The following is a 72,089-nucleotide window of genomic DNA, read 5'->3' as shown; positions in this document are numbered from 1 at the left end:
CCAATTTCGAATGACCATACCAAATTCTCCCCCGATTTATAATAAAAAAACATGATTATAAAGCCTTCAAATGGTCATGAGAATGATCTTGAATGCAAAAGAATTTACTAAGCTCCCCCGTGACAAAATGATATTAACGACGAAGTATAAAATCCGAAAAAGTCGTGAAAATTTGACGTTATCACGAAAAACGACTTTCCGAACCGCCAAGACTTGATGGAATCCTTATTTTACTGTTCACGAAAAAAAAATATGTGCGTTAAAGAATTCAAAACTGTTCACTAGCCCTTAAAATTGCAAACTTTTCGAAAAATGGGCTGAAATTGTCACTTGCTGAAAGTCAGTGGGCTAAATAGTAATTCTGCATCATTTTCCCCATTAGATTGAAATAAATTCGAAATTGCACCAAAGCTTTCATGTTGCTGAAGATACAGGGACCAAATATGTAACTTGAAGTCATCTTCCCCATTTACCCATTTACGCCCTGATGAACGAACGAATCCTCACAACAGGTGATGAAAACACGAACTCCGAATCCAAACAACAATGATGATCAATCATTCATTCCGAGCACCCTGATGTAACCGAATCTAAGTTCGTTCCAAGATCGTGAATTATTCACCTGAAGCGAACCCAACCGAAGGTTCGGTTCCTTTCGTTTCTTATTTCCATTTAAAGCTTCATCAGGCGAAACTCCTTTCGCTTTCGGTCCTTCCTCCGTTCGCTCCAACCATTAACAAGCGAACCCAAGTTCGTTGTTCCAGTTTCGGTCCTAATTCATCAGCATTACCCCAAGGCGAATTCATTTGCGAAGTCTTAATTTTGACTTTTCGTTGGTCAGCAATTGCTAATAAGCACACAACCACCCCGATTTCGTTCCGATTAAGATACCAAGCATATCCGATTTTGAAAACGAAACAGTGTCAACTGCAAAAGGTATCAAGATACGTCTTTTTTTTTATCATTCAGTTCACATATGCCTTTAAACCAATTTTGACTTTATTAGTTTAACCCCAATAAACACCAAAAAATTTTCTCAAATCGATTTCAAGATCAAACACCACTTCAATCGAGTTCATCACCATCGTTATCTGTACTCAAATCCCTAAATCATCGAATCTCCAAATCATCATTAACTTCTCAGATCAAAACAATCAAGAAACAAACTCGATGTTGGAACATGAATAAACAGAAAGTCTCAATTAGAAAATAAAATCAATTAATAAAATCAAAATCGATTTTGATATTGGTATTGTTCATAAATATTGGCTCAAGAACAAGAACAATAGTTTTGAAGGAACGACAATCATAGATTCGAGATGAGTCAATTGCAGTATGCAATTTCAAAGAAAAGGATATATAAATATATATATATATATATATATATATATATATATATATATATATATATATATATATATATATATATATATATATATATAGGCCAAACCAATGAACAGTAAACGAAAACAATGGGCTCAATGAATGGAACAAATGAACAGTAAGAAAAAAATAGGATTAGCTGAATGCATATGGATCAAAAATTCGGCTAGACGATTTGGTTTAGGGAAAAAGAACCAGATAAGATCCAAAAAAAAAAAAACATATTAAGAGTAAAAAGAGAACTGGATCAAAATAATACCCAGATGAACAGTAGAAAACACCACAAATCTTCATGAACAGTAACTTGAACAAAATTTTGATTCCATACCGCCAAAACACCAACAATCTTCAATAACTTGTGCAGAAAATCATCAAATCAAGAACCGATACTTCAAAAATCAATAGATTTTCAAAGACCTGCTCTGATACCACTTGATGGGATTAAAACCCTAATTGAGATTTAATGAACAAGATGCGGAAAATAAGAACAAACACAATTATGAAGATTATATCGAATGATCACTCGATTTATTGAATTGTGAGGAACAAATTACACTTAAGAAATAAGAACCTAACTCTACAAGAAACCTCACAACGTGGCGGCTACATTTTGCCTAATTCTTAACCCTAATTGTGAATAATACATGGCTATTTATAGGGAAAAGACAAGTCTTGAGCTTTTAACCTAGAATTCATCAAAGGGGACCATTGCCATCATCCATGGAGTGCTTTCAAACCCTACAACTTTGACGATACTGAATTTGGCTTAACCACTTTCGGTCTCGTTAAAGTACCTGTTGAATTTTTGTTTAAAAACCATTTGTTCTTTTCAAGATCACCCCATTTTTTTCTTTATTAATGTTCCGATCACCATCATCAGAATGAAATCTCAAGGATTTTATCTTAAGAGATGTTCCTCATGACTCATTCACTCCCCTTTGTGTATAAAAAGGAACAAATGCATGGTTTGGGCAGTTTCGCGCAATATGACCAGGGGTTCCACAGTTGAAACATGTATGTTTCTTTACATAAAAGGTGTTACCGCTCTTTTCTGGTTTAGTGACTTTATTTTGTTCTTTACTTTTCGCACATGTGCGTGTGTATGATTCAGAATGAGTGACTGGGTTAGGTGGCGTGTATGTGCCAGTGACAGATTCATGAGATTTAGATTTATCAGACTCATCACCACACTTATCAGAAACATCTGAATCATCAGTGTTCACAACATCATCATAAACCAAAACATTAGTTTTCAAATTTGAAATAAAAACATTAGTGTTCATAACAGAAACATCAGATTGCAACACAACATTATTATCAGAAAAACTTTCTCCAGCTGCTTGCTTGCCTTGGTCTAAGGGTAAATCTGCATGTAAATCAGAAACATTAGTATCCTTTACCCTAGAACTACTTTCTGGCACAAACACAGTAGGTTTTCCATATTCTAAATGTGCCTCTCTATCCATTTCTTCCCAAGTCATAGTGATAGACAAATAATTGTGATTAAAAGGAGGAGGAACACTATCATACCCTAGACCCTTTTTCTGATTATCCTTAAACTTTAATTGTTTTTCAATCATAGGCTCGAATTTCTCGCTCGACACATCAAATTTTCTGAAATGAAAATCCACATTTTCAAACTTGTTTTTCAATGTGTCAAGTTCAGTTGTCAAACTAGCAAGTTGTTCCTTAACATGTCTATAATTTGCACATTTATTGTTGTATTCTTCTTGAAGTTTCCTAAAGTCTTTAGTTTTAGCCTCTAATTGTTCTTTCAGTGGTTTCTGACCTTTCCTAAGGGTATACCCTTCGTATTTAAGGTTCTCTTTTTCTCTATGTAATAAATCAATTTGTCACTGACCTTGTCCTGCTCAGGCTCTGAAGTGGTAGACACCATGAAGGCAAACTGTAGCTACATCATTTTAGCTTCAGGATCTTCTTCAGGATTTTCTTCTGTAGATTCACTAATCTGTGATAGGTGAGCATTCTCGGGTCCTGAAATGTTCAGTGCTTGAATTTGATCTTCCCATCCATATGTCTGAGCCACTACTGCTAAATTTGCAGTTTCAATGTTGGATGTTGTTCCTCTATTGTTCATCACTGGTACCATTGTCCTGTCATGGTTTTCTCTTCTATCTAGCTTCATACAATCATGAGCAAATTGTCTTGTCTCGTGACAGTTGAAACATATCAGCTTTCCTTTGTTAAACCCAACCTTCTTATCAACATATGTGCCCAAGTTGTTTTTCCCTGTCTTCTTGGCAAACTCTTTAGCCCTGAATACCGCCATTACAATCTGCCAGGTAATATCCATTTCTTCCACATCCTCATGGTGAATTTGGTCAAGATTAGCAAATGAAATTTGGGGAGGCAAGTCTCCAGCTACGAAGGCATTGTAGCAATTTACTAGACTAGAGGCTAGAGCCATATTCTCTTCAGGTTCATTAGGAGTGGATACAGAAGGAGGAGCTTTTGAAAAAGAGACTGAATGAGAAACAACATTGGTTTATGCATATGGCATGGATGATGGTATGACATGGGTTTGTGGTACAGAAAAAGCTCGAGTTTTTGGAACAATGAAGGATGAAAATGAACTGTTCGATGAAATTCCCAGATTGGTTGTTGAGTAGCAGTTGACATGGTTTATCTCTCTTTGCTTATCATCCAAATCGCAAGCTTTAATGACAGCCATCGTTTCTGCCAAAGTGAGTCGGTTGAGATATTTGGTTTTCTTGATTGCAGAGACGTTCATGTCCCATGACTTGGGAAGAGAATTTAGCAGTTTCTTGTTAATCTCATATTGTGGTACAGAAATTATGGTTGTGTTGATTTCAGTGGTGAGTGTAATGAATCGTTGGAGCTGAGCCTTAAGAGATTCCCCAAGAGCATGGTTAAACAAGTTGAACTTTTGACGAAGCATATCTTGTCTGCTTTGTTTCATATCTTCATTTCCTTCATAGACCTCTATCAGTGCTGCCCAAAGTATTTTCGCAGAAGTATATTCCCTGAATCCTTGAGCAATGTCAGGGGATAAAGCCATTGCTAGAGTTGCCAAAGCCTTTTCCTGTTCTTCAATTTTTTTCAAAATCATCATCCGTGTAATCTTCAAACTCTTTGTCAATTATGGTTCCATTTTCAAGAGTAGTAGTGATTCTAATTGGACCCTTAAGAATGCTGCGCCAAATCTTGAAATCTTTCATTTTGATGTATATTTCGATTCTGTATTTCCATTTAGGAAATCCTTCGGCAGATAGTAGACGTGGAATTCTTGTGATAGTTCCCATGATTGAATCCAAATCTTGATAAATTGCACTATTTTGTGGTTTAATTTTTTTTTTAATTTTAATAAAATAAACTTGTTCAAAAATCAAAGAGAATCACAACCGAGAAAGGTTTATAGCTATGAAAGGTTTACAATCGTAAAGGGTTTACAACTGAGAAATGTTTGTAGCTGCAAATGGTTTACACTTGAGAAGGGTTTACCGCTGAATAAGGTTTACCGCCAACGAGGGTTTACAACCTTAAACAGGTTTACAGCCAGGAATGATTTACAACTGAAAATGATGGTTCATAGTCCGGAAATACAAAGTGTTTGCAGCCGAGAATTAGTTTACAGTTGTAAACTAATGAACAAATTACAACCGTAAACGTCCATATTTTTTACAAAACGCAGATTTTCAATCCTTTTAGCCTTGAATTCACAATCAGTAGCAAAAACCAAGCAACAACGGCAACAACAATCAAAGATTTGCAATAATGAGCTTGAACAACACCAAAAATGGATGTGCTTACAACTATAAAGTAAGCTTGACTAGTTTTGACACTAGATTCGCTCTGATACCCACTGTAAGTCCTAAAAATTATCTTGATGTATCAATAAGATCCACTTGATGGTGCAGAATCCCAATCAAGTGGATGATGCAAGATAGAATGGAGAAGAATAAGAAGAACTTGATGAATCTATGTTGTATTCAATAATATAAATGATGTTCCATACACATAAGATCCACACACACACACACTCTTTTTCTCTCTAGTTTCTCTCTGTAGAACACCTTGATTTACACATATTTAGCACCTACACTTGTGTTCTCCTCTCAAGGCCTACACCCACTCCTCACCCCTACTTCTATATATATGGACCACAAACCAAAGACCTAAACCCAATGTTGGACCGAGAACACATGGGTTTTCGATCCAAGCTACAATTAAACCCAAGGTTGTTTTCGGTCCTAGACCAAAAACTACAATTGCCTAGAAAAGTAAAGTATAAACCATATTTTTGACCCAACATAATAATTAATGGAATATAGATCAATGTAATTGAACAATCAAAGTGAAAAATGTTCATGACTTTTTGTCTTTTGGAAAGGAAGAAAATGAATTAGGTTATCTAAATTTTTTTAGAGAACAATAGATTTAATATGAATCATTTTAGAATTAGAGGTTTAGTGTTAATAAATTTCTTTTTTGGGTTATATCTCGTCGTGTCAGAAAATTATCTGCTCGATTTACGGCGCGTTAGGGTTTAATGTCTGTTAGAAAAATTTGCATCACAATTTTATTGTTGTGCCACAAATTTGCTTCTGTACAACTTAAATTCATGATTTTTATGATTATTTTCTTTAACTAAGCCTTGAAATTTAGTTTCTTACTTGATAATTCACTTTTCTTTCATAAAAGTATTAGGATTTAGTTAATTAAAAAATTTAAAGAGATAAGAAAATGAAAGAAAAAAGAATCAAACCGAATGTCGAGTTACCTCCTACAAGCGCTTCTTTATGGAGTCTTTAGTTTGACTCCTCATCTCTATGTTTTCTTTGTATTGGTCTCTATATAGCCTATGTAACGCCCGGTTCTGAATCCATGTCCTAATTCGGGACTGTGGCCTGAGGATAGGTTATAATAAAGCTTAGGGCCTTTGGAAAAGATAAATCTAGACCCATTTATGTACATATAATGTAATTGAGGTGATCCGGGAGTTGGGTTGTGTATTGGAGCCAAAGGCTATATCGGTAAGGTGGCAGTTCGAGCTCTTTATGAATTTGGTTATATTCGGAAGGCTTTAAGGCTTGGGCATGTTGTTAGGAGCGTAGGTCTTCTCGCCACCTTTTCGTGGGTATAAGGTACGTCGGGAACGGACCTCGGATGAGTAAGATATGACACTTTGAAGTTATTAGCAATATTGGTCCCTAATGGAGAAAAGTGGCAAGAAGAGACCATGCATGTAAGTTGTCCAGTGCGGAAGTACACCCAACGTAAGTTGGGGGTACGGCCAACATAGAGAACTAAATGGACGCAAATGTTGGAGGCGTACGCCCATCGTACAAGAAGTACACCCAACATACGTTCAGAGTCCCTAAAGCCTAATTTTTAGGGTTAAGCACTATATAAAGAACATTATGACTCAAACCCTAGCCTCCTTACCAGCCTCTCAACCTCAGAAACCCTAGATACTTCTCATCCTTCATCCTTGTGTATTTTTTTCTTTGTGAAGTTCTTGGTGGGGCTTAGAAGCTTGAAAGAAGAAAGGAGAAGCTGGAGAAGAAGAACTTGAGTATCTTGAGCTCAAGGATCCGAGATTACATAACAATTTGGCACTCATTGGAGGTATAAAGCTCTCAACTTGCCTCATGAATGCTTAGATCTATGTTAATGGAGTTTTGGACCACTTTAGATCCCAAGAATGGTTTTTTATGGTCTAACTTAGTTACTAGGCTTAGGGTTGCCACCCTCAGTGCTAAATGTGTCCCTATGTCAGTAAAGTTTCGATCTTTAAGGTCCTTTTGTGACCATGCATGATTTTGAGTCATTTCCATGGAAGTTAGTTGCTATATTCCAACTTTGGGTCCATTTGGTGGGTTGCAAGCCACCAAGTAATCAACTTTATGAGTTAAGACATTTTAGTGGGTTTAGATCCGGGTTTTCTTCTTAAAGTCTTAAGGGATTAAGCAGTTTTGAAGTATATGGCTTAACAGAGTAGTACGTTGGGCGTACAAGCCATTACGCGCATCATACAAGCCATACAACTATACACATAGCGAACAACGGAGTATGTCCTGCGTACTCAACATATGTGGGCTTTGCGTGTTGTGGGCCTCAGGTTGGGCCATTCATTGGACTTTGTTTCTTTGGGCCTTAATGGGCCACCAAAAGTCAGATATTTTGGACCAAGAATATGTTTGGGCTTTAGGGTAAGGCCCATTAGAGGGGTTGGGCCCAGTTTAGCAAATTGGGCCATTAGTGGGCCACTGGTGGGCTTGGGAAGTCTACCTAGTATTGGGCCTTTCATATTATGGTTTTAGGCCTTAGGTTGAGGCCTATGTGAAGGGATTGGGCCCAATTGGAATTTGGGCCTTGTGAAAGTGTTTATCTTTCGGGCCAAGGTTTGGGTAGAGTTTAATTTGGGACAAGAGTATGAGAGAGGTAGAATGGTCTTTTACCCCAGTGAGGACTTATGGTTAAGCGATGAGAATCACAGACTTATCTAATTTGTATGATGATCAGTAACTCGGGGAGTCGAGAGATCAGCATTTCGGGGATCTGTCAGCTAGCAGCCAAAGGTTTATTTGTGGGATTTTGTAGTCAGCTTGTGAGGTGAGTTTTCTCCTGTAGGAACGGGTCGAAGGAACCAATTTTGGCCCATATATGTATGTTAGTATGTTCCGGACCAAGGTCCGATGTCGGGCGGGGCCTGAGGAATGTTTATGTTTCCAGACTGCGGTTTGATGTTGGGTGGTACCCGAGGAATGTATGCACGCTTAGTCATACTTGTTGTCCGTGTGATACTTGTATGTGCCTGGTTAGGAAAGTGAGTGTGGGCGGGGGCCCGTATCTCACCACTAGTTGAGTATGGACGGGGGTCCATATCTCATCATTAGTAGAGTAGGGGCGGGGCCTATGATAGGCAAAGCCTTAGGACTAGAATATATAGTACTGTGTATGATTCCTTATGTGCTAGCATGATTATATGTTATTTTTTGTATGTGTATAGCGGGCGGGGCCCAGTGACAGACAGGGCCTTGTAGAAACAGATCTATATACCGAGCGGGTCTCGATGCCAGGCAAGACCTAATGTCAGGTACTGTCCGATGTCGGGCGAGGCCTGATGAAGGGGAAGGGGACCCAATTTATGTGATTATGTGTATGGTATGTGGTATCTTGGGGAGACTCACTAAGGTTCGTGCTTACAATTTTCAGTTTTGGTTTTAGGTACTTCCGGTAGCAAGGGCAAGAGCTCAGGATGATTGCAGTACACACACTATTTGTTTAACCTGGGATGTTTGTACTCTGATATATTTGACAGATGTTTATGATATTTTGAGATACAAGACTTGTGATTTTTGATAACTATGGTTTTCTTAATGATTTAAAATGAAAATTTTGAACTGTATTTTTAGGATGTTTCAAGTTGGTATTAGAGCCTTGGTTTGAGGGATTCGGGCACACTCTCGGGTGTGTCTAAACTCAAACTGAGGACTTGGTATAAATTTTTTAAAATAAAAATCATTTTTTTACAAAGAGGATTTCGAAAAGAGAAAAAGGTTGTGGTGCATGCAATCAGTCGAGCTCAAGTAAGTACTCCTAATTTACCAATACAAATTTATGTTATGAGATGCTTATAAGAACTGCATGCTAGATTAGGGATAAGAATCTAGGAAGGATGCCTTATGTGCATGTTGGATGTGTATACGCTTATTGAATTGCATGCTAGTACTGATTAGTCAGTGATATGATGGCCTGATTAGGGTATGCTTGATTATGGTTACTCAATGCGCGAATGCTACTTGCTTTGTGCTTTTTGGGGTTCTATTTATCTTTAACTAACTAGTAAATGAATATGTTAAGTTATATATTACGAGGACTAAATAATTTCAGAAGTTTAGGTTTAGCCCTATTTCGCAGCTCTCGTCTGAGTCTAACCGTTGTAGGGAGAGACCTCTCGTCTGAGTATGGTCATGCTACGTGGTAAACCAGATGGGAATTATGGTGCCGACAAGGGATCAGGCTCGGACTCTGGAGTCGGGCAGCTCGATGATCGGATGAGGGAGTTCATTCCATCTAAGATTACACAAAATATCACTTACCATACTCCTGTGATCTTCAGTATGGTCAAGCAGGGCATTTTGGAGATTTTTGATGACAGGCTGAGTGCATTCCGCACCGAGATAGTGGACATGATAGGGACGCATACGTTGATGTTTCGGGATGTAACAATCGTCAAATTCTGGTCAATTCAAAGTCAAATAAAGTCAACAAGTCAAACGGGTCAACTCAACTAACCCTTGTGTACTAGGGCTTACGTTATGTATTTACTAAACAACTCACTAGAATGAGAGATCATAAATCGAAAAGTACGTACATCTAGATCTCCTTAACCTAAAACTATGGTAAGTGACGAGCCAAACCGATAAAACAATGTTTCATACTTATCGGGAGTGTGTAAGATCCTTAAACAAGGCTTAACAGGGTTTACGGACCTTGCATTGCGAAGCCGGACACTCAAAAAGGTCACAAATGAAACCTCTTTCAATCATTTTCACTCTATCTATCTCTATTTAGAAATTTCTCCCAAATCTCTCCAAGAATGTGAAATCTCTCCCAAATATCTCTTTGTATGTGAAATCTCTCCAAGAATGCCAAATCTCTCCCAAATCTCTCCAAGAATGTGAAATCTCTCCCAAATATCTCTTTGTATGTGAGGGAGAATAGCAATTGGTCTAAATGCATGGCTTCTACTCCTAATTCTACCTTGAAAGGGCAATCTATGAAATAGAGCTTAGTCTGTCCAAACTAGTAGAAGGCTTAGGTTCTTATTTGATCCAATAAAGTATCTCTCCAAGCTTGTCAAATCTCTCCCAAATCTCTCCAAGAATATGAAATCTCTCCCAAATATATCTTTGTATGAGAAATCTCTCAAAGAATGTCAAATCTCTCCCAAATCTCTCCAAGAATATGAAATCTCTCCCAAATATCTCTTTGTATGAGAAATCTCTCCAAGAATGTCAAATCTCTCCCAAATCTCTCCAAGAATGAGAAATCTCTCCAAGAATGTGAAATCTCTCCAAAATCTCTCTCAAAAGTTTGCGTACCTTTTTGAAGTCATTCGGGTCATTCCGACCCTTAAACGGGTCAAAAACGGACAAAAAGGGCTTAAGGACCCGAAACCCCTCTTAAGGACCCGAAACCCCTCTTAGGGCCGAAAGTCCTCTTTGGGACCGAACCCTTCTGAGCCGAACGCGAAGGCTGTTGAACCGAACCCGAAGGGTCCTCTCGGGCCCGAACCTCGCACAAGACCCGAACCCGAAGCCTCGGTCCATTTCGCTCCACAATGCCTTCGGTCTCCTCACTTCTGACCCTTTGGACCGAGCCTGACCCTCGCTTGCTGATCTGCTATGCTTTGCTTCTCGCCCAGCCTCAGGAGGACCGAACCACGACCAGGACCGAGAGGACTCGCTGGGAAGCTTCTTTTCTCCCGGTTTTCGAGTAGTTTCGCAATTTAGCTTCGTTTTTAATTGTTTTAACGCGGGATTTTCACCCAAAACTTTATTTTAACATATAAGGACCCATAATTAATGATTTATCACGTTTTTAAGAATAAAACCTTATCCAAAAAGAGTGGGTGAAGTACAAGAGGTGGAGTGCTGACTTTCCTTATTCTATGACACAAGCAACCACCATACCTACTCCATGACTAACCCACACTCCTCCCTACCATACCTTGTAACTTCCTTGTCCTTTTTACCTCACTCACAAGCCATCCCCACGTTTTTGAGAGCTGGACACTCAACCTCTCTCCTCATTTCTTTCACTTGCTCTCATTTCACCAAAAATCAAACACAACTTTTCTCTCAAACTTTTTCTCTCTATTTCAAGACTCTAAGGCTTATTTTCAAGCTTTATTCTTCTCTTGGTATGTATAATTCATCCTCCTTGTGATTATTACACCTCATTCTACTCAAATCATTGATTTCTTACACAAACATCATTACATTCTTGTTAGATCTTCGAACCTTCAAGTGATTCTTCAAGTGTTCTTGAGTTGAACACTTCTCTTCTCCATCATCCATCTAGTGAAATCACTCAAGGTGAGTTCATAACCCTACATTTTCATGTTTTCTAAAGTTTTTAGGGGGGAATACAAGTTAAAACACCAAGAACATAACTAAACTTTTCTAACATCCTTCATCAGAAAAGTTCAACTCCATTCACGGACTGTTTTGGACAACTTAAACATTTTAGTTTTCAAAACTGTTTTAGGTGCAAGTAGCTACACTTCTTAGCTTTAAAATGACTACTTTTACATCTCCTCACGATGTTTCTACAATTTATGGTGATTTTTAAAAAACAGCATGTCTTTTCAAACACAAGTCCGTACCAGTCTGCGATTATAAGTATTTTAATACAAGATAAAGGCTCCCAAAAATCATGATAAAAATTATGAGTAAACTAGACACATTTTAGGAACCCTTAGAATTTACGGATCTAGTTTTTGACTTCGCATGATTTTTCTAAAACAGTGCAGAAAGGTTAAATTTAGTTAACAACTTATAACTTTCAAAACACTTTGTAACATGTTGAGCAAAGTGTTAAATCTTTGATGACTTCATATATTACATGTATTTCTTGTAATGATATATTTATATGATAGGAAATTACTTACTGAATTTATAAGAATCCTCCATCATAACCATTAGTACAAAACAAAGCAAGACAAACATAGCTATATTGTACTATACATTTGACTTACATAGAAAGGGTTCTTATACACCACAAATAAACATACTAAACTATAATAAGTATAGTTAGGTTGCATATACATTTCAAACATTTTGATAAACTATAATAGGTATAGTTTATGATCATTTACATTACAAAAGGTTTTCACAAGAATAGGGTACATTCCAAAGTACCAGGTTTTCACATAAATGGGGTACATTCCAAAGTACCGGGTTTTTCTTTATACAAAAAGTGGTACAAATACAAAGTACCGAGTTTTTAATTACAAAAAGGGGTACAGATACAAAGTACCGGGTTTTATACAAAAAGGGGTACAGATACAAAGTACCCGGTTTTCATATAAATGGGGTACATTCCAAAGTACCGGGTTTTATACAAAAAGGGGTACAGATACAAAGTACCGGGTTTTTAACTACAAATGGGGTACATTCCAAAGTACCAGGTTCACATCAAAATAGTTGTTATGATATTAAAACTATATTTCGTCTAGAATTGTTAGACTTCAACTATAATCGCTGAGTGTATATGCTTGAGTCGCATAAGAATTTAGTCTCGATTGGCCTAGAATTGGTGGGCCCGCCTCATCTCCTGTTCGTTGTTTGGTTGTGGACCTAGGGCAGACCCACTATTTTCAACGTTTTATCTAACTTAAATCTTATATAACTTATATACGCTAGACGATTATAGGAGAAAGCTACGGGTCATTCTAGGGTTCATTAACACATCATATAGGAATATTCTGTTCACACTTAACTAAGAAAATATTGGATTTTCTAGAAATCAAACTCTATCGATTTTACAAGGAAAACGGTTTCTACTTCAAACAAAACTCTTATGAACTCACCAACTTAATTGTTGACACTTTTTCAAAACTACTTGTATTCTCAGGAAATCAGTGAAATAGGAAAACTTTAGCGCTTTGAGGATGGGACGTTAAACCGTCAACAATTTATTTTTGTCATCATAATATAATTGATTTTGAAACATGTAAACATATACTTTGGTGTAACTTTTTCAATTATATTTATGATGGTTTTATTTACTTTGAGCACTATTATACACATTGTTGTGATACTGTACATGAAGTCCTCCACCCCCGAACGTTTCCGCCATCCTTGGTTTGGGGGTGTGACAGATTGGTATCAGAGCATTGTTTATAGTGAACTCAGTATATCGAACCACACAAGATATACAAACTATAAATGCATTGGGACTAAAGTCTCTGATTTAATGTTTTCAAAACAACTATACTTTTAGAAATAAATAGTTTCTTATTAAAAGTATACATGCATGCATACATACTAAGGTCAACATCATTCTATAACAAAACAAAAGTAATGATTATTAGATATCACAGGTAAGGTCGGGGATGTATGGTCAGTCTTGGGAGTGGCATAGCCTGATCAACTATGTTGGTCCGAGGAGTGATTAGCATATGCCCAAGAATGGTTGTGATGTGGCAACAAGTCTAAAAACTTACCAACACTACCACAATGAAATACCATAGGGGTATTTTGCGTTATTATAATTACTTATCTGAGAACTAAATAGATTTTTATCAATAGGTCAATAATTTCTTAGTGGATACATCAAAATTATATGTATCCAGGGCGTCATAGACTTAGAATATGAGGATCTTTGCTTTACTTCCTGTTCTTGTTGGATTGGGGATTTAGAGTTAGGGTCGCTTATTCGAAGGTCTATCCTATCCCAAATACATATGACTGGTATGCACTAAACAATGTATTGAAGTACCTGATAAAGATCATCTTATAATTATCTAATTAGTACGTCTACTTAGTTATTTCTTATATTCCCATTTCTCGCGAAGATATCATGGCTGGATTCTATCCCCACGACGACCCGTACTACCCCAACCACGGTAATTCTGAATGGCTCGGAGAGGAGCCAGGGAATGATTATCCAATCCATGTGGATGGTCACCAAGCTGAAGGCTTTGCTGATGGTTTCTGACTCCGACCCTGAAGTGGAGAACCTACCCCGATGGCCCTTGTTCCGAATCCTAACCCTCGTCCGATTTTTTTTTCAAGGCCCGACGCCTCCTTGGGTAGAGTGCTTGGAAACCTGGAGCGAAGAGCAAGACCAACCCATGTTGTTTAGTGGAGACCGAAGCTTCTACGACATAAGCGAAGGAAGCTCAGCAGATGGAATTCTTCCAATCCTGGTTCGTAGAGTTGCCCGAAACGAGATTCAGGGCAGAACAACTCTCCATCATATCGTAGAGGTCGATGCAAATACAAGAATGCATAAAATCCGCATCAATCACCTTGAGCACACTCATGAAAAATATAAGAGAGACCATGAAACCCTGATGCAAGCACTGGCTGGATCACGAACCGAAGTCATAGAACTCCGAGTACGCCAGAGGGTGTACGAAAGGCACATGCTTGATAAGGAGCGGCAACTAGCTGAACTGAGGGTTCACCAGAAGGATGACCGCCGCCAGTAGTAGATACCTTACTTTCTTTCCCTGTTAAAAAAAAGGGAATCGTTTTTCCTATCTATGTCCTATGTGGCATTCTCTATGAAACTATCTTGTACTGTAGGTACTTTTGGTTAGGCCTTTAGGCAGCCAAAACTCTCCTGCTCCGGATGTGATGTAAGACCCTCTACAAGGTCAATTTTCCCAAGCCTGTTACATCTTAAACATCAATGACTTTGTCAGTCGGATAAATTCTGTGACACTCTTTGTCCAAATACTTCCATCATGCTACCATAAGAGTATATCTGAAACCCACTCTAGTCAAGTTGTTGGACGAGAGTAACTTAGCTCCGGGATCATTCCAATTCTCTTTCAAAGGTTGGATCAAATCTCAAGGTTTCACTTGGATACAAAACCTACTAAACTCATGAAATTCATTCATATGGACTTCCTTTATGAATTACATATAAGGCATTCTTAAATCGGAGCATAATGCAGAAAAATCTAATTCAATGACAACTGACTTGTCTTTGCTAGTAGGAACTTACCATCTGATCATTCTCTTGCAAATTTTATGACAGAACCATGCCACCAAGGAAAAGACCAAGACCTTCTGGAAACTCAGCACCGCCCCCTCCGCCACCACCTCCGGAATTTGATCCTGTGATGTTTCAGGCTACAGTAACAGCAGCCGTGGCGGCAGCAATCTCGCAAATGGGTACATATGGTTCCGACGGTTTTGGATCCGGGAATACTAACTCGAATCAGGGGGACAGCACGGGGCGTACTAAAGAGTGTTCTTACAAAGACTTCACGAATGGAAAACCCGATCCTTTCAACGGAAGCGGGGGCGTCATCGCGCTGATGCAATGGTTCGAAAGGACCGAAGCAGTCTTCGAAATATGTGCTTGTCCCGAAGCGAGCAAGGTCAAGTATGCAACATTCACCTTCACAAGAAAAGCTATTACTTGGTGGAACGACAGAGTTAAGTCGCTTACTCCTGCAGTGGCTAACTCTATAAGCTGGGAGGATTTAAAAGCTTTGATGCTGAAAGAATATTGCCCAAGAGGCGAAGCGCAAAAACTGGAAGAGGAACTCTGGAACCTCAAAATGTCGGGGACGGATCTCAAAGCTTATACCGCCCGATTCAATGACCTAGCACTCTTCTATCCCACAATGGTCACCCTAGAGGAGAAAAAGGTAGAACGATACCTTTGGGGGCTAGCATCCCAGAATCATGATAGTGTATTGGCCTCAAGACCAACTACCTTCGACAGCGCCAAGGAGTTGGCACAACAACTCATCAACCATCGTGCCGGCCATGACACTACGACAACTACGCCAATTTTTGCTGTTCATGCTGCCACAACCCTCACCACGCCAACTCCCATGAAACAATATGCTGGAACCCTTCTGATATGCAACAAGTGTAACTTCCATCACACTGGGGCTTGCCGAAAGATGCATTGCAAAAACTGCGACAGAGAGGGACACAGTGTCCATTTCTGTAAGGCACCAGCACGACCCATCAATCAGGTCCCTGGCTTTGGAGCAAGCCCAGCCTGTTACAAGTGTGGAGAAACGGTACACTTTAAAAGGGATTGCCCAAGAACAAGAGATGCCAGTGGTGGTGGAAGGGTGCTTGCGATCACCGAAGGAGAGACCACCCCGGACCCCGCAAATATCAGTATGTGTTTCTAACATCGACGTTTAAATTCTAAACTTCTTTATATGTTAAATCTAGCATCGATTAAAGCACGCATAGTAGTAATGCCAAGGATTAAACTGAGAGCATAAACAATAAGAAATTCCAAGGCCGACATGTGATATCAGGCGGGGTATTCCTCACCATAATCGGTTTCTTGTATTGCGAAAAGTTTCCCCCATCTTTCCTCCGAATTCTAGGATCCCCATTCAAAGTGCAAATTTCGGGACGAAATTCCCTCTAACCGGGGTATGATGTAACAATCGTCAAATTCTTGTCAATTCAAACTCAAATAAAGTCAACAAGTCAAACCGGTCAACTCAACTAACCCTTGTGTACTAGGGCTTACGTTATGTATTTACTAAACAACTCGCTAGAATGAGAGATCATAAATCGAAAAGTACGTACATCTAGATCTCCTTAACCTAAAACTGTGGTAAGTGACGAGCCAAACCGATAAAACAATGTTGCATACTCATCGGGAGTGTGTAAGATCCTTAAACAAGGCTTAACAGGGTTTACAGACCTTGCATTGCGAAGCCAGACACTCAAAAAGGTCACAAATGAGCCCTCTCTCAATCATTTTCACTCTATCTCTCTCTCTTTAGAAATCTCTCCCAAATCTCTCCAAGAATGTGAAATCTCTCCCAAATATCTCTTTGTATGTGGAATCTCTCCAAGAATGCCAAATCTCTCTAAGAATGTGAAATCTCTCCAAGAATATCAAATCTCTCCCAAATCTCTCCAAGAATATGAAATCTCTCCCAAATATCTCTTTGTATGAGAAATCTCTCCAAGAATGTCAAATCTCTCCCAAATCTCTCCAAGAATATGAAATCTCTCCCAAATATCTCTTTGTATGAGAAATCTCTCCAAGAATGTCAAATCTCTCCCAAATCTCTCCAAGAATGAGAAATCTCTCCAAGAATGTGAAATCTCTCCCTAATCTCTCTCAAAAGTTTCCGTAACTTTTTGAAGTCATTCGGGTCATTTCGACCCTTAAACGAACAAAAAGGGCTTAAGGACCCGAAACCCCTCTTAAGGACCCGAAACCCCTCTTTGGGCCGAAAGTCCTCTTTGGGACCGAACCCTTCTGAGCCGAACGCGAAGGCTGCTGAACCGAACCCGAAGGGTCCTCTCGGGCCCGAACCTCGCACAAGACCCGAACCTAAAGCCTCGGTCCATTTCGCTCCATGATGCCTTCGGTCTCCTCGCTTATGACCCTTCGGACTGAGCCTGACCCTCGCTTGTTGATCTGCTCCACTTCGCTTCTCGCCCAGCCTCAGGAGGACCGAACCTCGGCCAGGACCGAGAGGTCTCGTTGGGAAGCTTCTTTTCTCCCGGTTTTCGAGTAGTTTCACATTTTAGCTTCGTTTTTAATTGTTTTAACGCGGGATTTTCACCAAAAACTTTATTTTAACATATAAGGACCCATAATTAATGATTTATCACGTTTTTAAGGATAAAACCTTATCCAAAAAGAGTGGGTGAAGTACAAGAGGTGGAGTGTTGACTTTCCTTATTCTATGACACAAGCAACCACCATACCTACTCCATGACTAACCCACACTTCTCCCCACCATACCTTGTCAATTCGTTGTCTTTTTTACCTCACTCACAAGCCATCCCCACATTTTTGAGAGCTGGACACTCAACCTCTCTCCTCATTTCTTTCACTTGCTCTCATTTCACCAAAAATCAAACACAACTTTTCTCTCAAACTTTTTCTCTCTATTTCAAGACTCTAAGGCTGATTTTCAAGCTTTATTCTTCTCTTGGTATGTATAATTCATCCTCCTTGTGGTTATTACACCTCATTCTACTCAAATCATTGATTTCTTACACAAACATCATCACATTCATGTTAGATCTTCGAACCTTCAAGTGATCCTTCAAGTGTTCTTGAGTTGAACACTTCTCTTCTCCATCATCCATTTACTGAAATCACTCAAGGTGAGTTCATACCCCTACATTTTCATGTTTTCTCAAGTTTTTAGGGGGGGAATACAAGTTAAAACACCAAGAACATAACTAAACTTTTCTAACAGCCTTCATCAGAAAAGTTCAACTCCATTCACGGACTGTTTTGGACAACTTAAACATTTTAGTTTTCAAAACTGTTTTAGGTGCAAGTAGCTACACTTCTTAGCTTTAAAATGACTACTTTTACATCTCCTCACGATGTTTCTACAATTTATGGTGATTTTTAAAAAACAGCATGTCTTTTCAAACACAAGTCCGTACCAGTCTGCGATTATAAGCATTTTAATACAAGATAAAGGCTCCCAAAAATCATGATAAAAATTATGAGTAAACTAGACACATTTTAGGAACTTTCAGAATTTACGGATCTAGTTTTCGACTTCGTATGATTTTTCTAAAACAGTGCAGAAAGGTTAAATTTAGTTAATAGCTTATAACTTTCAAAACACTTTGTAACATGTTAAGCAAAGTGTTCAATCTTTGATGACTTCATATATTACATGTATTTCTTGTAATGATATATTTATATGATAGGAAATTACTTACTGAATTTATAAGAATCCTCCATCATAACCATTAGTACAAAACAAAGCAAGACAAACATAGCTATATTGTACTATACATTTGACTTACATAGAAAGGGTTCTTATACACCACAAATAAACATACTAAACTATAATAAGTATAGTTAGGTTGCATATACATTTCAAACATTTTGATAAACTATAATAGGTATAGTTTATGATTATTTACATTACAAAAGGGTTTCACACGAATAGGGTACATTCCAAAGTACCAGGTTTTCACATAAATGGGGTACATTCCAAAGTACCGGGTTTTTTTTTTAATACAAAAAGGGGTACAAATACAAATTACCGGGTTATTAATTACAAAAAGGGGTACAGATACAAAGTACCAAGTTTTATACAAAAAGGGGTACAGATACAAAGTACCGGGTTTTCATATAAATGGGGTACATTCCAAAGTACCGGGTTTTATACAAAAAGGGGTACATATACAAAGTATCGGGTTTTTAACTACAAATGGGGTACATTCCAAAGTACCAGGTTCACATAAAATAGTTGTTATGATATTAAAACTATATTTCATCTAGAATTGTTAGACTTCAACTATAATCGCTGAGTGTATATGCTTGAGTCGCATAAGAATTTAGACTCGATTGGCCTAGAATTGGTGGGCCCGCCTCATCTCCTGTTCCTTGTTTGGTTGTGGACCTAGGGCAGACCCACTATATTCAACGTTTTATCTAACTTAAATCTTATATAACTTATATACGCTAGACGATTATAGGAGAAAGCTACAGGTCATTCTAGGGTTCATTAACACATCATATAGGAATATTCTGTTCACACTTAGCTAACAAAATATTGGATTTTATGGAAATCAAACTCTATCGATTTTACAAGGAAAATGGTTTCTACTTCAAACAAAACTCTTATGAACTCACCAACTTAATTGTTGACACTTTTTCAAAACTACTTGTATTCTCAGGAAATCAGTGAAACAGGAAAACTTCAGCGCTTTGAGAATGGGACGTTAAACCGTCAACAATTTATTTTTGTCATCATAATGTAATTGATTTTGAAACATGTAAACATATACTTTGGTGTAACTTTTTCAATTATATTTGTGATGGTTGTATTTACTTTGAGCACTATTATACATGTTGTTGTGATACTGTACATGAAGTCCTCCACCCCCGGACGTTTCCGCCATCCTTAGTTTGGGGGTGTGACACGGGAGTTCAGAGCTTGTGAAGCTCCAGATTATCATGGGGCTAGGGACCCGATCGCTAGAAGCATATCGTTGGCAGATGTCACCAACGCTTTTCATACCAGCCGTAGTCCCGAAGGGGACAAGGTCTGACTGGCTTCTTGCCTCCTGAAAGACAGGGCACGTGATTGATGGGAAGAGTTTGGTAGTGAGTATGGCGATAATGCGGTTGATGTTATGTCATGGGATAACTTTTTGACTAGATTTTGGGCAAAGTTTTCCCAGGCGACTGAGGCGCACCCCGAGATACTCACGATCACTGCCAAGTTTTGGGAGAGGGCTTATTTGGTACCGCAGTATGCAACAGATGAGGAAATGAAGAAGGTAAGGTATCATGACATATTGCAGAATGATATTAGGGAGATCGTGAGTATCTCGGGGTGCGAGACCCGAAATGACACGACTTCTAGAGCCTGAGAACGGGATATTGACTTGGAGCAGATTTGGAAGAGGAAACCAGATTAATTGAATATATTGGAGGGTCTCGGGAAGACACCTAAGATTTCAAATCAACTTTTGAGAGGCCAGTAGGGTCAGATTTAGTACAGCACATGTGGGAAACTATACGATGGAGTCTTTCGTTCCAAGGGTTTGAGTAAGTGTATCTTTGGGTTTATTCTTTGTCTGTGTTTGAATTATATTTTCAAGAGATGTCATATGCCAATTTTATACCGAGAATTATATAGTGGGTTCTCAGGTTGTGGTAGCTATAGCAAATGTGATTTGAGCTCGGGAGGTGTTCTGTTAGTCTTCAAGAGTCGTACTGCTTTAGTGTTGGTTAGTTTTGGGAACACTAACAGTAGTAAGCGTTGGTCTCCAGTAGATTGATCATTAGATGGTAAGAAGGATTGGGAATCCTTCCACTCTTGTGTGTTGTAAGATGTTAGTTGAATCAAAGTGAGGGAGAATCGTCCAGGTATCCAAGAACATAAGTAGATGTGAAACTAGGGTGAGTTCGCATTCCCGCTGGGGAGGAAGACAGCCCAAGTGGCTGTATGGGTCGAGGAATGTGTAAGTTGGGAGTTTGGTAAACTTCCTAACATTGGGTTTGCATCTTCTTAGTGTTTGATAGCTGGTGTTGGGAAATTAGGTTGGGAATTTCCGTCAGGATGCGAGTTCATTCAGGATGCTAGACCGCGTGAGTGCTCGACTTTGGACGTGTTCAGATTGGTAATCAGTGGTAAGATCACGGTCAACAGTTCAGTTAGCGTGGGAAGTGTTGTAAGACTATGAGGTAGCCATAGTAATCACTAGCAACCAGATATCAAGGAAGAGTAACAAGCGACTGCACGACAACCATAACATTCTTCATGCGATCAGATAGTGTGGGAAGTGTTGTTAGACTACGGAATGAGTCGTAGCATTCACAGATTCATCCAGATAAGCTAGTCCAGGGTGGACCATTTCGTAGAATCATGGAAAGGCCATAGCAGGATCATAATCAGGAAAGGATAGGTAGTGGGAATTTGAGGTGGAGTTGGACCTCTGTAGCCCTAGATAAGTGGGACATGTGACCAAGGCCGCTCTGTGATATAGTTTGGGTGGGACCCGTGGGCGAGGCCTGTGTGCTTACCGTAGTGCAGGTGGGACCTACCAGTGATCAGTGGTTCAAGGTATGGTATCGAGGATCCCAGGATTTATAGAGCCAAGAGTGGCAATGCGGTTAGAGCAGTTTCGATAGCCAAAGTTTTCTTCGGAAATCACGGGGAGCGACTAAGAAGGTGTTCATTGGTTCATTAACCAGGTGGGACTACAGTATTCCAATTAGTTGACAGATAATTTGGGACCTAGGAAGTCCTGGTTCCTTCAAAAGGTAGATAAGAGGCAACAGGTTGTTCTAGCAGAAGCTGCGATTATGAGGGTTCTTGTGCGTGGGGTAGCTTGCAGATCGGAAGAGCGAAGACACTTACAATTGGATTAAATAGTATGAAAGTAATTGATTTGACCCAGTTGCACAGCTCTCGTTTGAGTCTAACCGTTGCGGGTATGAATCTCCTACTTGAAGGATTATCTGAGCCTTCTGTCAAGTATGATTGTCCTACATATAGTTATGTGTGGGCAGTATGCCAGGGAGACATACCAGTATGGAATCGGACTATGGAAAGGCAAAAGTGCTTTGCTTGTCACACCCCCAAACCAAGGATGGCGGAAACGTCTGGGGGTGGATGACTTCATGTGTACTATCATAACAACAATGACAATAGTGATGAAAGTAAACACAACCAACATATATATATATATATATATATATATATATATATATAATTGAAAGAGTTACATCATTGTATGAATTACATGTTTCAATATCAATTACAATATGTTGACAAAAACATGAAACGTTTGACGCCTTAACGTCCCATCCTCAAAATCCATTTGATTTCCTGTTTAGTGATTTCCTGAGAATACAAGTTGTTTGAAAAAGTGTCAACACAATGGTTGGTGAGTTCATAAGTTTTTGTATACAATTATGAAAAAGCTTGTCTCGTAATTGTATAGTTGTTCCAGAAAAATCCGATATTTTCCTTAAAATGAATACTGTAGTCTTGTATCCAAAGACCGAAACGTATGAGTAATCTTCCTTATTTACAGAAAATAATGTGAGTTTATTTCAACATAAACGCGTATGATATTAATGAAATTCTCGTAAATTCTTATGTTTGTTAATACTTTCTGTGAGTTATTATAACCATACTATGACCTAGGTGGCCTGAAAACGACGTTCTTCGGGCGTCGTAGAACTGGAATGACACTTGTCACCACAGACCTGCCGGTCTAGCTGTTGCAAGCAGCTCTGGTGTGGGTTTTTCAAGCCCAATATAGATCTATATACAACTATCACGCTCTCCCTCCAGGAGACTCTGGTTACAATACATGACTTATGATTTATGCGAAGCGAATGTCTCACAAAGTTATTAACGAATTCACACTTAACGTAATGAAAGTTTCCCTTTTGTATAAATGTACCTTTCTGAAATGTATGTATTTGGAAATGTATCATAAACTATACCTATTATAGTTTATCAAAACAAGGGTAGTAATAGCAAAGTACGTAAACTATACTTAACATAGTTTAATAAAATGTTTGTGTGTAATGGGTATACTTGAATAATAACACTTTGTTTATTCTATGCTTTATCTAGTAAAAATCCATTTGTTAACTGGTGTATATCTAGATACTAACACAAGAATGTCATATATTGTAATAACACATAAACACATAATAATATACACCTTGCTCAACATGTTACAAGGTGAAATGAAATTGCTAGTGCTTTTCTGATTATAACATTTTCTGTAACTGTTATTAGAAAATTTGTAGAAAAATCATAAAATGTCCAAATCAAGTTCTGCAACTTCTGAGAGTTTGGAAAATGAGTCTAGTTTCTTCATAAATTTTTCCATAATTTTTAGTGACCTCTAACTTGTGTGAACAAGTCCATATTCATAGACTGGTCCGGATTGATGTTTGAAATGATAGAAAGTTTTGTAAAAATAACCATAAATTGTAGAAAAATCATATGGAGATGTGCAAGTAGTCATTTTAAATCTAAGAACCTGAACTACGTGCACCAAAAACAGTTTTGAAAACAAAAATGTTTAAGTTATCCAAAACAGTCCATGAATGGAGTCCAACTTTTCTGATGAAAGCTGTTAGATAAGTTTAGTTATGTTCATGGTGTTTTAACTTGTATTCTCCCCCTTAAAACTTAAGAAAACATGGTAATGGAGGGGTATGAACTCACCTTAAGTGATTTCAGTAGATGATTGTTGAAGAATGGAAGTGTTTAACTCAAGAACACTTGGAGATGCCTTGAAGATTTTCGAGAATCTAGCATCATAGTTATGGAGTTTGTGTAAGCTATCAATGATTTGAGTAGAATGAAGTGCAATAATCACAAGGAGGATGAATTATACTTACCAAGAGTGGAAGAACACTTGATGATCAGCCTTGGGATCTCGAATTAGAGAGAAAAGTTTGAGGGAAAAGTTGGAGTTGGATCTTTGGTAAAATGAGAGTAATTGAAAGAAAAATGAGGAGAGAGGTTGAGTGACCAGCCCTAAAAACGTGGGGATGGCTTGTGATAGGGGTAAAAAGTACAAGGAAGTGACAAGGTATGGTGGGGAGGAGTGTGGGTTAGGCATGGAGTGGGTATGGGGTTGCTTGTGTCATAAAATAAAGTAAAGTCAACACTCTACCTTTGTACTTCACCTACTCTCTTTTGGATAAGGTTTTATCCTAAAAACATGATAAATCAATAATTAAGGGGTCTTATATGTTAAAATAAAATTTTGGGTGAAAATCCCGTGTTAAAACAATTAAAAACGGGCCTAAAACGCAAAATTAGTCGAAAACCGGGAGAAAAGGGACTTCCAGCGAGACCTCTCGGTCCTAGGCCGAGGTTCGGTCCATAACGATGCTCGGCGCGAAGCGAAGGCGAAGGCTCGGTAGTCTCAGAAGCGAAGGTGATCAGACCCGAAATGTACCGAAGGTTCGGGTTCGGGTGATGTGCGAGGTTCGGTTCCAGGAGCCTTCGGGTTCGGTTCTTTGAGTGAGATTGGGTTCAGCAGCCTTCGGCTCAGAAGGGTTCGGGTCCTAAGAGGACTTTGATGAGATTTGGAATCGAGTTTGAATGTAATTCGAGTATGAATTGAGTAAATGATTTCAAAAGAAGAACAGAGAAGTAAATAAAATATTTGATCAGCTCGTATTATGCTTTTCAGTTTACAGAATACAATGACTAAACTGTAAATCTCCGTTCTAGAGTCCTTTGAATACTATTACAGACCCTTATTTATAGGAGAATAAAAGCATAACAATACTAAGGACTAAGAGTTAAGACTTGACTTTAAAATGCCTTAGTAAAATAACAATACATCCGAAGACCTATATATACAAAGACAACAGATACTTCGTAACAATCAAACTGACCCTTCAACTATTACAACATTCTAGCCCTTACAATCTCCCCCTTTGGAATCAAGGTCGAAGTCTTCAAGACGTCAGTGATTGAATAGCATACATCAGCACTCTTCGGATTTCCATATACCATGAGATAACTTTCTTTATCTCTTTCTTGTCTCCTTCATTGTTTTTCTTGCAGTGGTTCATATGAACAATTAAATTCGTATATTGTGAATTTGAGTATCTCTCCACTTCACAAGTTTGAAATAAAAATCTTTTAGCTCTTCCAGCTTTATCTTTTCCTGCAAAAACAATCCCCAATGGCTTTAAACAAATTTCACCATCTTCGTACTTGTTCAGCTCAGTCTGTTTCTTCGTTGGTGCCATTGGTGCAGTTATGTCGAAGCCTTTGACAGTAGCAAGTTCGACATCTTTTTGAGCCAAACACTCAAAGTAATTCACCAAAAATATTTTCATGTGCTTGCACCCAAGATTAAAAACATCTGGCTCAGTGTCTTGAAGAAAAGAAAATGATTTGTCTTTGAGCATCAAGGCGATATTGATTAGATCATACGTATTCATCAAAGGAAAGTCTGCCACTGTAAATTCTTGTATCTTTCCACTTGCTCTTGCCACAGTATACTTGAGATTTTCAAACTTCCCTTCGAATATAACATCCTTTTTATGGATATCACCTTTTTAATCTTCTCTAAAAACCACACTTCTTCCTGAGCTTTAGCCAACACTGCATGAAATCTTATTTTCATCTTCTTTCCCTCTTCGGTTTCCAATTGTAACAGCCCGGATTTCCAGGCATCTTTTATGCTTATGTTTTTGGTGTTTTGTGAGGGGACTCGGTGAGTTGGAGCTCAAACTCGCCGAGTAGGATCGCGGTTCTGGACGTGGGTTCGCACCTGGACTCGGCGAGTCCGCGCTGTTTAATGAAACCCTAATTTCTCGGGTTTGGGACCTATTTAAAGGGACTTAAGGCCGTCATTTGTGCTCACCAGACCCCTGAGTGAAACCCTAGCGAGTTTGAGCGTTTGGAGCAAAGCAAGGAGCCATTATTGACCTTGGAGGTGTTATATTGCAAGGGAAAGGAAGCAATAGCTAAGGGGGGAATCAAGAGGAGCCACTTCCTGAAGATTTGAGGACCAGAACATCACATTTGAGGTACTACCTTCGAGCTATTCTCTGTTATGTTGATGTTTGTATTGATTTAGGGCTTATTGAGCCCTTTTGTGGCTAGATCTAGTGCTTCCTTGGTCCCTTAAGTGAGTTAGGTTCTAGATCTGGACCTTTGGAGGTCCAGAGTGTCCCTTTGCCCAAGCTTTTTATGAATCCATGGGGGTTTTGGATTGGGGTCTTTGTGCATAAGGTCAAAACACCATTTATGAGTCATGGGGTGTGTTATGAGCACCAAGATGTGGACTTTACGTGATAAATAAGCTTAGGAAGGCCAGATCTATGAGTTGTTGGAGCGGATCTGACCTCAGAAGCAAGTTTGAGTTGATGCATGGCATGGACTCGCCGAGTCTGAAGAACAGACTCGGCGAGTAGCATGAAGATTGACTTTAACCACTCAGTGAGTGGTCCAGCCGAGTTATGAGTTGACTCGGTGAGTCAGGGACAGTTAGAGAGGGTTGACAGGTGGACTGAGTCGAGCTGGGACTCGCCGAGTTGTTCTTGAGACTCGACGAGTTGAGTCGTGGTGGCCCCGCGATTCATGCCAGGTGGAACCCGTCGAGTCAGGGGAGTACTCGACGTGTCAAAAGAGAATCCTAGAGAGCTGGTGAGTACGTATAGACTCGCCGAGTCGCCCTAGTGTACTTGCCGAGTCCGGTCAAAGTTCACCGTTGACCGTTGACCAGAGTTGACCAGTGTTGACTTGATAGGGGTAGTCAACCTTAGTGGTAAAAGTGTTAATTAAGAGATATATGATGTTATAGGAGGATTATAGCTCGGAGGATCGAGCACGAGTGATTTCCAGGATTCGCGAGTTATCGAGATACCCGAGGTGAGTCTTCTCACTATACTTTACCTTGAGTAGGTAATCAGAGTTATGTGTCAGAGTATGTGTATGTTATGTGTATGCTATGTGTTGTACTGCATGATGTCTATGTGATTTATGTTGTGCATGTTTATAGAGTTGGAACCGTAAGGTTCCCCAAGTTAGAACCTGAGGGTTCACAGAGCTTGGGTGCACGGACCCACAGAGTTATAGCCTCGAGTGGCTAATATATGTTTATGTGGTATTTTGGGGAACTCACTAAGCTTTGTGCTTATAGTGTTAGTGTTGTTTGTTTCAGGTACTAGTGATGACCGTGGGAAGGCGTCGGCTTGATCTGTACACACGCATGGGATTTTGATATATATATGATCTTGGGATTTGTATGATGTGAATTGGGATTTTAACTTCATGTTTTTATGAAAATTAAATGAGAAATTTTTTTATAATTTGTGAAAAATTATTTTGAAATTCACGGCGTTACAAGTTGGTATCAGAGCCTTGGTTTGAGGGATTCGAGTACACCTTCGGGCGTATTTGAACTCAAATTGAGGATTTGAGAAGTATTTTCAAAAAGAATAAAAGATTTTGAAAAAAAAACGCAGAGCAGAGTTGTGTGTACGATCAGTCCACGCCCGAACGGTGATTTCCCAAAATACCCTTATGTTATGTGATATTGATATTGATATGATGTATCCGCATGCTAGAGTAGGCTAGGTATTCCTATTAGGACTAGAGTGGCCTGATTTGTGATGCCTTAGCCTAGGAAGAGGTGAGCTGCTATGAGATGCTTGAGAGTGAGTAGGTAGCAGCGAGGGGCTTGTGAGAGATCTATCAGAGGGAGGTCTATGCATGATAGAGTACTTGGAATTTGGGATCCGAAGAGGAGGACTTGGGGTGTATTCTGATACGGTGTGGACAGTAGTATTGGGCCCGTACTATTGAAAGCACCGGAGCGGTGTACACCCCAAGTAAGAATCTTTGGAATACCAAGGATCAAGGAGGAAAGAGTTGACGAGTGTGAGTATGCTCGTATGGGTTCTAATTTATCGTATGTTGTATTTCAGAGGTAGATCATGGTGAGGACACGCTTGATGCCTGAGAGCAGTGGTACAAGTGATGAGGAGATCCGTCGGATCATCCATGAGGAGGTGGCTGCGGCCATCAGGGCAGAGATACCAGAGATGTTCGGGTCTATTAAGACCACGCTGATTGAGACCTTTGACGAGCGTTATGCCGCTCTTTCTGAGGCTGCTGTTGCAGCGGCCACTGCAGCGATTGCTGCCGCGAGGCCGCAAGGTGGTGATGCATTGCTGTTCCGGGAGTTCAGCAACACAAAACCACCAGAGTTTGATGGGACCCAAGATCCGGTGGCAGCTATGAGGTGGATATCTGATATAGAGGGGTGTTTCTTCACTTGCTCATCTCCTGAGCATTTGAAGGTTCGGTTCGCGCTGAACCAGCTTCGCTTGGGGGCGAAGGACTGGTGGAAGTTTATGACAGTGCATTATACGCATGTTGAGCTTGCGGCAGTGACTTGGGAGAGGTTCACTGTCATGTTCCGAGATGAGTACGTTCCCTAGGTGGAGAGGGAGCGTTTGGCACAGGAGTTTCTAACCCCTCAAGCAGGGTACTGAGTCAGTTACAGCGATCACCAGAATGTTCCATGAGAGGGCGATGTTCTGCCCTGATCACGTGTCCACTGAGCAGGCACGTATGAGCCGATATTTGAGTATTTTGAGGCGAGACATTCGGGAGTTCGCGGCGAACTCCTCGTACCGGACATTTGCTGAGCTTCAAGCAAATGCCCGGAAGAGGGAGATTGAGCTGGAGACTCAGGCCAGGGAGGAGGCGGAGTCTCAGGGGAGGGATCGGCGACCGGCACAGTCTCAGCCGGCAGCCAAGCGGGCCAAGCCCGCTGATCCCAAACCAGGGAGCCAGAAGGGCCGCACTTGTGGGAAGTGTGGCAAGGGTCACGATGGAGTCTGCAGAGCAGGATCTTGCTACAAATGTGGCAAGGAGGGGCATATGGCCAAGGATTGCCCCAAGGGGTTTGCAGTGTGCTTCCACTGCAATCAGACCGGACACCGGAAGGCAGAGTGTCCGCAGTTGCGAGGGTCATCTCAGGGAGCACCTCAGGGATCTGCCCCTACCGCCATCAGAGCTACAGAGAGTCAGCCGGTGAAGGCCGAGGCGCCGAGGGCACGAGGGAGAGCTTTTCAGCTGACCGCGGAGGAGGTCCGCGCAGCGCCCGATGTCATGGCTAGTATGTATTCTTTCATGTATTTACTCTGATGTTGAGATATTATGCTTATGTTATGTTATGCGTAGGTACTTTTCTTGTGAATTCTGTACCTGCCTTTGTGTTATTTGACTCGGGTGCGAGTCGGTCTTTTGTATCTTTGGCTTTTAGTCAGCATATCATTGTTAGTCGTGAGGCGTTGAGTCGGCCTCTGAGAGTTTCCATAGCTGATGAAAGAGTGATATATGCCACGGAGGTTCTCCGAGGTTGCGTAGTCGAGATTTTCGGTGTTGAGTTCCCGATTGATCTGGTTCCTATTGCGATGGGTGATGTCTGTGTCATTGTGGGCATGGACTGGTTGAGCAGATTCGGTGCGGTTATCGACTGCGAGCGTCAGTTGGTGACCATACGAGACCCTAGTGGGGGAGTTCTTTCGGTGTACGGCGAGGTTACACGTTCAGGATCAGCATTTTGTTCGGCCGCTAGGGCGAGGCAGTGTCTACAGCAGGGCTGTAAGGGTTTTGTGGCATATGTGATGGATACGCGGGTGGTTTCCGAGAGGCCGAGTTCAGTTGAGGAGGTTCTGGTGGTGCGTGAGTTCCCGGATGTTTTTCCCGAGGAGTTTCCGGGTGTGCCTCCTGTGAGGAAAGTGGAGTTCAGTATCGATTTGGTTCCGGGGGCTGCGCCTATCATTAAGGTGCCTTATCGCCTTGCACCTACAGAGATGCAAGAGTTATCCTCACAGCTCCAGGAGCTGCTGGGGAAGGGGTTTATTCGGCCAAGCAACTCGCCGTGGGGAGCGCCTATCCTGTTTGTCAAGAAAAAGGATGGTTCACACCGGATGTGCATTGATTACCGGGAGTTGAACAAGCTGACGGTCAAGAACCGTTACCCGTTGACGAGGATCGACGATTTGTTCGATTAGTTACAGGGAGCATCTTGGTTCTCCAAGATCGATTTGAGGTCTGGATATCATCAGGTGAGGGTGCGGGATGAGGACGTCCAGAAGACAGTGTTCAGGACACGTTATGGGCATTATGAGTTTGTGGTGATGCCTTTTGGGCTCACCAATGCCCCGGCGGTGTTCATGAATCTCATGAACCGAGTGTGTAGGCCGATGTTGGATCGGTCAGTGATTGTGTTTATCGACGACATTCTGGAATATTCGAGATCTAGAGAGCAGCATGAGGAGCATCTGAGAGAGGTTCTCGGAGTTTTGAGATCGGAGAGGCTTTATGCTAAATTTTCCAAGTGTGATTTCTGGTTGCGGGAGGTCCAGTTCTTAGGACATCTCGTTAACCAGGAAGGGATATTGGTCGATCCGGCCAAGGTTGAGGCAGTGATGAGTTGGGAGGTGCCGAAGTAACCCTCCGAGATCAGGAGTTTCCTAGGGTTGGCAGGATATTATCGGATGTTTATCAGGGATTTCTCTAAGATCGCAGTGCCACTCACCAGATTGACCCGGAAGGGTGTTGCTTTTTCATGGGGCCCCGAGCAGCAGGCCTCCTTTGAGACACTTCGCCAGAGGTTGTGCGAAGCCCCGGTGTTAGCTCTCCCGGAAGGGATGGAGGACTTTGTGGTATACTGTGATGCATCGATTTTGGGATTGGGAGCGGTGCTGATGCAGAGGGGGCATGTGATAGCATATGCATCAAGGCAGCTGAAGCCTCATGAGGCGAGATATCCCACTCATGATCTAGAGTTGGGGGCAGTGGTGTTCGCCCTCAAGATTTGGCGTCACTACTTGTATGGGGTTCGGTGTACGATATACACGGACCATAAGAGTTTGAAGTATTTGATGGATCAGCCCAACCTAAATATGCGACAGAGAAGGTGGTTGGATGTGGTCAAGGATTATGATTGTGAGATCCTATACCACCCAGGCACGGCTAATGTGTTAGCCGATGCGTTGATCCGCAGGGCAGAGAGCACTCCACTGCGGGATGTATGTTTGAGATTGACCGTGATAGCTCCGGTATTGGACGCCATTCGCGAGGGACAGACCGAGGCTGTGCAACCTGAGATGCAGAAGAGGGAATGGGTTGTTGGTTTGGTTTTAGAGTTCGTTACCGATGGTCGGGGGCTTATGACTTTTCAGGGGCGTATCTGGGTGCCGTTTGTGGGAGGAACGTGTACCATTTTGATGGAGGAGGCTCATCGGTCGAAATTTTCGATCCATCCGGGGGCCACTAAGATGTATTTGGATTTGAGAAAGGAGTATTGGTGGCACTGTATGAAGAGGGATGTTGCGTGGTTTGTTGAGAGGTGCTTGACTTGCCGTAGGGTTAAGGCCGAGCACCAGAGGCCGCATGGCAAGTTGCAGCCATTGGAGGTTCCCGAGTGGAAGTGGGAACAGATCTCTACGGATTTCATCACCAAATTGCCGAGGACTGCCAGAGGAGTTGATGTAATTTGGGTGATTGTGGACAGGTTGACGAAGAGCGCTCACTTCCTTGTCATCAGTGAGAGTTCTTCAGCAGAGAAATTGGCGGAGGTGTATGTGAGGGAAGTGGTATCTCGGCATGGGGTGCCGATCTCAATTGTTTCAGACCGTGATGTGCGCTTCACTTCCAGATTCTGGAAGAAATTTCATGAGGAATTGGGTACTAGACTGCATTTTAGTACCGCATATCATCCCCAAACAGACGGTCAGAGTGAGCGGACGATTCAGACGCTTCAGGACATGCTCCGAGCATTTGTGTTGGATTTCGGGGGTAGCTGGGATGCGTATTTACCCTTGGCAGAGTTTTCCTACAACAACAGCCATCATTCGAGCATTGGTATGCCACCCTTTGAGCTGTTGTATGGGAGGAGGTGTCGGACCCCCATTTGTTGGGGAGAGGTTGGGCAGAGGGTGATGGGCAGTACATAGATCGTACTTCATACGACAGAGCAGATTCAGCAAGTCAGACAGAGGTTGTTGGCCGCTCAGAGCCGACAGAAGAGTTATGCAGACAGGCGCCGGTCTGAGCTTGAGTTTCAGGTCAGCGACTTTGTTCTCCTGAAGGTCTCTCCTTGGAAAGGAGTGATTCGATTCAGGAAGAGGGGCAAGTTGGGGCCTCAGTATATTGGTCCATTCTGTGTGATCGCGAGGGTAGGCCGGGTAGCCTATCGTTTGGATTTGCCAGTAGAGTTGGGGTAGATTTACGACACTTTTCATGTGTCGCAGCTGAGGAAGTGTATAGCCGATGAGTCGGCAGTGGTTCCATTAGAGAATATTCAAGTGGATGCGAGCCTGAATTATGCTGAGAGACCAGTGGCCATCAGAGATCGGAAAATCAAGGTTCTGAGGAACAAGGAGGTACCCTTGGTGTTGGTCTAGTGGCAACACAGGAAGGGATCAGAGATAACCTGGGAGCCGGAGCGTGAGATGCGTGAGCAGCATCCGGAGCTATTTTTAGAGCGAGACTTCGAGGGCGAAGTCTAGTTCTAGCGGGGGAGATTTGTAATAGCCCAGATTTCTAAGTATCTTTTATGCTTATGTTTTTGGTGTTTTGTGAGGGGACTCGGCGAGTTGGAGCTCAAACTCGCCGAGTAGGATCGCGGTTCTGGACGTGGGTTCGCGCCTGGACTCGGCGAGTCCAAGGTATGGACTCGACGAGTCCGCGCTGTTTAATGAAACCCTAATTTCTCGGGTTTGGGACCTATTTAAAGGGCCTTAAGGCCGTCATTTGTGCTCACCAGACCCCTGAGTGAAACCCTAGCGAGTTTGAGCGTTTGGAGCAAAGCAAGGAGCCATTATTGACCTTGGAGGTGTTATATTGCAAGGGAAAGGAAGCAATAGCTAAGGGGGGAATCAAGAGGAGCCACTTCCTGAAGATTTGAGGACCAGAACATCACTTTTGAGGTACTACCTTCGAGCTATTCTCTGTTATGTTGATGTTTGTATTGATTTAGGCCTTATTGAGCCATTTTGTGGCTAGATCTAGTGCTTCCTTGGTCCCTTAAGTGAGTTAGGTTCTAGATCTGGACCTTTGGAGGTCCAGAGTGTCCCTTTGCCCAAGCTTTTTATGAATCCATGGGGGTTTTGGATTGGGGTCTTTGTGCATAAGGTCAAAACACCATTTATGAGTCATGGGGTGTGTTATGAGCACCAAGATGTGGACTTTACGTGATAAATAAGCTTAAGAGGGCCAGATCTATGAGTTGTTGGAGCGGACCTGTCCTCAGAAGCAAGTTTGAGTTGATGCATGGCATGGACTCGCCGAGTCTGAAGAACAGACTCGGCGAGTAGCATGAAGATTGACTTTAACCACTCAGTGAGTGGTCCAGCCGAGTTATGAGTTGACTCAGTGAGTCAGGGAGAGTTAGAGAGGGTTGACAGGTGGACTGAGTCGAGCTGGGACTCGCCGAGTTGTTCTTGAGACTCGGCGAGTTGAGTCGTGGTGGCCTCGCGATTCATGCCAGGTGGAACCCGTCGAGTCAGGGGAGTACTCGACGTGTCAAAAGAGAATCCTAGAGAGCTGGTGAGTACGTATAGACTCGCCGAGTCGCCCTAGTGTACTCGCCGAGTCCGGTCAAAGTTCACCGTTGACCGTTGACCAGAGTTGACCAGTCTTGACTTGATAGGGGTAGTCAACCTTAGTGGTAAATGTGTTAATTAAGTGATATATGATGTTATAGGAGGATTATAGCTCGGAGGATCAAGCACGAGTGATTTCCAGGATTCGCGAGTTATCGAGATACCCGAGGTGAGTCTTCTCACTATACTTTACCTTGAGTAGGTAATCAGAGTTATGTGTCAGAGTATGTGTATGTTATGTGTATGCTATGTGTTGTACTGCATGATGTCTATGTGATTTATGTTGTGCATGTTTATAGAGTTGGAATCGTAAGGTTCCCAGAGTTAGAACCTGAGGGTTCATAGAGCTTGGGTGCACGGACCCACAGAGTTATAGCCTTGAGTGGCTAGTATATGTTTATGTGGTATTTTGGGGAACTCACTAAGCTTTGTGCTTACAGTGTTAGTGTTGTTTGTTTCAGGTACTAGTGATGACCGTGGGAAGGCGCCTGCTTGATCTGTACACACGCATGGGATTTTGATATATATATGATCTTGGGATTTGTATGATGTGAATTGGGATTTTAACTTAATGTTTTTATGAAAATTAAATGAGAAATGTTTTTATAATTTGTGAAAAATTATTTTGAAATTCACGGCGTTACACCAATGATTTCATTTCAGCTTTGAATTGTGGCATAACAAACATCATTTCATTGACAGGAAAATCAAGTTGACCAAAATCTGTGTTTGTAACCACATAGCTCTTTTTAGGGACCTTCTCAAAAGAATACATGTGATCAAACATCACCCTAGATTCTATTGTTTCGTAGTTGTAAACTTTCAAAGGATCACCCTTTTCAACTTTCGAATTATCCAAAGCTCTTTGTCTCATTATACTTTGAACATGTCTCATTCTTTCAACCTCAGCTGCCACCTCAGCTTTCTTCTCTTTATTTGACTTCTCAATTATAATTCCTTTTCCCTTGTCTTTAATGTTTGACGAAGCCATATTCTTTGAAGAAGAGACATCAATTTGTTTCTCAATTACAATACCTTTTGATATAGGTTTTGAAATTGGAACTGTTGTAATCACAGTCGAAATGACTGGATCAGCTGAAACAACAGTTGGCTTTACTACCACTTTCGAAGGGTATACTTTTCCGACTACCTTCGTATCTTCGGTTGTCTTTATTTGTTCCCCAGCCTTTGTATGATGAATATTTTCTCCCCCTTGCACCCCTGTGAAAGCAGGTGGGGCATCCGATACGTTTGGTAAAAGGCTCGAAATGCGAAGTAGTGGAGCCAAATTCTTGTGTAAGATGGCTTCGAATTGAGAAAATTTTTGAGACAGAAATTCTTGAGAAATAATTGAAGAGACATTCTTCGAAGACAAGTCTTGTAATTCTTTCAGTAACCTGACCAATTCTCCAAAACTTTGTTCTTCTTTGGTAGAAATAGTTGTCAGTTGTGGATTTATCTTGCTCAAACATTTTGACACATTTGACAACGGCATCACAAATAATGTCAAATTTCTTATTTGCTAAAGCGTAATCCTGCTGAGAAATCTGAACTTCCTTCTGCATGTCTTCGCGAAGTTCTCTGATCTGTAAGTTGACATCCTCTTGTACTTTCTTGAATTCCTGTATGAAGAGCACATGACGCTCCTTCGTAACCATTTTAAGATCTTCCAACTCTCGTACAAAATCAGATCTCTGAGAATTAATACGATTCTCATTCGAAACATCATGCTGATCAACTTTTTCAAGAACACGACTCTCTGAATCCCGAATGAGCCCAGATGCCTTCGAAATCACATGGCCTTCCATCATCTTGATTAAGGAATCAACTTCCAAACTTGTAACCCCACCACTACCCACATCAGCTTGTGATTGCAAGATTGAATTAAATTTTGAATTCAAGATCTTGAATTGCTTCATTGTCATCAACATGTGGTCTAGAAAATCTTCTTCGGCATGATCAAAATGAAGAGCTTCGAATGTACCTCCAAAGCCTTCAGTATTAGTTTCATCATCAGCAGCCATAGTTTCATCAATTGGGGATGATGGGTTCGGTGGATCAGTTGATTGAGTTGAAAATATGGTAGTGAATGGTTGATCCATAATAGATTGAAAAGTAGGAGAATCAGTAGTCGATGTAACCTGAGGTAATGAAACAACAGGACTTTGTTCAATAGGCTTCGAAAGACCAACAGACACACTGATCTTTGCTTCTTCATGAATTCGAATCTCCGGTGTTTCAGGAACTTGCTCTACATCTTCTATTCTTTGATTCTTCTTTAGAAATTTTGCAAGATCTTCAGCCCTTCGCTTTTTGGATGATGGAGACACTGGAGATGGAATTTCCCTAAAAGTTACACCCTGATGTGTAACTTGTGTTTTCTTAACAAGCTGAGACGAAGACTTTCGCTTTATTTTTACTCGACGAAAAACTCCTATCTTCGATGGAATAGTTTCTTTCGAAGGGGATGCTTCAATAACAGGTGTATCAGCAACTGTTGTTAAAATGAGAGAAACATCTTCACTTGTAGCAGATTTAGTTAGTGGAGATTTCTTATTCTTCTCATCCTTCACCACTTCTTCCGAAGACCCAACATCTGTCTTCTTCGATTTATTGGATTTCCTCTTCTCTTCCTCATACAACATTCCTGTCACAACTGTTGTGTCAATTGATTGCAAATATGACACCAAAACTTCATTTTTTGGATCCACCTTCTTGAGCATCGCATCCAGAATACGAGCTATGGATGTAAAAACCTCAGGATCATCAGCAACTTCCTTCGGACTGCCATACATGTGAAACACTGCTTTTTCTTCAAAATCAGGAACTTCGATCTTCTCCTTGTTGTAAACATATTGAATAATCAAACTCCAATATCGAGCACATGAGATTCCCTACTTGGCACTTGTCTCGGAAATACTTGTTAAAAACTCTGTCCACAACTGTTCAGAGTAATCAACATTCAGATCATAATAAATCCCTGCCACCATTGCATAAACTTCCATTCGTCCTTTGTCAAGACCTACGGTTCTTCCAGTAAGACATCAAAGAAAAATACCGAACAAGAAATTCCATACCGTAGGTAATCCAGACTTCTTAAAGTCACTAATACGCGTCAATGGAGGTTGATGTCCCATTTCGTTGAACATGAACACTACTTGGGAAGATGAAATTTCGTCATACGTACCAGTATTCGGAATCCCCAAAATTTTGCAAAATAACCGCTTAGATACCTTAATACGAGTATCATTCACCATTGTAAATTCCACGCAACCAGTCTCCTTGTTGTACAATGCAGTGGAAGCATCCTTTGATAACCACGACATAGGAACAACAAAGAAATCAAACATAGCTTTGGACAGAACCGAATTCTGTAAAGCAACCACCAACATTTTGAGTTCATCCGGATATTTGGATAAATCCGACTCCACTTGGTAATTTGAACCTTGGATCTTCAAGATTGGAACACTAACGACTTCTTCAGTTGTTGGTGATGATGTAACACTGTCTTGTTTGTGAGTCGCCATTGATGAGTATGAGGTGTTTGAGAGATGAATTGTAAAGAGAACTTGTATGACTAAGAATTTTTGATTGCGTAAAGTGTTATAGACCTCTGAGTTCCCTTTTTATATGTAACCCTAGAATTTTGAATTTGAAGCGGGATTCATTAAATGCTTGCTGACATGGCGCCTTGAAAGACGGGCCGTACTCATCAAAAAGTAACAATCGTAACTGTCAGCACGCCTAAAACTCGTATCGTATACCATGCGTCACCAAGAGACAAGACTGTTTGATATTCCCCAAAAGAAGTGTAACCGTCGGATTCCTTCGAATAGAGGTAAGGCTCTTTCGCTTTTGGGTTGAAAAAACGAAGTCATATGCCAGAGATTTGAAATCATCAAATTGAGTTGGTAATACTCAAACTTCAAGGATTTCGTGTGTGCTGTGTTCCAAAAAAAATTAGAGAAGAAACAAATAAAAAAAATTTGAAACCTGTGATGTCAAAAATTTAATTTGACACAAAACAATTGAATCCCGGGCAAAGATTTCTTCGAAAATTATCAAGAGAGATAATTAACAGCTTGCTTGGTTTCCCGTGAATTACAATCGATAACTTGTAGAGAAGTTTCGAAGGGTTTCTTTTATAAGGCAAAAGGGTGGCTTCGAAAATTTCGTTACATATCAACCTTAACATAAGATGATAAATTGTAACCAAAATTATTTGTGTGACCAATGTAGTCAGTGACAGATTGGTTTCGAATGATATTCAAAGTAACTAGGATTTTCGAAATATACTCACACAGAAATCATATTCATGCAAAAAAAAATTTATGCTGGATCTTGTTGGGAACAAACATCGTAGGTTTCGAATGTTTGATTAAGATCACTAAAAAAAATGAATATGATTTTCAGTATAAAAGGTACTGAAACAAATGTTTCGTAAGTTCTGGAACATAGTTCCCCGTCAATTCCTTAAGGTTTATGATATTTGGGTTTCACCTCCATCATGGACTCATGATGTTAGATCATAAACACAGACTTGTGATTTGTCTAAGTTTTGATTGGTTTGATCAAAGACCTCAAGGACAAATCTCTTCAAAAATTTGGATTAAAAGAATTGTTTGGTATAAAAAGATTGGATAAGAATCGAAATGTACCTCTGTTATAATGGACAAAACAGAAAACTCTTAACTCATTTGAGAAGAGTAAGGTAGCTCTTGTTGACTTATGCGAATACAAGCCTTGTTGGGAAGAAATTTTCATGAGATAATTTCATCAAGGCTTTCATTTCCCACACATAGAGTCATATGAGGCTTGAGGCAACATGCAGCAGCATGCTTCTAGGGACGTCCTAACTAGTACACAATTTATCGAAATCATACCTTCCCATAGAAGACACAAATATGAGCTCTTCGCATTTTAGCCTTGCATTAAATTCTCAGCACACAAAGTTTAAAGAACAAAGAAAACAAAAATATTTTTGTGATTTTCAATTTTTTTTTCAAAATTAAAAACATAACAAAATAAAATCTTCTTGGATTTTTGATTTTTCAAAAAAAATTAATCAAAAGAAAATATTTTTGATTTTTCAGGTTTTTCGAAAGCGAAGAAAATAAAAAATAAAACGAGAATTCTAACCTTAGTTGAGATATGTATTATCTTCTAAACATACGAACACGAAGCATCCGAACCGTTGACTTGAAACAGTAGTCTCTGAATATGAACTGCAACATTGAATAAATCATACGAATGCGAACCATTCGAAGCGTTGACCATGAACAGTAACCTCTTAACACTTAATCACCCTGTCCGTCAGTTCACCAAATCATTCAGACCCATCACTCTTCGCTTTTATCACATGTAAGTGAATTTCCATCAATCATACCCAATCCTTCTAAGATACGAAGAAATGATTTTTCATCCAATTCCTTTGTAAAAATATCTGCCAATTGTTCCGTTGTTTTCACAAAATGAACTTCAATATTCCCTTCTTCCACATGATCTTTTATGAAAATGATATTTGAGATCAATGTGCTTAGTCTTCAAATGCTGCACAGGATTATGACAAATTCTTATTGCACTTTGTAAATCACAATATAAAGGAATCTTTTTCATATTTATAGCATAATCACGTAATTGACTTTGAATCCAAATAATTTGTGATGTACACGCAGCTGCAACAACATATTCAGCCTCGGTCGTAGATATCGAAACACATGTTTGCTTCTTCGATTGCCAACTGACCAATTTTCCATCTAGTAATTGACATCCACCAGTTATGCTTTTTCGATCAAGACTGCATCCTCCAAGATCCGCATCTGAATAAGCTTGTACAAAGAACCCTGTTTTCGAAGGATACCACAAACCTAACGAAGTAGTGCCTTTCAAATATCTAAAAATATTATTCACTGCTGTTAGATGTGGTTCACGTGGATTCGATTGATACCTTGCACAATTACAAACAGAAAACATAATATCAGGTCGACTTGCAGTTAAGTACAATAAAGACCCTATCATGCTTCGATACAGAGTGATATCAACAACAGATTTATCTAACGAAGAAGTTAGCTTTATTCCCGTTGCCATTGGTATTCGTAACCTTGTGCTATTCGTCATTCCAAACTTTTCTAACAAATTCTTCGTATATTTCTCCTGATTAATGAATATGCCTTCTCTGTTTTGACGTATATTCAAACCCAAAAAATTATGGATTTTGCCCATCATACTCATTTCGAATTTGCTTTTCATCAAGTCTTCAAATTCTTTAGATAAAGCAGGGCCAGTAGAGCCAAAAATTATATCATCAACATAAATTTGAACAAGCATCAGATGAGTCCCAACTTTCTTTCGAAATAAAGTGGGATCAATTGATCCTTGTTTAAATTTAGATTGTTTCAAAAATGATGTTAATGTTGCATACCATGCTCGTGGTGCTTGTTTCAACCCATACACAACTTTATCTAAAATATAAACATGATCAGGATGTTCGTTACTTATAAAACCTGGTGGTTGTTCAACATAAACCATTTCTTCGAGTTCACCATTTAAGAATGCACATTTGACATCCATTTGATAAACGTCAAAATCTTTATGAGCTGCATAAGCTAGAAAAATACGAACAGCCTTGAGTCTCGCGACAGGGGCAAATGTTTCTTCATAATCAATTCCTTCTTTTTGAGAATATCCTTTAACAACAAGTCTAGCCTTATTTCGAATAATGTTTCCATCTTTGTCAGTTTTGTTTTTAAAAATCCATTTAAGTCCAACAATTGAAACATCAACAGGTTTAGGAATTAATCTCCAAACCTTGTTTCTTTCAAATTCAGACAATTCAGCTTGCATTGCAACAACCCAATCAGAGTGTTCCATTGCAACCTTAACTGTATTTGGTTCGATTTTGGAAATAAAAACATTAAACATGCATAACTCTTGGTGCGTATTTAATACCTCATTTCTTGCATGAAGTTGAGCCCTTGTCAATACTCCCGCTTGTGGATCTCCAAGAATTTGTTCTTTTGGATGATTTCTTGTCCATTTATCTAATGGTGGATAATCAGGATCAAAATCCAAAGGTGCATCTTCAAACATAGCATCATTTTCTGATCCATTTATTGAACATGCATCTCAGCATCATCAAAATATTCTTCTTCAAGAATTGGACCCTTCTCAAGTATGGGCTCCCCTTCGATGATTGACTCCCCCTCGATTATTGGCTCCGCTTCGATGATTGGCTCTGCTTTGATGATTGGCTCCCCCTCAACATTAACATTGGTTGACATTACTTCTGCTTCGTCAGAATGTTCCCCTTCAACAAAACTGTTCGAATCCAAGTGCTCCCCCTCCATTGGACCATCATATATTGCATTTGTGTTTTGATTCGAACACGAAATTGAGTCATTATCAAGCTTTGAATTTGCTGATTGTTTATTGTCTTTCGCATTTCTCTCTGCATCAATTGCTTGATCTGAAGTACCAAAAATAGATTCATAATTAGCATCATCCATTTCAATTGGTTCATTTTCATTCAAAGAATTTTGCAAAATAGGATAATTTGCAAATTGATGATTAGTCTTTTTAATGTAATTATCTTCAAATGTCAAATTGAATGTTTCTTCCACTTTGCGAGTTCGCTTATTTAACACTCTATAAGCAATAGAATTATGTGAATATCCCAAGAAAATTCCTTCATCAACTTTTGTTTGAAACTTCGAAAGATTATCCTTAAGATTCATTATGAAACACCTGCATCCAAAAACATGAAAAAATTTGACATTAGGTTTTCGATTATTGATGATTTCATAAGGAGTAGTATTAAACCGTCTATAAATGAATGATCTATTCTGAGTAAAACAAGCAGTTGAAACAGCTTCGGCCCAAAGATATTGAGGTAAGTTTGAATATGCCAACATTGTTCTTGTAGCTTCGCATAATGATCGATTTCTTCGTTCAACTACACCATTTTGTTGTGGCGTATATGGAGATGAAAAATTATGCGAAATACCTTTTTCCACCAAAAATGAATCTAAAACCCGATTTTTGAATTCAGTTCCATGATCACTTTTAATTTTTCGAACTGGCTTCTTCAACGAAATTTCCATTTTCTTGATAAAATCAATCATCATTTGTGAAACTTCGGATTTTAACCTGAGAAAATAAACCCACGTAAATCTTGAAAAATCATCTACAATTACTAGAATGTACCTTTTCTTGTTAAGAGTAGCAATTGTTGAAGGACCACATAAATCAATATGCAAAAGTTCGAGGGGTTCAACAATCTTCGAATCTATTGTGATTGGATGACCTTGTTTGTGTTGTTTTCCTACTTCACAGGCTGCACACAAACTGTCATTATCATATTTAAGAATGGGTAAACCTCTTACCAGATCTTGTACGACAAGTTTGTTGATGTTTCGAAAATCGAGATGTGACAACCTCCTGTGCCATAACCAGCTAACATCGGCAACAGCCTTCGAAAGTAAACACATAGTAGGTTTGCCAACAATGGGAACTATATCCAATGTAAACATATCACCTTTTCGTTTTGACTTGAGTAAAACTTCATTTGTCTCAAAATTCGAAATAACACTGCCTTCTTCATTAAAAAGAACTTGATTTCCAGTGCCCACAACAAGTTGTGAAACACTTATCAAATTATGTTGTAAGCCTTCGACAAATGCAACTCGATTGACAATGAATGTTCCATTCGTTATCTTTCCATAACCTTTGACTTTGCACTTGTGATTATTTCCAAACTTAACCACTCCACCATTCTCTAGACTTCGAAAATCTCGTAAGTTTTCCTTCTTCCCAGTCATGTGACGTGAGCAACCACTATCAATATACCACTTGTTATCATATTGCTCGTCACAAAGTACCTGCAATTATTGAAAAAATTTAGGTACCCAAAACTTGTTGGGTCCATTCATATTAGATGTCTTTTTCAATTGTAAAGTACAACCATTAACCCAATCACAAACTCTTGTTTTGAAACTGTCAACAAATTTAACATTTTCATTCAAAGGGCCAGATATATGAGTTTTTATTGTTTTCAAATTTTCACTGATATACCCCTTCGCATGTTGAGTTTGTGATATGTCGGTTTTCGCTTTTGTGACTGGTTTCCAGGCTTTAACTGTAATGTTGGATTCCTTGGATGATGAACTGCCATTCATTGAAGGATTTGCATACTTGTCATACGCCTCATGTATCTGTTCTTTTGAAAACTTACTTGATTGATACATTTTTCCCTTTCCTTCCAACCAATGATCAATATTTCTTTTAGTTGTTATACCCTTCGCATATGATACTTTGTCAGCTTGTTTCTTCGAAGGATTATAACATTTTGCTGAACTTGGAACATAATCCACTTTTGGTTTTAAAACATATGATTCATGATAAGACGTATTGAATTGTGATTTTGAAATCTGTTTTTCAACCTTTTCCTGAAAACTTTTTCTTGGAAGTATTGTTTTTCTTTCTTTAGAAAAGTTTGTTTGAATATTTGAAAATGAAGTATTTTTTTTTCTCAAAATTTCGAGTCTTTGATTTTCCTCTAAAAATTTTCCTCCTTTTGAAAATTTTAATGATTTCTTATTTAATGACTCAATAGTTTGCCAAAAAATTGTTGTTCTTGCTTGACGTTTAGAAATATTATTTTCTTTTGAGAATTTTTCAGCTTGTGCTTTAAACTCTTTTGAAGTTAATTTTATAGCTTTGTTGACTTCTTTAATTTCTGGTTTAACATTGTCGTGCTTTGTGAACACATTTTCAGTTGTGTTAACTATCTTCTTTTCAAGTTTTGACTTTTCAACCCATATTCGTTTTGGTTTTTGACGTTGAAAGATATATGAATTCTTTGTTAGATTGTTTTCAACTGTGCTTTGATTCGAAAAGAAACCCTCATCAGAAGTTTTCTTATTGTCTTCCTCTACCAAATTTTTGAATTCAAGCTTAATATTTTCAACATTACCTATTGTTACGAAGATTTGGTTTGGGAATACAATATCATCAGTGCATTTGAAGATTGGATAAACCACAGTATTGGTTTCAAGATAATGAGCACCTTTTTCACTAAGAATTTGCTCAAACTCTTGTGAATCCATATAAACTTGATCAACAACCACTCGAGGAATTTCAACTTCTTTCGAACTTTTATTTGTCTTCGAATTTGTACTTTCTTCCTCATTATCACTATCATCTGTTTGACTATCATGTATTTCCATAAATTCCATATCACAAACTTTCGAAGTTGAAGGTTGATCAGTGTCAATTTTTACCAATAAATCTTCACATTTATCTTTCCCTTTAAAAGAATTTGCTATATTTATTACAGACAATTGAGAACAATCTACATCCTCTAAATCACTAATTTCACTAATATTATCAGAATTATCTTCAATATCAACGAAATTAGATTCTGAATTAGATGTAGAATTCTCAGTCTTTTTCAAAATTCGAATCTGTTTAGATTTAGTTAAGGTTTCATTCACAATGTTTACTAAATCATTAGCATCAAGACAATCTTCGACTTTAGCAATTCCATATCTAAACCAATCATCTGGAACTTTGTTAAAATCAGAAATTTCTTTTTCACAATCATATGAAATATTATCTACCTTAGCTCTGTCATAAGCTAAAAATGGTAGCAATTTTCTATGTTGTTCCTTACTTATCTCACTTGAATGGTGTAATTCAGTTAATTTTCCATATAGTCTTTTTGCAGAATTACAAAAAATATTTCTTTGAGCTAACAACAAATTTATTTCTTTTGACAAATTCTCCCTATCTGACATAATATTCGATACTTGCAATTCTAAGTAATCAATCTTAGTGACTTTCGAATCTAACTTCTTTCTTGTCTTTAGTAATTGATCACTTAACTTTTTCGCTTCATTGCTAGCAGACACAACAATTGAATCAAAGTAAGTAACAGTTTCACCAAAAGATATTAATTCAGAATTATATGCAGAAACAGGAATATTAAAGGATTCAAGAATATTACGTACCTTTGTTGTCATCGGTGACTTGTCAGTAGACTTCGATACGAAGCATTGCCCATGCACTTCGTAAGTCTGTTCTTCGTCTGAATCCTCTTCCATCTTTGCAAACATGGCTCCATGTGATGGATTTTTCATCTCTTCATCATCAGAACTTGAAGACCATATTTGATATGTACCATCCGATTCAGTTTCTCCATGAGCTACCAGAGATAAATTCTTTGCCTTTAACTTCACTTCCTCCAGCTTCTCTGTATAATAAACTTCATCCTTTGTTTTATTTCTCTTTTCTTCCTTCTTTCTTAACAAGCAATCTACTGCCAAGTGATTAACACCATTGCAATAATGGCAATTAATCCCCGTATCACCTTTTAACATCTTTTCCATTTTCTCCATTTCGCTCTTCGAATCCTTCTTTACTTCTTTTAGCTTTTCATCCACTCTATTTTTGTTTTCAAAATTACTCTTCGAATACGATGACTTGTTCTTTGTATTAAAAGGTTTCTTAAAAAATTTCTTTACTCGATTGTTTGAGTAAAATGCAACAGCCTCATCTTCAGAATTCATCAGAAAACCTTCTTCTTCATCAGACTTTAATTTTTCACTCTCTCTTTCTGAACCCTTCGAAATGAGTGCCAATGGTCCACCAAGACTTGCCATTGTTTCCTCAGCTATTTCATTAACCTCATTTTCATGAGATTTCAACTGATCGTACAAGTCATTTAATGTCGAAGTGTCAAAACTCTGCTGATTTTTCACCGTCACACTTACACTTCTCCATTCCTTTCGAAGTCCCATTACAAAACTCAAGTTGAACTCCATTGATGACCTTATGATACCATAACGATTACAACGGTAGATTAACTCGTTGAATCGATCATAGTAAACTTCAATGGATTCAGATTCCTTCTGTTTGAAATCCTTGAGTTCCACTAGACATTGTTTCACAGATGTGATCTTTGTCTTTTCACTGCCTTGAAATTTGTCTTTGAGATTGTTCCAGATTTCTTTAGCTGTTGTACATGTCCTGACATAATTGTACACAACAGGAGGCAAAGCACCTCTTAATTCCCTCATGTATTTCTTCTCCAGTTGTATTAAACGATTAGGTTGATTTTCAACCTCTGAACTGCTTGAAGATGCACCGATTGACTGAACTGTTGCAGGTGGATTTATTTCACCTGAAATGCAATTCCATAAATCCTCATCCAGTTCGTTCAAGTAGTCTTGCATACGATCTGCCCACTGATCGTAATATTCTGGAATTAGCATCGGAATTTTTGTGGATGATCCAAGTAAATGAGAAAATGATGTCATTGAGTTAAGATTGAATGACGTCATTGTTGTACGGAATAAAACTTCAACAATAATATGAAAACTTTGAGAATTTGAAATCAAATTGTATATTTCACATTAGAATCACACTACAAACAACCGATACACAAAAATATTTGCAGAATCAGATCCTAGACCTAGATCAAGAAGGATTTTCACATATAAAAAGAACGGAAACTTTTTGAATCAAACAATAGATTCAAAAATCTTTTTGAACGTATGAAAATCAGATGACAGAAAGGATTCCTGCTCTGATACCAATTGATGAGATTTGGAATCGAGTTTGAATGTAATTCGAGTATGAATTGAGTAAATGATTTCAAAAGAAGAACAAAGAAGTAAATAGAATATTTGATCAGCTCGTATTATGCTTTTCGGTTTACAGAATACAATGACTAAACTGTAAATCTCCGTTCTAGAGTCCTTTGAATACTATTACAGACCCTTATTTATAGGAGAACAAAAGCATAACAATACTAAGGACTAAGATTTAAGACTTGACTTTAAAATGCCTTAGTAAAATAACAATACATCCTAACACCTATATATACGAAGACAACAGATACTTCGTAACAATCAAACTGACCCTTTGACTATTACAACATTCTAGCCCTTACAGACTTTCGGGTCCTAAGAGGACTTTCGGGTCCTAAGAGGGGTTTCGGCTCCTTAAGTCCGTTTTTTGCGTAGACTTCCGTTTTTGGGCTGTTTTCGTCAAATTCGACAGTCGAGATGCCCCGAGTGACAATCGAAAGTTGAGAGGGATTTTGAGAGAGATTTGAGAGATTCCACATACTTAGAGAGATTTGGGAGAGATTTGACATTCTTGGAGAGATTTCTCATACAAGGAGATATTTGGGAGAGATTTCACATACTTAGAGAGATTTGGGAGAGATTTGACATTCTTGGAGAGATTTCTCATACAAAGAGATATTTGGGAGAGATTTCACATACTTAGAGAGATTTGGGAGAGATTTGACATCCTTGGAGAGATTTCTCATACAAAGAGATATTTGGGAGAGATTTCACATACTTAGAGAGATTTGGGAGAGATTTGACATTCTTGGAGAGATTTCTCATACAAAGAGATATTTGGGAGAGATTTCACATACTTAGAGAGATTTGGGAGAGATTTGACATTCTTGGAGAGATTTCTCATACAAAGAGATATTTGGGAGAGATTTAACATACTTAGAGAGATTTAGGAGAGATTCTCGATAAGAAGAGATAGAGTGAAAACGATTGAGAGCGTTTTCGGGTGTGACGAATGTGAGTGTTCGGCTACGCAATGCAAGGTCCGTAAACCCCGTTAAGCCATGTTTTAGGATCTTACACACTCCCGATGAGTATGCAACATTGTTTTATTGTTCTTGTTCATTGTTTAGCACTAAGGTTAAGGAAATTTAAACACACGAACTTTCCAAGTGATGTTTTCTCATTAATATAGTGAGTTATACAGTAATTACATAACGTGCGACCCAATACACAAGGTTAAATGAGTCGATCGGTTTGACTTGATGACTTTGACTTGACTCGAAATTGAAGATTGTCACATCATCCCCCCGTTAGAGGGAATTTCGTCCCGAAATTTAAACTCAGACTGGGACTTCAAGCGTTTGGGAAGAGATGCGGATACTTTTGTTTCGTTTGGTCTTCATGTTCCCAGGTGAACTCAGGTCCTCGTTTCGCGTTCCAACGAACCTTCACTATGGGAATGCGACTTTGTTTCGTTCTTTTGATCTCCCGATCCATGATCTCGACTGGTTCCTCCACGAAGTCGAGGTTTTCGTTAACTTCGATTTCGTCGAGTGGTATTACGAGTGTCTCATCAGTCAGGCACTTCTTCAGGTTCGATACGTGAAAGGTAGGATGTACCTTATAGAGTTCTTGAGGTAATCGAAGTTTGTACGCCACAGGACCAATCCTGGCAAGGATCTCGAACGGTCCGATGTACCTCGGGTTTAGTTTCCCACGTTTACCGACACGTATCATTTCTTTCCAAGGGGAAACTTTTAGTAATACCCGATCTCCGACCTGAAATTCTAAGGGTTTGCGTCGCTTGTCTGCGTAACTCTTTTGTCGATCACGAGACGCCTTCATTCTTTCCCAAATTTGAACAATCTTTTCTGTGGTCTCCCTTATGATTTCAGGACCAGTAAGGGTGCTATTAGGGACTTGCCCCCTAGCTAGCTGAGTATCCCCCACTTCGGCCAAACACAGGGGTGATCTGCACTTGCGACCGTAGAGAGCTTCGAATGGAGCAACCTTAATGCTAGTGTGATAGTTGTTATTGTAGGAGAATTCAATCAGCGGAAAATGGATATCCCATGCTTTACCAAAGTCTATCACACAGACCCTCAACATGTGTTCTAATGTTTGTATAGTGCGCTCGCTTTTCCCATCGGTTTGTGGATGGTAGGCCGTACTCATGTCTAGCCTAGTTCCGAAGGATTTCTGCAGGGACTGCCAAAATCGTGAAGTGAATCTACTATCTCGGTCGGAGATAATGGATATTGGTACACCATGCAGTCGCACAATCTCCTTGATGTATATCCTGGTTAACTTCTCCATCTTGTCGGTTTCCTTTATTGGCAGGAAGTGCGCAGACTTGGTCAATCTGTCTACGATTACCCATATAGTGTCAAACCCGCCTGAAGTTTTAGGCAGCTTGGTTATGAACTCCATGGTTATCCGTTCCCACTTCCATTCCGGTATATCAGGCTGTTGTAGTAGTCCTGAGGGTTTCTGGTATTCCACCTTGACCTTGGCGCAAGTCAGACACTTGCCCTCATAAGTAGCAATCTCGGCTTTCATATTCGGCCACCAGTATAACTTTTTGAGGTCTAGATACATCTTGTCTGACCCTGGATGGATGGAGTATCGAGTCTTGTGTGCTTCATTCATGACCACGTCTCGGATCCCACCGAACTTCAGTGTCCAGATTCGGTTACTGAGATAACGAGTTCCGTCATCCTTGACTTCTAAGTTCTTAGCCATTCCCCTTAATGCCTCACCTGCCACATTCTCTGGTTTCAAGGCTTCTAGTTGAGCTTCCTTGATTTGCGTGGCCAGGTGGGAATGGATGGTCATGGTTAAGGATCTTACTCGGCGGCCCGAATATTCCTTCCTGCTTAAGGCATCAGCCACTACATTGGCCTTGCCCGGGTGGTAGCGAATTTCGCACTCGTAGTCGTTTAGCAGTTCAACCCATCTTCGTTGCCGCATGTTGAGCTCTTTTTGATTGAGGATATGCAGAAGACTTTTGTGATCGGTGAAGATGGTGCATTTTGTGCCGTAGAGGTAGTGCCTCCAGATCTTTAAGGCGAACACTACCGCCCCCAGTTCAAGGTCATGGGTAGTGTAATTAACTTCGTGTGTCTTAAGTTGCCTTGATGCGTAAGCGATGACTTTCCCTCTCTGCATGAGCACGCATCCGAGGCCTTGTTTTGAGGCATCACAATATACCACGAAGTCATCGATTCCTTCTGGAAGAGACAAAACTGGTGCGCTGCATAGGGCTTGTTTTAATGTCTGGAAAGCGGCTTCTTGTTTATCTCCCCACTTAAATACCACACCTTTCTGAGTCAAGGTGGTGAGTGGTTTGGCGACCTTGGAGAAGTTTTGTATGAATCTTCGGTAGTAGCCGGCGAGCCCTAAAAATTATCGAATTTCTGTCGGCGTTGTAGGTGCTGACCAATTTTCGATAGCTTTGATTTTTTATGGATCCACGTGTATCCCCTTCTCGCTGACCACATGGCCAAGAAAATTCACTTCTCTGATCCAGAATTCGCACTTAGAGAATTTGGCGTAAAGCTTCTCAGCCCTCAGTGTTTCCAAGATTAGCCGGAGATGTTGACGGTGCTCTTCCTCGCCTCGGGAGTAGATTAAAATGTCGTCAATGAATACAATCACGAATTTGTCTAAGTAGGGTCGACACGCTCGATTTGAAACAACCCAAAAATACACGACAAAATTTTCATTTTTAAATACGTCATTATAAACCAACAGTGTAATAAAACATCTGTAATATCATGTCATGTCAAAACCAAAGTAGAAATAACCAAATGTGTTATCATAAAATAATATCAGAGTGTAATCCCAAAGATCTCATATGCGGATAACCATAGTGTGATGCACTGTGATTGAGCCGGCTCCTTTCCTTTAAACACGAAGTACCTGAAACCAATACTAAAAACCGTAAGCACAAAGCTTAGTGAGTTCCCCCATCATACCACATACCATACAATCACATAGCATACATACTGTCGGGCAATTCTGGGGTGCCCGACCTACCCGTGTCAAGCCATTCTGGGGTGCTGACCTACCCGTGTCAAGCCATTCTGGGGTGCTGACCTACCCGTCGGTCCTAACAACCGACCCTCGGGGACTATTCCACCCCCTACTGCTACTATCACATATATCATAACATAAACATACTATTAGACATATCTGGGGTGCCTGAACTACCCTTCGGTCCTAACAACCGAACACAGGGACTGGTCCCCTCATACTACATCTATCGCATATAACATAACAAGACAGCATGCAAACATATCATCACATACTGTCAGACGTATCTGGGGTGTCTGACTACCCTTCGGTCCTAACAACCGAACTCGACTACTATCACATACAACATATCATGCTAGCATATAACATATCAGGTAGTAGCAAACCTAGATGATATCACAAAGACAATCATCTATCATACGTCTCCTACTGGTGGGTCGGCATTGTGGCCTTAGACCCATCGCTACTAGAAGGTAACTCACCTCACACTGCTGAAGTCCCGAAGACACAATCCCACACTTGCCGAAGTCCCGCAGACTCGACCCCAGCTGCTGGCTGACAGATTCCCGAACTGTCAACACCAAAATAACACCCAATTAATAATTGGGTCTCAATACATAACCATACATACATTCTTTGGGTAATTACTACATTACCCCTCGCTTGGCTTATTCAAGCCCAAGGCCCAATCCGTAGGCCCAAGGTAAATTAGGAATCAAAGCCAAACACATGGCCCAATTTTCCAAATTAGGCCTAGGCCTATACATGGTCACATTCTCAGGCCTAACATCATATACTCATTAAGGCCTAAACTATGGCCCAATTTCCTAAATTGGGCCCAAGCCCCTTACTTGGGCCTTACCCTAGGCCCATTAAATTGCTCTAGACCATTTGATTGATCATGGATAGCCCATTTGATATCCCAATCATTAAGGCCCAACAGAAAGGCCCAACAGAAAGGCCCAACCATAAACCCAAATCAAATTAGGGTTTCACATAAAATGATGATTAGGGTTAAGTTTCCTACTTAACCCATTAAGCACTTAATCCATTAAGGACTTAATCTATTAAGTCCGATATTGCTTAGATTAGTCTTTGCCAATGACTATTATTAAATATCTCCAATTATTAAATAATTCCCGTGTGTCCCGATTAATCCCCCCTAATTAGGGTTTCCAACCCAATACTAGTCCATTAATTAAATTGTTGGGCTTTTAAATCAATTAGGGCTTTATTGGGCCTATTAAGCCCACTAGAATATCATTAAGCTCATTAGGGTTTTATTAGGGTCCATTAAGGTTTTATTGGGTCCAATAGAGTGCATTAAGCTTCATTGGGCCCATTAGGGTTTTAGTCCTTTGCCAATCATCCAAACAAGTCCAAACACTATCAAAGCACACCGACACCCGACACGGCGGCCGATGGCGACAGGAGGCGGCAGCCACCACCCTACGGTGGTGGTTTGAGTTTCTTTTCATTATTTTTCTTTCCAGTTATATTTTACAATGCTAACACCCCAAATAATCACACACATACACACACACTAATACAAGTACATAAACAACAACCTAATGGCGGCCGACGGTGGCGTGTGGTGGCTACCACCATGGCTGGCGGCCATGGTGGGCATTCTTTTCCATTTTCCGACCAAGATAAACCACACAAAACACACACACGTGACTGGGAGCACACACCCTCAATTATTCTTCTAGCAAAACGAACCCAGCCACCCACCTAAGGTGAGTGGCGACGGCAGTGGCATAACAGCGGCTCTATGGCGGTAGAGAAGGAGCAGCGGCAACGCTCATCGTCGAAGGGCAGCAGCATCATCAACGTTCATCATGGCGGCGGTGCAAGGTGGCCATGAGGAAGGCATGAGGCTCATCGTCTTCAACAGCCACCAATAGCGGGGCATCGGCTAGGGTTGTGATCTCGACAACCGAATCACGTCGGAGCAGCATCCTTGTCTTCGTCGGCCGCTAGAACATAGCGGCGGTTTAATCCGGCTCCAATGGCGGCTATGAGGCTGATGACTAACACCGGTGACAACGGGGTCAGCTGATGGCGATAGCGAGATGGAGTCTCGATCGGTCGGCAAGGCAGGAGGTCGGGTAATTGCTTGGTGGCCGCTAGCTTGCCGGAGAACGGACCAGGTGGGGGAAAAAGGAACGGCTGTCGGAGGTTGAAGATGAAGAGTATGAATGGAGGCGGCTGAAAGATGAAGGGTTTAGGGTTTGCCGAGACATATAAACCCGCTCCATCTAAAAGTTTCCCATATTGACAATAACAGTCCCTCCCTTCATATTTTCTTTCAAAGCAGAGCTAATATTTACCATTCAAACCCTGAATACATAAATCTCTTTCATAATAAGTCTGGATTTTACACTTTTAACCCCAAATCTCTTAAAGTGTGAAAATTAGCTCTATGAGACCATCATTTTATATATAATTATTTATTTTAGGGCTACTAATCATTCATTAATTTATTTATTTAATTAATAAATAAACGGGTGTTACAACTCTCCCCCACTTAAATTAGATTTCGTCCTCGAAATCATTCCTTACCATTCCTTACTTGCCCAACCACTCTAGTAGAATGATCACCGTCTTGGGGACACCCTATCCTTCCCAGGGTAGCTATGACCAATCTTCGCAAGGCCCTAATATCCTCATATGAACAAATTCCTCGCAACAGGATCACATCTACTTCGTCTGAATCTACTATCTCGAGATGGTCTGATACCCTGACAGACCACTCATAATGATTCATCATCGACGAATCCAGTCTGTTTATCTCACAACTGACTACTCAACTTCTAATAACCCGTGGTTCCCACTATAAAACAGGGTCATAGACCTAATTATCCTTCAATAACACTTAGACTCGGCCAAAGCTCTACTAGTTCCGCTGCGAGTGACCTGGCATACCCCAAACAATCTGTTATTCCGTCCGAACTTGCAATCCCAAACACAAATACTAATACTGCCCAAACGCTGAAACTACTCGAACACTGAACTACCTGAAGCAGTAAGCTGCTACATAGTTGTTTCCCAAAATCTTTCGAGACCTTCCTGGTCTCAATTCATCCATCAGTCACCTGAAATATTGGGTTTCGGCCCGGCTGCGGAGCTAAGGGACTCCCACTAAGTCGTCTCGCACGACTGCTGGGCGTAATCCTTCTCTGAAACTAGTTGCGACTAGTTATCATGCCACTATGACTCTACTACTTTCTGATATAACTGATCGGATCCATGCGTCGAATCCCGTCATCATCAAATCTAAGGCTGGAAGTGGTTGCTACCTGACCAATGGTAGCCTTATCCCAAATGAAATCTTATACAGTCCATTGCTTTCCTGATCCCATAACTGTAGTGGCGTTCCTACAGTCCTATCACTGGCTCAACCAGATATAATCCATCTAGGTAATCCCGAAATCCAATCCATGGATTTCCTTATTCTTACTGCTACACCCGAACTGGTGGGTACTACTATTCCTTGCGCGTTCTACCAACATGCTCATGCCATCTACCAACCTAGTGAATGCCACGGCTACACCCGCAGACTTACAACACCCCCATGATAACTGACTGCTAGTGAATGCTACGGCTACCCCCGTAGTCTTACAACACTTTCCATACTCACTGACCACTAGTGAATGCTACGGCTACCCCCGTAGTCTTACAAGACTTCCTAAACTATCTGACTGCTAGTGAATGCTACGGCTAGCCCCGTAGTCTTACAACACTTCCCAAACTATCTGACTGCTAGTGAATGCTACTGCTACCCCCGTAGTCTTACAACACTTCCCAAACTATCTGACTGCTAGTGAATGCTACGGCTACCTCCATAATCTTACAACACTTCCCAAACTATCTGACTACTAGTGAATGCTACGGCTACACCCGTTGTCTTACAACACTTTCCATATTGGGTCGAACACGCACTCGACCTAACACACAACTGAACTTGAGTCCTAACCGAAACTCAAATATGGTTCCCGAAATCTGCTATCATGTGACCCCACTGTATCAGTACCGTACTCATGCCCGTGATCAAAGCGTCACAGTAAACCATGAAATCATCTACACCCTCTTGCAGGGTGAGAATCGGTGCCTCGCACAACTGCTGTCTGAGAGTATTGAAGGCTGCCTGCTATTCAGGCTCTCAACAAAAGGCCACCGACTTCCTGGTCAGTCGGGTCAAAGGAATCGAAATCTCGGAGAAGTCCCATGTAAATTTCCGGTAGTAACCTGCTAGACCCAGGGAATTCCGAATCTCAGATGGAGACCTCGGAATCTCCCACCGCATCACAACCTCTATCTTGGCCGAAACAACTAGAACACCCTTCTGGTTGACAAGGTGGCCAAGAGATTGCACCTTGCGCAACCAGAACTCACAGTTGGAGAACTTTATAAGAAGTCTCTCCCCCACTTAGATTCGACTAAGTCTTCAGTGTATGCGAGAATTGAAGGATTCCCAATCCTTCTCGCCTTCTAATATCCCACTGATGACAACCTGTGCCTGCCAATGTTGACGTTTAATCGCCGATTAGACCTGGAGATCTCCCATCCTCGGAAATCTCGATGAGTACTCTTGAAATCTGATCCAGTATGACACCTCAATCCATCTAACATGTTGTCAGTTGAAGACCTTAATCTACACTTTAGCTGACGAATCCTCGTTCCCTCTCCTAATCTTGCAGTACCACTGAACTCTAACCGAACACAGCCCATGCGAAAACACAATCTTCTTGAACATCCAATGACCAACCACTTATGCATCTAACACCCGTGACTGACACTACCCTCTTCCTATCACCAATTCTGTCTTAGCCACGGTAGCGCCTTGAACTCTAAAGTTCATCCATAAACAATTACCGACCATACCTGAACAATGGTAGAACCTCTGAACGCTGACTTCATTGGAGAACAATCACTCCAACCCTGATCGAGTATCCTCTAAATAATACTCCTGCATAGATCCCGACAAGAATCCGAAATGATAGCGGTATGCGTGGAACCCACTTCTCAAGATGCGTCTCTCTTTGGGTTCATCAAGGACCTTTCGGCATGCAGGATGGCATATATGATCCTTGGTAACCCAAGCACTATCAGAAAAACCGACCCGAGGTCTGACTTATCCAAACTCACTCACAATTCCAACGCGATACGTATCCCCAACATCCATCTAGTAGCAATAGAAGATGACATACTCGCAACGTCTGGGGAAATACTGGTCACCTTCTGCAGACATGACCAACCCTGCCACGCCTGTAGTAGCCTAGACTCCTCGGAGCGACAAACTCCCTTGTGTACATTATCATACGCGCTGCTCTGACTCAGGCCCTACTGGCCTTTCACCCGATGATCAGAAGTCATGGGTCTCTTCCCGGGACCCTCTACTATACCCGCCTAGCACAACCCTCTCTTTCTAGGGTGCTCCTAATCGATCTCGCATCTACAACCTCTTGGAAATCATATCCTTCAGGGTCTGACACCCTGCCACGCTCACTATCTCGCTTGCCAAAGGCTAAGCTGCAACAACTGGAACATCATCTGTTCCCAAACTGGGTCACAAACTCTTCCCTAAAACTTCTTAGATTCTCCAAGTCTCTTACTGATTCGAGTATGGATCCTGTGCTTTCAGTAGTACGGGCCCAATACTACCTTCCACACCTATCCATACTTTCCTCAGCAATCCTCCCGGATCCTCCAAGTCACTTCCTCAACCAGTACACCTAAGTCTAACTGAGTCTCACTACTAACTCACTAAAATATATCCTAGGCTTCCCTAGGTTCCCGAACTCACCTGGTCCTCAGCTGCCGAAAGATTCCCAGTAATGTCAACTAGCTACCTCATGAATATAGCCACAGGCAACAGAGGTCAGATAATCCTTCAAGTAACAGACTCATCCCTATAACGGTTGTACTCAGACAAGAGCTGCACAATAGGGTCAAATCTATCAATCTGAGATTATCCAGTCTGTGCCACATGTGACTTAGCATATTCATTTAATAGTTAGCTCACATTACTAAAAGTCCCACAAAGCACAAAGCAAGCGGCATTCAGATAGTGGAAACTCTAACCATCATATTCCAATCAAATCATTCTATCCTATAATCAGGAATCTGTACATGCAATTCAAAGGCTCATACAATCAGGCATAACCTAAACAGGCTATCCTATCACTGACTGATCTGTACTAGCATGCAAGTCTACAAGCACATACAATAGGCATATAAGGCATCCTCCTAGATCCTTAGCCCTAATCTAGCATTCAGTTCTCATAATCATATCATATCATATCATAACATGTATGGGTATCTTGGCGAAAACTTAATTGAGCTCGACTGATTGCACGCATCACACACTTTGTTCTTCTCAAGGTTCTTTTCTCTTTTCAGATTCTTTTCAACTCCTTTTTATAAAATGGTTTTACTTTTGAAAACTTTCATACCAAGCCCTTAGTTTGAGTTCAGACACACCCGAGAGTATGTCCGAATCCCTCAAACCAAGGCTCTGATACCAACTTGAAACATCCCAAAAATACATGCCAAAAATTTCATTTTTAAATATGTCATTATAAACCAAAAGTGTAATAAAACATCCGTAATATCATGTCATGTCAAAACCAAAGTAGAAATAACCAAACGTGTTATCATAAAATAATATCAGAGTGTAATCCCAAAGATCTCATATGCGGAAAACCATAGTGTGATGCGTTGCGATCGAGCCGACTCCTTTCCTTTAAACACGAAGTACCTGAAACCAAAACTAAAAACCGTAAGCACAAAGCTCAGTGAGTTCCCCCATCATACCACATACCATACAATCACATAGCATACATACTGTCGGGCAATTCGGGGGTGCCCGACCTACCCGTGTCAAGCCATTCTGGGGTGCTGACCTACCCGTGTCAAGCCATTCTGGGGTGCTGACCTACCCATGTCAAGCCATTCTGGGGTGCTGACCTACCCGTTGGTCCTAACAACCGACCCTCGGGGACTATTCCACCCCCTACTGCTACTATCACATATATCATAACATAAACATACTATCAGACATATATGGGGTGCCTGAACTACCCTTCGGTCCTAACAACCGAACATAGGGACTGGTCCCCTCATACTACTTCTATCGCATATAACATAACAAGCCAGCATGCAAACATATCATCACATACTGTCAGACATATCTGGGGTGTCTGACTACCCTTCGGTCCTAACAACCGAACTCGACTACTATCACATACAACATATCATGCTAGCATATAACATATCAGGTAGTAGCAAACCTAGATGATATCACAAAGACAATCATCTATCATATGTCTCCTACTGGTGGGTCGGCATTGTGGCCTTAGACCCACCGCTACTGGAAGGTAACTCACCTCACACTGCTGAAGTCCCGAATACACAATCCCACACTTGCCGAAGTCCCGTAGACTCGACCCCAGCTGCTGGCTGACAGATTCCCGAACTGTCAACACCAAAATAACACCCAATTAATAATTGGGTCTCAATACATAACCATACATACATTCTTTGGGTAATTACTACATTACCCCTCGCTTGGCTTATTCAAGCCCAAGGCCCAATCCATAGGCCCAAGGTCAATTAGGAATCAAAGCCAAACACATGGCCCAATTTTCCAAATTGGGCCTAGGCCTATACATGGTCTCATTCTCAGGCCCAACATCATATACTCATTAAGGCCTAAACTATGGCCCAATTTTCTAAATTGGGCCCAAGCCCCTTACTTGGGCCTTATCCTAGGACCATTAAATTGCTCTAGACCATTTGCTTGATCTTGGATAGCCCATTTGATATCCCAATCATTAAGGCCCAACATAAAGGCCCAACCATAAACCCAAATGAAATTAGGGTTTCACATAAAATGATGATTAGGGTTAAGTTTCCTACTTAACCCATTAAGCACTTAATCCATTAAGGACTTAATCCATTAAGTTCGATATTGCTTAGATTAGTCTTTGCCAATGATTATTATTTAATATCTCCAGTTGTTAAATAATTCTCGTGTGTCCCAATTAATCCCCCCTAATTAGGGTTTCCAACCCAATACTAATCCATTAATTAATTTGTTGGGCTTTTAAATCAATTAGGGCTTTATTGGGCCTATTAAGCCCACTAGAATATCATTAAGCTCATTAGGGTTTTATTAGGGTCCATTAAGGTTTTATTGGGTCCAATAGAGTCCATTAAGCTTCATTGGGCCCATTAGGGTTTTAGTCCTTTGTCCAATCATCCAAACAAGTCCAAACACTATCAAAGCACACCGCCACCCGACACGGCGGCCGGTAGCGGCAGGAGGTGGCAGCCACCACCCTACGGTGGTGGTTTGAGTTTCTTTTCATTATTTTTCTTTCCGGTTACATTTTACAATGCTAACACCCCAAATAATCACACACATACACACACACACACTAATACAAGTACATAAACAACAATCTAATAGCGGCCGACGGTGGCGTGTGGTGGCAACCACCATGGCCGGCGGCCATGGTGGGCATTCTTTTCCATTTTCCGACCAAGATAAACCACACAAAACACACACGTGACTGGGAGCACACACCCTAAATTTTTCTTCTAGCAAAACGAACCCAGCCACCCACCAAAGGTGAGTGGCGACGGCAGTGGCGTAACAGCGGCTCTATGGCGGTAGAGAAGGAGCAGCGGCAACGCTCATCGTCGAAGGGCAGCAGCATCAGCAACGTTCATCGTGGCAGCGGTGCAAGGTGGCCATGAGGAAGGCAGGAGGCTCATCGTCTTCAACAACCGCCAACAGCGGGGCATCGGCTAGGGTTGCGATCTCGACAACCGAATCACGTCGGAGCAGCATCCTTGTCTTCGTCGGCCGCTAGAACGTAGCAGCGGTTTAATCCGGCTCCAATGGCGACTATGAGGCTGATGACTAACACCGGTGACAACGGGGTCAGCTGATGGCGATAGCGAGATGGAGTCTCGATCGGTCGGCAAGGCAGGAGGTCGGGTAATTGCTTGGTGGCCGCTAGCTTGCCGGAGAACGAACTAGGTGGGTGAAAAAGGAACGGCTGTCGGAGGTTGAAGATGAAGAGTATGAATGGAGGCGGCTGAAAGATGAAGGGTTTAGGGTTTGCCGAGACATATAAACCCGCTCCATCTAAAAGTTTCCCATATTGACAATAACAGTCCCTCCCTTCATATTTTCTTTCAAAGCAGAGCTAATATTTACCATTCAAACCCTGAATACATAAATCTCTTTCATAATAAGTCTGGATTTTACACTTTTAACCCCAAATCTCTTAAAGTGTGACAATTAGCTCTATGAGACCATCATTTGATATATAATTATTTATTTTAGGGCTACTAATCATTCATTAATTTATTTATTTAATTAATAAATAAATGGGTGTTACACGATTCATCAGGTCCATAAATACCGCCAGTGCGTTTGTTAATCCGAAGGGCATTACCACAAACTCATAGTGCCCGTAGCGAGTTCTGAACACAGTCTTTGGAATATCCTCTTCTTGAAATCGTAGTTGATGATAACCCGACCTCAGGTCGATTTTTGAAAAGTAGCTTGCTCCTTGGAGTTGGTCGAAGAGGTCATCGATTCGAGGTAGGGGATATCGGTTCTTGATAGTGAGTTTGTTTAGCTCCCGGTAGTCTATGCACATGCGAAAAGATCCGTCCTTCTTCTTTACAAACAGGACCGGTGCTCCCTAGGGTGAGAAGCTTGGCCTGATGAATCCTTTGCTCAACAGTTCATTTAACTGGCTGGAAAGTTGTTGCATTTCTGCCGGTGCTAAGCGGTATGGAGCTTTGGCGACGGGGGTAGCTCCTGGAATTAAGTCGATCCGGAATTCGACTTGTCGTGCGAGGGGTACACCTGGAAGATCTTCGGGGAATACATCGGGGTAGTTGCACACCTCGGGAATGTCGTTGATATCCTTCCCCTCTTGTTTCGTATCTACTACGTGGGCTAGAAATGCGTGGTATTCCTTTCGGAGATACTTTTAGGCCTTGACGCAAGAGATGATTTGCAAATTTGAACTGGGTTTGTCGCCATAGATGGAGAGTGTTTCGCCATTTGGCAGATTAAGGCGAACGGCCCTTTCGTAACATAGAATGTCGGAATGATGGGAGCTTAACCAATCCATACCAATGATTATGTCAAAACATTTTATTGTGACCGGCATCAGGTCTACTTTAAACGAATGGTTGTCTAGAGTGAGGGTACACCCTGAGTATATATCATTAGTGTGCTCTTCTTTCCCATTAGCCATTTCTACTACGTATGTATCTTTTAATGAATGAGGGGTTTGTTTTAGTAATTGTTTGAATTGATGGCTCACAAAACTCCTCTCTGCCCCACTATCAAATAGTACGCATGCATATGTGTTATTGAGGAGAAACGTACCAGAAACCACCGAGGGGTCCTTGACTGCTTCTCCGTGTCCCATCGTCAGGACTCTCCCTACACCACCAGCATTAGGAGCTTGTGCCTTGGGGCAGTTTCTCCTGAAGTGTCCTGCTTCACCACATCCATAGCAGATTTGGCTTGCCCCCGCATTGGCAACTTGGTTGTTTGGTCGTGTTGGCGCTTTACAGAAACGAGCGGTATGCCCTTTCTTGTCGCAGTTTTTGCAGTGCATTTCCCGACAAGCACCATTGTGGTGGTAGTTGCACTTGTTGCACTTGGGGAGATTTCCAGCATATTGCTTTGGTGGCGCTGGAGCGGTAGCAGTAGTGGCTGCACGGACAGCAACAGTCTGTTGCTTCTTTGTGGGGTCCTATGCCAGTTGTTTCTTTTTACTGTTCCAGAACTTCCTCTTGTTGTTCCCTCCTTTTGTTTGGTCGGTGGTGGCGACCATGGTGCCACGGCTGGCCCTATGATCGATAAGTTGATATGCCAATTCCTTGGCACTCTCAAAGATAGTAGGTTTCAAGGCCAGAACACTATCATGAATTTGGGATGATAGCCCCCAAAGGTATCGTTCTACCTTTTTCTCCTCCGGAGTGACCATTGCAAGACAGAGGAGTGCTAGGTCATTGAATCGGGCGGTATAAGCTTCGAGATCCGTCCCTAATATCTTGAGATTCCAGAGTTCTTCTTCGAGTTTTTGTATTTCTCCCCTCGGGCAATACTCCTTTAACATCAATGCTTTTAAGTTTTCCCAGCCTATGGAGTTAGCCACTGCAAGAGTAAGTGAGTTAACTCGGCCATTCCACCAAGTAAGAGCTTTTCTTGTGAAAGTGAATGTCGCATACTTGACTTTGCTCGCTTCGGGACAAGCACAGATTTCGAAGACTGCTTCGGTCCTTTCGAACCATTGCATCAGCGCTATGATGCCCCCGCTTCCGTCGAAAGGATCGAGTTTGCCATTCGTGAAGTCTTTGTAAGAACACTCCTTAGTACGCCCCGTGCTGTCCCCCTGATTCGAGTTAGTATTCCCGGATCCGGAACCGCTGGAACCATTTACACCCATTTGCGACATTCTTGCCGCCACGGCTGCTGTTACTGCAGCCTGAAACATCACAGGATCAAACTCCGGAGGTGGTGGTGGAGGGGGTGGTGCTGAGTTTCCGGAAGGTCTTGGTCTTTTCCTTGGTGGCATGGTTCTGACATAAAAAAAAATAAAAAGAAAAGACTTGTCGGTAAGACTTCAATGGTGATAGCGAGTCGAGCGTTACTTGTTTCATCTCAATTGTATTTTATCCGAGTTTATTAATTTAGAAGTTAATTCATCGAAAAGTTTATGCAATTTAAACTTATTAATTAAATAGTGTTGACCCGAGCAGAGTCATGCGTTTGGTTCGTGTCAGCATCCAAGGAAGTAAAATACATGCCACATTCATTGATAATTTGTTAGTACATATTGTTTTGAGAAATTTGACCTCACAAGGGTCTACATTACATCATAATAAAAGATAAAGTTTTGGCAGTACAAAAGCCCCTTTAACTAGTGTGATCACTTAGTCGCGAGGTCAACCTATTCGCAATAAAGAGTAGCACCAACGCATACTCGAAATCCTAGATTTATAACAAAATATGAGTAGCGCGAACACTACTCGCGGCGGGTAGCATCTGGTCCATGGTGGCCCTGGGATGAGGTCGAGGCTTCCTGAAGCTCTGCAATCCGGCGTTCGGCCGCGATCACTCTCTCCTCGAGAGCTGCGTGCCTCTCCTGGTACTCCCTTACCTCCGCTCAAGCAGCGGTAAGGTCCTCGATGAGTTGGTCCACTGGATAGAAGTCCCTCTCCAAATCCCGGGTGCATGCATCGGTGGCTGTCGTAATAGCGCTGAGGTTTCGAACCTGGTCTGCCACTTCCCTACTCTGGTTCCCCAAGTTCGTGATGTGTTGGACCATAACGGGGAGAGCTCTGTCAGCCGGTCCTCCGTGGCTGAGGTCATAGTAACCTCGTTGGTCGCCATAAGGTGACCTCTAGCATTGTTGCCGGCTCCACCTCTCGATCATGGTTGCCCAACGGGGCTCAGGCCCGTTGTGCCCCCAGCGGTTTGCAAGTACCCTCGCGATGTAAGGAGGGTTGAAGACTTACTCCTCTGGCTCTTCTTCACCTTCGTCCTCATCCATGTCCACCTCGTCGTCTTCCTCTTCTTCTTCTTCTTCTTCTTCTTCTTCGTCTACCTCCTCTTCTTCTTCTTCGGGTTCTTCTTCGGGATCCTCTTCGGGAACCTCTTCAATCAGCTCTTCGGGCTCTTCCTCAATCCATCCGGCATTTCCCTGGTTGGGAAAGTATGGGTCTCCTGGTAAATGGAATCCTGCCATGTCGTCTGTGCGAGAATAGGGGTGTAAGAAGCAGATAGTGGTTAATAATAATAATGTTGCGATATAGCAACATACAAATACTCCTATAGTATTTTAAATGTTTAGATTTGGTTCTTATGGAATTCTTTGTAGGATGAAGTTAGGTTATTAGATTTGTTGCCCCCTACGACTATCCCCCAATATGAGTAAGTCTCTTCTTGGACAAATATAGTTGATCAGGCTATACCCTTACCAGAACTGATTACTCATACCAAGGCATACTCATAGCGTTCAACTCCTCTTCTTTTAGTTTATGTTCTTCTAGTTATGACACTATCCGAGTATGTAATGCATGTAGGTATACTTTTAAACAAGAACTATTCGTTTTCTAAAAGTATAACCCGTTAGAATTTTTTAAAATCAGAGACTCTTAGTCCCAAATGTGTTTATAGTTTGTATATCCTATGTTGTTTGATATACTTAATTCACTATAAACCGTGCTCTGATACCAATCTGTCACACCCCCAAACCAAGGATGGCGGAAACGTCCGGGGATGGAGGACTTCATGTGTAGTATCATAACAACAATGACAATAGTGATGAAAGTAAACACAACCAACATATATATATATATATATATATATATATATATATATATATATATATAATTGAAAGAGTTACATCATTGTATGAATTACATGTTTCAAAATCAATTACAATATGTTGACAAAAACATGAAACGTTTGACGCCTTAACGTCCCATCCTCAAAATCCACTTGATTTCCTGTTTAGTAATTTCCTGAGAATACAAGTTGTTTGAAAAAGTGTCAACACAATGGTTGGTGAGTTCATAAGTTTTTGTATACAATTATGAAAAAGCTTGTCTCGTAATTGTATAGTTGTTCCAGAAAAATCCGATATTTTCCTTAAAATGAATACTGTAGTCTTGTATCCAAAGACCGAAACGTATGAGTAATCTTCCTTATTTACAGAAAATAACGTGAGTTTATTTCAACATAAACGCGTATGATATTAATGAAATTCTCGTAAATTCTTATGTTTGTTAATACTTTCTGTGAGTTATTATAACCATACTATGACCTAGGTGGCCTGAAAACGACGTTCTTCGGGCGTCGTAGAACTGAAATGACACTTGTCACCACAGACCTGCCGGTCTAGCTGTTGCAAGCAGCTCTGGTGTGGGTTTGTCAAGCCCAATATAGATCTATATACAACTATCACGCTCTCCCTCCAGGAGACTCTGGTTACAATACAGGACTTATGATTTATGCGAAGCGAATGTCTCACAAAGTTATTAACGAATTTACACTTAACGTAATGAAAGTTTCCCTTTTGTATAAATGTACCTTTCTGAAATGTATGTATTTGGAAATGTATCATTAATTATACCTATTATAGTTTATCAAAACAAGGGTAGTAATAGCAAAGTACGTAAACTATACTTAACATAGTTTAATAAAATGTTTGTGTGTAATGGGTATACTTCAATAATAACACTTTGTTTATTCTATGCTTTATCTAGTAAAAATCCATTTGTTAACTAGTGTATATCTAGATACTAACACAAGAATGTCATATATTGCAATAACACATAAACACATAATAACATACACCTTGCTCAACATGTTACAAGGTGAAATGAAATTGCTAGTGCTTTTCTGATTATATCATTTTCTAGAACTGTTATTAGAAAATTTGTAGAAAAATCATAAAATGTCCAAATCAAGTTCTGCAACTTCTGCAAGTTTGGAAAGTGAGTCTAGTTTGTTCATAAATTTTTCCATAATTTTTAGTGACCTCTAACTTGTGTGAACAAGTCCATATTCACAGACTGGTCCGGATTGATGTTTGAAATGATAGACAGTTTTGTAAAAATCACCATAAATTGTAGAAAACTCATATGGAGATGTGCAAGTAGTCTTTTTAAAGCTAAGAACCTGAACTACATGAAACTAAAACAGTTTTGAAAACAAAAATGTTTAAGTTATCCAAAACAGTCCATGAATGGAGTCCACCTTTTCTGATGAAAGTTGTTAGATAAGTTTAGTTATGTTCATGGTGTTTTAACTTGTATTCTCCCCCTTAAAACTTAAGAAAACATGGTAATATAGGGGTATGAACTCACCTTAAGTGATTTCAGTAGATGATTGTTGAAGAATGGAAGTGTTTAACTCAAGAACACTTGGAGATGCCTTGAAGATTTTCGAGAATCTAGCATCATAGTTATGGAGTTTGTGTAAGCAATCAATGATTTGAGTAGAATGAAGTGCAATAATCACAAGGAGGATGAATTATACTTACCAAGAGTGGAGGAACACTTGATGATCAGCCTTGGGATCTCGAATTAGAGAGAAAAGTTTGAGGGAAAAGTTGGAGTTGGATCTTTGGTGAAATGAGAGTAATTGAAAGAAAAATGAGGAGAGAGGTTGAGTGACTAGCCCTAAAAACGTGGGGATGGCTTGTGAGAGGGGTAAAAAGTACAAGGAAGTGACAAGGTATGGTGGGGAGGAGTGTGGGTTAGGCATGGAGTGGGTATGGGGTTGCTTGTGTCATAAAATAAAGTAAAGTTAACACTCTACCTTTGTACTTCACCTACTCTCTTTTGGATAAGGTTTTATCCTTAAAACGTGATCAATCATTAATTAAGGGGTCTTATATGTTAAAATAAAGTTTTGGGTGAAAATCCCGTGTTAAAACAATTAAAAACGGGCCTAAAACACAAAATTAGTCGAAAACCGGGAGAAAAGGGACTTCCAGCGAGACCTCTCGGTCCTAGGCCAAGGTTCGGTCCATAACGATGCTAGGCGCGAAGCGAAGGCGAAGGCTCGGTAGTCTTAGAAGCGAAGGTGATCAGACCCGAAATGTACCGAAGGTTCGGGTTCGGGTGATGTGCGAGGTTCGGTTCCAGGAACCTTCGGGTTCGGTTCTTTGAGTGAGGTTCGGTTCAACAGCCTTCGGCTCAGAAGGGTTCGGGTCCTAAGAGGACTTTCGGGTCCTAAGAGGGGTTTCGGCTCCTTAAGTCTGTTTTTCGCGTAGACTTCCGTTTTTGGGTTGTTTTCGACAAATTCGAGGGTCGGGATGCCCCGAGTGACTATAGAAAGTTGAGAGAGATTTTGAGAGAGATTTGAGACAGATTCCACATACTTAGAGAGATTTGGGAGAGATTTGACATTCTTGGAGAGATTTCTCATACAAAGATATATTTGGGAGAGATTTCACATACTTAGAGAGATTTGGGAGAGATTTGACATTCTTGGAGAGATTTCTCATACAAAGAGATATTTGGGAGAGATTTCACATACTTAGAGAGATTTGGGAGAGATTTGACATTCTTGGAGAGATTTCTCATAAAAAGAGATATTTGGGAGAGATTTCACATACTTAGAGAGATTTGGGAGAGATTTGACATTCTTGGAGAGATTTCTCATACAAAGAGATATTTGGGAGATATTTCACATACTTAGAGAGATATGGGAGAGATTCTCGATAAGAAGAGATAGAGTGAAACCGATTGAGAGCGTTTTTGTGTGTGACGAATGTGAGTGTCCGACTACGCAATGCAAGGTCCGTAAACCCCGTTAAGCCATGTTTTAGGATCTTACACACTCCCGATGAGTATGCAACATTGTTTTATTGTTCTTGTTCATTGTTTAGCATTAAGGTTAAGGAAATTTAAACACACGAACTTTCCAAGTGATGTTTTCTCATTAATATAGTGAGTTAAACAGTAATTACATAACGTGCGCCCCAATACACAAGGTTAAACGAGTCGATCGGTTTGACTTGATGACTTTGACTTGACTCGAAATTGAAGATTGTCACATTGCTGAAGCTTCAAGTTTGATTTCTTCGGGATGGAAATTCGATAGGTTTTCAATTGTCTTGAAAAATGGCTTTATGCATGGAATCATTGGTGGCATTTCTAAAATCATTATAGGAATATAGGTGTTAGTAAGGAAAGATTTCTAGGACGAAATCTAATTTAAGCAGGAGAGAGTTGTAACACCATGTTCTGAATCGCTTTCCTAATTCGGGACTGTGGCCTGAGGATAGGTTATGATAAGGCTTAGGGTCTTTAGCAAAGAGAAATCTAGACCCATTTAGGTACGGATAATGTAATTGAGGTGATCCGGGAGTTGGGTTGTGTCTTGGAGCCAATGGGTATATCGGTAAGGTGGCAGTTCGAGCTCTTTATGAAATTGGGTTTTATTCGGAAGGCTTTAAAGCTTGGGCATGTTTTTAGGAGCGTAGGGCTTCTCACAACCTTTTCGTGGATATTTGGTTCGTCAGGAACGGACCTCGGATGAAGAAGATATGACACTTTTAAGTTATTGGCAATATTGGTCCCTAATGGAGAAAAGTGGCAATAAGAGACCATGCATGCAAGGTGGCCAACGCGGAAGTACGCCCAACGTAGAGAAGTGAATGGACGCGGATGTTGGAGGTGTACGCCCAATGTACGTTCAGATTCCCTAAACCCTAATAATTGAGGTTAAGCACTATATAAAGAACATTATGACTCAAACCCTAGCCTCCTTACCAGCCTCTCAACCTTAGAAACCCTAGATATCCTCTCATCCTTCATCCTTGTGTGTTTTTGGCTTTGTGAAGCTCTTGGTGGGTCTTAGAAGCTTGAAAAAAGTAAGGAGAAGTTAGAGAAGAAGAACTTGAGTATCTTGAGCTCAAGGATCCGTGATTACATCACCATTTGGCACTCATTGGAGGTATAAAGCTTTCAACTTGCCTCATGAATGCTTACATCTATGTTAATGGATTTTGGACCTCTTTAGGTCCTAAGAATGGATTTTTATGGTTCAACTTTGTTTCTAGGCTTAGGGTTGCCACCCTTAGTGTTAAATGTATCCCTATGTCAGGAAAGTTTCGATCTTTAAGGTCCTTTTCTGACCATTTATGAGTTCTAGTCATTTCCATGGAAGTTAGTTGATATATTCCAAGTTTGGGTCCATTTGGTGGGTTTCAAGCCACCAAGTAATCGACTTTATGAGCTAAGACATGTTAGTGGGTTCAAATTCGGGTTTTCAGCTTAAAGTCTTAAGGGATTAAGCAGTTTTGAAGAATATGTGTCACACCCCCGAACCAGACGGCGGAAACGTCCGAGGGCTATTGTGAATCAATTGAATACCATCACAATGATTACACATGAATCATAACATCATTCATCACCATGCATTGAAATATTACAGCCGATATTGTTTACATTCGGTACATTGTTTCAAAACATTACATTTCCAAAACATAAACCGTTCGATATTAATTAAACAAACATCATGACATAACTGGACACATTTTTCTTCAATTTACCTGTTACCTGAGAATACAAGTATTTTGGAAAAACGTCAACATATGAAATGTTGGTGAGTTCATAAGTAAGGTTTGAAAAGAAATGATTTGTATAGTTTGAAAACCACAGAAAATCCGATATTTTCTAAAAAAATGGGTTGTATATAAGAAAAAGTGTGAAGATCCGTAAGTATGCTTGTTGATTATTATAAACGTGAATAATTGTTAGACTTTGTATACATCACATAGTTAAGAATGTTGAATTCCCCAGGGAAAACCCGATGTTTTCCCCAATACATCAAATCACGTGGCTTAGTTTGTGTTATTCCGATACGACGTTGTTTTCTATAATTCCAGGTGACATTGGATTAATTATGGGTTGTGAGCCGTTATAATCATGCATTAATGAAAATGACTAGTTTACAACTATACAAATGATCCCTTAGGCGTCGTCCGTACTACTCACTTAATCCAACCACCTTGACTTCTCATAGCCCCACAACCGAGGAGAAAGGAGGGTGCGAAGCCCTCGTTATTTCCATAAGTCGTTCAAGGCTATCGTGAATGCAAAAGGCACTTGGCCCGACTCGCATTTGACTTCTCGACTTTGCTAGCAGTACCAAAGGACCCTGGGGGCCCAACAACACAATAAATCTATTGAAAGTCCTTTTACACGAAATTAGGTCATAGTAGGCCCAATAACATGTAAGCGCGTTCCCTTCGGGCCTAAAGATCACGTCATTGGGCTAGCTATGCCCACAAGCACGATTTGAAACTTTCGAGCCCAAAGATGGTGTATTGACTTCTCGTAAATTTCCGCAGGTGTATTGAAGTATCATTGTTTATTGATTTTTTATTCATTATTGATTCGAGACAGAATCAATTCATTTAGTAACGATATTGGTGTTGAAAGTGTATTTATTATTACGTTTCGCCGGTAGATTTAGTACTCGTATTTTTATCTTAAGGGATATGTTGTTTTAAGAATTAGAGTTTATCTTTTTAAGCCATTTCTTGGATAAAATTTACACTTTTAACCCTTTGTGTATAAAAGAATTTCCAGTTTAGTCCTTAAACTATTTTTCTTGACACTCTAGTATCAAAACTTATTGGAAAGACATTTTTAGCACAAATTTACTTAATAAACAGCTTAAGTCCTGCAAAAATGAAATTTTCTCGGTTGAAACCTCCATTTTCGCAACTTTTACAATTTTGACCCAAAATGGAAAAATTTTGCATCTTTGGTCCCTTTTTAATTTGAAAAGCATTTTTGACCCTTGAAATAGATTTAGTACACTATTAATCCCCTGTTTTACAGAAATGTGCAGTTTCGGCCCCTCGAAATCAAAAATCTCGCAATTTGGGGCTTTAGTGGGCCGAAAAGCCCATTTTGGCCCATTATGTTTAAAATTCACATTTTTAACCCTTCTAAAATGTTAATATTCAGAAAATACATATTAGAAACTGTTTAGATTCATCTCAACCTTCAGAATCTATATTTTGTCGTTTTGGGCCCCTTAATTTTGTATTTTTAGCATTTTGAGCCCAAAAATGGGTTTTAAGTCCAAAAATGTTCATATTAACTAGGGATGGCAATGGGTACGGGTATATCGGGTTTCGTGCTCCCATCCCCATACCCGAATCCCCATCCCCATCCCCATCCCCATCGGGGATTAAAAATCTATCCCCATCCCCATCCCCAATGGGTATCGGGGATCCCCAATGGGTAATCGGGGATTTTTCCCCGTTACAAAGTTTTGAACTTTTATGAAAAATAACTAATAATTATATATTAACCAACAAAACAAAAACTAACAGAACTAATATAAAAGACTATAATCATTGAATGTCTTCAAACACGAACAATAACATTCAAATCATTTTTTGCAAAAAAAGACATAAAAATTCTTCCCAAAACTATACGTTTGATTGTTAAAAAACATTACTTTGTCTACTGAAAATTTGCTTATGCATTATTAAAAATCAAAACATTAGTAATACTATATATATATATATATATATATATATATATATATATATATATATATATATATATATATATATATATATATATATATATATATATATATATATATATATATATATATATATATATATCGGGTACCCATCGGGCCGGTTTCGGGTACGGGTATGGGTACCCGACAGGTAGAACCATCCCCATACCCATCCCCGCTTTTTATATTCGGGTAATACCCATCCCTGTCCCCGTCCCCGGTTAACTCGGGGATTTACCCGGTCAACTCGGGTTAGGGTTTTGGGTACCCATCGGGTACGGGTTTTTTTGCCATCTCTAATATTAACCAACTTGGTTATTTTTCTAGACTTGATTAGTGTGAAATGGTATAAGTTATACTTATTTCATTCATCATATTGTAGATCTCGGTTTTTAGGTTCTTTTGGCTTGTATAAACATCACAATCAGATAAGACCATACATATAAGCATAAAAATCACACAAGGCATACATATACTCATAGATCTACACATTTGCTTGTATTCTCCCTCACAAAACTTATAAAAACCGAAAAGGAGGGGGTATGAAGCTCACCTTTGGGTGTGGTTTCGGTTTTTGGAAGAAAATGAGAAGAGATTCGGCCTTAGCAACCTTCTTTGGAAGATTTCGAACTTGAATGCTTCTTAGGTGCTAGATCATGAGTTTGAATGAATTAAGAGGTGATTTTTGGATGAAATGAAGTAGCTAGCTTAAGGATCTAAGAGATTTCTTACCTAAGATGATGATTTTTGTGTAAAAATCCCCTTGATTCCTTCTTAGATCTCGAAATATGGATGAGTTATGAGAGTGTTTCCTTCAGAGAAAAGTGAGTGAAATGTATGTGTGTGTGTGCTTGAACTCGGCCGAGAGTAAGAGAGAGAGGGAGAAAAAGAGTAGCTAGACTTGGAAGTATGTGAGTGCATGGATGTTTGAGTCTTCATGCATGGATGTCCCTTGAACAATTGTGAGGTGTCACTCACAAAGTCAACTCTCCTTTTCTTTTGCGCTTGGGCCGAGAATGGGGAGGGTGAGAGGAGGTTTTTGGGCTTTTTGCCCTTAAGCCCATGTTATAGCTAGGTTGGATATTTTTGGCCCTAAAAAACTATAAATATGATTTTTATGACCTATTAGGTTAGATTATGTTAATTATGGTCCAAAATGGTTCATATAATTAATCTATCTCATTCTAGGCCCAATATGGCCCAAAATATTGAATTAAATGGAATTGGGTCCAATTAGAGCCCATTTAAGAGTTCTAAGCCCAAGATAGCCAAATTGGAAGCTTATTGGTCCATTGGGCCAAATAAGGAAGTCCTAGTCCAAAATGGACTTAAACAACAACTTCTAGGGTTTCCAATTGCTTAATGACTATTTGAATTGCTTGCACGGGGTGTTTGATTGAAATTTTGCTGACATAGAGTATGCATCATACATGCTCTTATGTTTTTGATTCATAATTTGATTTAAGTGTTGGTTACAAGGCACAAAAATTTCTAATTGTGACAATATGGCTTAACAGAGTAGTATGCTAGGCATACAAGCCAGTACGCATAGCGTACAAGCTATACAACTATAGGCTAAGTGTACAAAGGAGGACACGCAGCATACAAGCCATACAACTATACGCTTAGCCATA

The sequence above is a fragment of the Lactuca sativa genome, chromosome 8, assembly GCF_002870075.4.
Source record: "Lactuca sativa cultivar Salinas chromosome 8, Lsat_Salinas_v11, whole genome shotgun sequence".
NCBI lineage: Eukaryota > Viridiplantae > Streptophyta > Magnoliopsida > Asterales > Asteraceae > Lactuca > Lactuca sativa.
The sequence above is the reverse complement of the archived record's forward strand: the minus strand, read 5'-3'. Positions refer to the sequence as shown.